This window comes from Camellia sinensis, chromosome 6, assembly GCF_055761805.1.
Source record: "Camellia sinensis isolate YWXY chromosome 6, ASM5576180v1, whole genome shotgun sequence".
Lineage (NCBI taxonomy): Eukaryota > Viridiplantae > Streptophyta > Magnoliopsida > Ericales > Theaceae > Camellia > Camellia sinensis.
The window spans coordinates 90,559,653-90,631,741 of record NC_138966.1 but is presented as its reverse complement, the minus strand read 5'-3'; the positions used below and the strand labels follow the sequence as shown (position 1 = coordinate 90,631,741).

At 37.2% G+C, this 72,089-nt stretch overlaps 3 protein-coding genes and 1 pseudogene across 3 annotated transcripts; 2 read left to right on the top strand and 2 right to left on the bottom strand.

The window, feature by feature from the left end:
* The first annotated feature begins 1,250 nt into the window (after positions 1 to 1,250).
* On the top strand, positions 1,251 to 3,319 carry LOC114289406 (uncharacterized). The gene is made up of 4 exons (XM_082876234.1): positions 1,251 to 1,392; positions 1,501 to 1,897; positions 2,288 to 2,869; positions 3,259 to 3,319. The coding sequence occupies exons 1-4, from the start codon at positions 1,251 to 1,253 to the stop codon at positions 3,317 to 3,319; spliced, it is 1,182 nt and encodes a 393-aa protein (XP_082732360.1).
* Positions 3,320 to 22,498: 19,179 nt separating this feature from the next.
* On the bottom strand, positions 22,499 to 23,942 carry LOC114274266 (splicing factor 3B subunit 6-like protein). Its single transcript, XM_082873079.1, has 2 exons — positions 23,800 to 23,942; positions 22,499 to 22,646 (listed from the first exon to the last, which is right to left on the bottom strand). Exons 1-2 carry the CDS (start codon positions 23,940 to 23,942, stop codon positions 22,499 to 22,501), a joined length of 291 nt encoding a protein of 96 aa, XP_082729205.1.
* Positions 23,943 to 50,847: 26,905 nt separating this feature from the next.
* On the bottom strand, positions 50,848 to 57,165 carry LOC114274270 (dihydropyrimidinase-like; annotated as a pseudogene).
* On the top strand, positions 56,988 to 61,063 carry LOC145792769 (putative cinnamyl alcohol dehydrogenase 6). The gene is made up of 3 exons (XM_082874188.1): positions 56,988 to 57,229; positions 58,096 to 58,225; positions 59,207 to 61,063. The coding sequence occupies exons 2-3, from the start codon at positions 58,206 to 58,208 to the stop codon at positions 59,529 to 59,531; spliced, it is 345 nt and encodes a 114-aa protein (XP_082730314.1). The 5' UTR covers positions 56,988 to 57,229; positions 58,096 to 58,205; the 3' UTR covers positions 59,532 to 61,063.
* The last annotated feature ends 11,026 nt before the right edge of the window (positions 61,064 to 72,089 follow it).

The following is a 72,089-nucleotide window of genomic DNA, read 5'->3' as shown; positions in this document are numbered from 1 at the left end:
TACATATGGTTGCAGTACCACTGTAATAAATACTTTCTGCGCATTGTGTTATTCGTGTTTGGTAGACTGTTTGTGTGAAAAATGGGGGGAGTTGTCTGCTGGTTCTATTTCATTGTTCTGTCGGTTACCTGGGATTAGTATATGTGATTTGGACAATGAGGAAGAATTTCAGAACATGTTACTGCTTACTAAATCAATGGGGGTACAACATGTAGAAGTTGTGGTTGAGTTGAAAAGTGATATTGGTCAGTCAAGTAGCTCGGGATCGTTGTGTGTGGGGGTTGAGGAAGATATTGATGCGCTATGGAGATTTTGCCACCATAAGGAGAAGGTGTTGTTGTCAGCCCCTTGGGCAAATGGTATTACGCATGTGGGATAACGGTTTGTTGGAGGTGCACAAGAATTTCGTGAGGTTTTATGTAAGTATGCCATCCAATGTGGGTTTCAGTTTACGTATGTCAAGAACGAGACAACAAGAGTTACTGCTGTGTGTGCGATGCGTGAGGAGAAAGGCTGCTTGTGGGCTATACATTGTAGAGCACAACGAGCAAATGGTTTTTTCTACATCAAGAGGTTTAGTGATGTGCATAGTTGTGGTACGGATGTCCGAACATCGAAGAATCCGCGAGTTAGTTCGGATTTGGTGTCAAGTACCATATCTGAAATTGTGAGGGACAAGTCGTTGACTCGGCCGTGTGAGGTGGTGACTATTTTGAAGAGGGATTATGAGCTAGATGTAAGTTACCATGTCGTATAGTTGGGTGTGGAGAAAGCAAAGGCTGGTGTTCATGGAGATCACTCATTATCGTTTGACTAGTTGCAGTGGTATTCAGTTGCTGTGATGCGGTACAATCCGGGGAGTTATGTCAATATTGACTATGATGCAAGTAGTCAACAGTTTTGTCGTTTCTTTGTGTCATTCGCTGCGTGTATTTCTGGCTTCAATTCTTGTCGGCCTTTATTATTCTTGGATGGAACATTCCTCAAAGGAAAGTACAAAGGTTAGCTACTTGCGGCAACGTCGAAAGACGAAAACAATGGTTAGTATTTTTTTTAGCTGTCCATTCATGCCAATATTCATTCTTTGCAGCATAGTCTGGACAAATGAGTGATTGAGAAATTATAAGTAATGTGAACATTGACATTAGTATGCACTGATGTGAATGCTCACATCTGTGTCTGCTAATGACAGTAATGTGAACATTCACATGAGTATACGCTGATGTGAATGTTCACATCAGTGTACACTAATGTTGGTTGATCCATTAATGAACATTATTGTGAATGTTCACATTATCAATGACTCAACAATCAACAATGAATTGTTAATGGTCGTTAATGTGCATGTTCACATCGTTGATGTTTGCGAACCCGAATCCAAAAATAACAATAGTAATAGGGCAATGTAGATATAAACATTCACATGACCCGTTTTGTTTATACTGTTTTCTATTCACTTTGGAATATTGTGAAGAGTTGTGTATTGGTGTTGTGTTGTAGGTCTGTTTCCTGTTGCATTTGCGATTGTTGATTCAGAGACCACGGCCAATTGGTCGTGGTTCTTGCATGAACTTGGAAAGGTTGTTGATGGTAAGCGCCAGATTACTTTCATTTTGGATCATAATCTTGGTCTGTTAGAAGCTATGCCAAAGGTGTTCCTATCGGCTCATCACGGTTATTGCTTACAACACTTGAAGACCAATTTAAGAGACCAGATAAAAGGAATTGATAATGGATTCAGGGATCACCTAGTAAGTAGTTTGGGTGACTATGCTTACGAGCCAACTGTGGTAGGGTTTCATGAAAAGCTTGCAAAATTAAAAGAGAAGGGTAAACAACGAGCTCATAATTTTTTCAAGGACTTGGCACCTGAGCACTGGGCAAATTCATACTTCAGGTAATAATAGTTTCCTAAGGTGTTCCATTTGTGAAGTTTAGAATGGTAGCGATGTGAATTTTCAGTTTAAAATGGTAATAATCTTCTAATTGTGTTTCATGTTAAATATAAATGATGAGAATGTTCACATCTGCTAAAGATGACTGGTGTGAATGATGTGAATGTTCACATCTGTTAATTTGTCAAACAGTCATGCAATGTATTACAAATTTCAATGTTGACACCTGTCATATTTTGTTGTTGTTAACATTCACATCTGTCTATCATTTAAGTTGACAACATAATAAGCATATAATGTTCACTGGGAATGATGTTAATGTTCACATCTGTCAACGTGAATGTTCAGACCTGTTAAATTCCGTATTGTACAATGTTTGTGATGTTGTGCAGGGGCATGCGTTATGGGGAGACGACATCCAATGTAGCGGAGTCATTTAATAACTGTATTAAAGAAGCAAGTAATCTTCCTATCACTCAAATGGTGGACACAATTCGTACTCAGTTGATGCGGCAAATGTCTGCACGGCGTGACCAAGCAAACAAATGGAATGAGCTTATCTGTCCTACATTCGAAACAAGGCTTATGGATTCGTTCAATGACAGCAGGTCTTGGCAAGTTAGCAAAGCCAATGAGGATGTGTTTGAAGTTCATTCGATACCATCTGTTACTGTTGATGTGGCGAGGCGTACATGTTCTTACTTGAAATGGCAAATCAACGGATTCCCATGTGACCATGCTATTATTGCCATTCAGAAGAGCCGCTACAATCTCAACGATTGTGTGGAACATTACTTTCATGTAGAGACATATCGTGCAGCCTATTCGAGTGCCATATTCCCTATACCATCGGTGGAGAAGCCGCCTTTTGATCCCACGAACTTCACTATATACCCGCTAACTGTGAAAAGACCACCCGGAAGGCCGAAAAAGAATAGGATCCCATCAAGGGGCGAGAAACTAAAGCAAATAAGGTGCGGGAGATGCGATAAGTTGGGGAGCCATAATCGAAAATCATGCACGGAACCGATATAGGATGTACATTTTTCATTTCAACATTGTGTTTTACATTGGATTCTTATATTCATTTTTGAAATAAGATGGTGTCGGTTGGCAAAGATTGTGTTGCAATAAGATTACGTTGCGTTGGCAAACATAATAATGCATTAGTATTTGATTTGTGTCTTGTTTTTAATTTTTTAAGGTACCAATCTGACATTTATGTTGTTGTGTTTTGGATGAATGCATGATGTTGACTTTCACACTTGTGTAATATAATCACATTATGTGAATAATTGCACATGGGTTGAAATTTTAAACATTTCTGTGGTGTGAATGTTCACTTTCTTGTTACTGTTAACAGCATCAAAGTAGATGACATGAATGTTTACATCAATGTAACCATTCACATCATCAACTCATAAGATCTGAATATTCATGACATCGTTGCTGCCATTCAAATAATCAGAAGCTGTGATGTGAATATTCACATCATCAAATTAATAGATGTAAATATTGACTTGTGTTAAGAAATATCATATTCACACCTGTCATATTGTGTTACACAAACACTTTAAGCAACATTCATATCCATGTAGTATGGTTTAAAACATAAGAAAGTATACGATCATTCTGTGATGTGAACATTCACATCATGCCATGTGTCAGAAAAAAAAAATACAATCTCAATGTACATGACCAACGCAAAATAGCCCTGAAAATGCATATACATATATTGACTGAAAAATATCTGTACAATCAGTTATATGGACTTCATTTATAATTAAGCTAGTCTGCTCTAATATGTAAAACCTATTGACACTAAATTGTCTTCAATGTGGATAACAGATTTGGGTAACATTGATAGGTGGACACCCCCCACCTATAGGTTTTCACATTGCACTGTCTTTCTGTGGTTCAGAAAAAGGTGTACTAATGAGTCTCTTATTTGACACCATTCAAAGCGATCTAGGCTGGCAACAATGTCTTCACGATATACATGCGCCCTCATGATGTAACAAACTGTAGGTCCGCAATCCACCCTGAAAATGCAAAATTCTTGTTAGATTTTGAAAATTAGGTGGGTAGTGGTTGTGGAATATGTGTACAAATCGATTTTAGGCTTACGAATTTGATTCTTGCTGAGGACAGATGTCTACTGATATGATTGTTTGCGAAGTATTTTGGCTTGATAATTTGGTCCATAATGGTGATGATGGTCCAATGTTGTGCACCAAAGCCTCTATGTAGTCCCTCTGCCAACAATGAAATTTCATATTAGGCACCAACCAACACAGTGCATACGTCCAAGTTCCAATATTACACATCATATAAGTATTATATGTGTCAGCCACTTACCACTATTTGTGCTTTGTCAATATGTGGGTCATGTATGCCTTCTCTTGGGCACAGCGAGTTATAATGCCTCCATACATTCTCTGTCACGCCGTACACAACAATTGTCCAGTGGAAGTTGTCGTGTATTGGGAAGATTAAGAATCTCTAGCCTTGAAACTCCTTGATGTGTACATCAATCAGTTTGTTTCTCTTGTGCGGGGGGGTACTCTTGCATGATTTTCTATACACAAAGGGCGTACAATGATGTACCTAGTATTTATATCAATGTTCGATGTGAATGTTCACATCTGCTAATGGTGAGTGATGTTACTGATGTGAATGTTCATGTCTGTTAATGTGAGTGATGTGAATGTTCACATGTGCTAATGATGAGTGATATGAATGATGTGAATGTTCATATCTGTTAATGTGAGTGATATTACTGATGTGAATGTTCACATCTGTCAATGATTAGTGATGTGAATGATGTGAATGTTCACATCTGTTACTGATTAGTGATGTGAATGTTTACATCTATTAATTTGTGAAACAATCATGCAATGTATTACAGATGTGAATGTTCACACCTGTAATATTATGTTATTGTTAACATTCACATTTGTGTATCATTTAAGTTAACAACATAATAGGCATATAATTTTCATTGCGAATGATGTTAATGTTCACATATGTCAATGTGCATTTTCTCGTATGTCATTTTTATGTTGTTGTTAACATTCACATCGGCCTATCATTTAAGTTAACAATATAAGCATATAATGCTGAGATGAACATTCACATCTATTGAAACATAAACAAAGCAAAAGTCTAGTGGCTACCAAACATGTGCTTGTAAAGATGAATGCTGAATCCTCCAAACTTGGGTTGACTAGCCCTTGTAGTTCAAGTAGAATTTCACTATATGCATCTATCACCTGCAGAAACAAAGGGGTGGCAGTACATTATTTACAGTGTCTTTACAGTGTGTGTGTCTGTGTGTGTCCATGTTTTGTACACATTTACAGTTGCCATACGTTGTTGGTTATTGATTCTTCCTTGATGATATGTATGATGTCATCAAAATACACATCTTTAGTCTTCGAGTCCCCTCACCACACTAGCAACTTGTGCATTATGATTACAGAAAATGTTAATGTCAATATTGCACATTTATGAAATGATCTAATTTATTAAGTATGTATGTGAACTGAACATGAGAAAAAAAAAATTCAGTTGGGGATATGTAAGATCACTTATTCATCACCGCCGTTCTTGTGCAAATTTTAGACCTTTTGCTTGTTGAGTTTGCTCATGCTGGCCCAAACCTTGAGTTTGTTGTTCAAGGTTAACTTTTTTTTTTTTTGTTGGCTCCTTTTTCTGTGGATGCTTGTCTAAATCTTGTGCAATTTGGATTGCATGGGATTGCTTTTCGGCTCCCTCTTTTCCTTTCTTTTGACCAAGCAAGTTGGGGTATTCAAACTCATCTAACCGGTGCTCTTTCCTCACTTTCTGCTTGATGCGCTTTACCCTCGATGGTGGGCTGATAATGTGTTCCAATGCTGCAGTAGGATGCTTGTTAAGGCTGTCATGAGCCTTTCGTGCTTCAGCTTGAGTGATAATGTGGACGGATTGATCGTCAAAAAGGTCTTGAAGAATTGTTTTTTCACATTCCAAGTTCACGACCAACTTTGTGAGCCGCTGAATTTCTTTATCTTTCCACTCCAGCAATTCTTTATGTCCATGTCCATATTGGATGGGCCCGATTGGTCAAATAGTTTGGCTTCAAGGGCAGCAATCACCCTTGCCCTCAACTCCCATGATTCTTCCAACTGTTTGTATTTCGCTTCCCATTGTCGTACAAGACCCCAAGCTTTTTGGTTTTCTTTTATAAGTACATCCATAATGTCCGGCTTAGTTGGTTGTGCTATGATGATACCTCTCTCAGCATTGGGGGTGTTAAAGCTGGGGTTGATGTCATGTCCAACATCATTTAGGTCCATTGAATCGCCAGAAAATCCATCACTGTGTTGACTGCCTTTTTTTTCATCATCAGTGCTTTCATCTTGCTTTGCTGGTGCACTTGACAAAACCACAGGTTTGGGCTCCACATTCAATTTTGTATGATGGTACATCTTTGCTTCATTTGGGGATGCCATTAGCTCGCCGCCATATACCTGCAGTTGGAGACATTATGTTAGTTAGATAGTTCCTTGTCTGACTATGTGAATGGGCACAATATTTTTGGTTGTACTTCTACCTCATTTAAACCAAACTTAGCCAAAGATATGGACTTCATGTTGCTATGTAAGGCTGTGAGGTCCCACTTTACACATCGTGGAATGACATTGGGGTTGTGGGGTTGTAAGATTGTTGTATGCTCACACAACCAGTACTGAAACAAATAACAAATGTCAGTAATGTGAATATTCACATCAATTAACACTGATGTGAATGTCTACACCAGTGGCCAGTAATGTGAATGTTCACATCAATTAACACTGATGTGTATGTTTACACCAGTGGCCAGTAATGTGAATGTTTACATCAGTTAACACTGATGTGAATGTTTACACCAGTAGCTAATAATGTGTGTTTATACATTACTGAACAGTAATGCGAATGTTCACATTATTGATGTCAACTAATAATGTGTGTTTATACATTACTGAACAGTAATGTGAATGTTCACATTATTGATGTCAACTTCCACACCATTGCCTAGTAATGTAAATGTTCACATCAGTTATGTGAATGTTCCAAATTTGTTTTGGTGCTATCATCACATCAATCTACACTGATGTGAATGTTTACAGCAGTGTCTACTAATGTGTGCTTGTACATTACTGAACAGTAATGTGAATGTTTACATCATTGATGTCAACTTCCACTCCATTGCCCAGTAATGTGAACATTCACATCAGTAATGTTCATATTAAATATAGAATAAGTTTTATGAGATTTACCATTAACAACATCACACATCCGGTGACTCGTCCTGGTTTTCCACAGTTTTGGCCCAATGAACCCATCAGGGTTGCCCGGATGCTCTCAGCCTAATCATACTCGATAATGTTGTCTAATGGGTCCATGTATGAGTAGAAAGCCCATCCAATTGTTTCTTCGGACGTAGAGAAGAAGAGCTTGACGCATGCATACATGCAAACTAATCTTGCGACCTCTTCATTGTCTTGTTTCTTGGTGCCCTTTAATGCTTCGCTCAGAATTTCTCGTATTTTGGTAGCACTTAATCGACTAACATCCTTGCACATCCGGTGTATGATGCCAGTTGTTGGTTTTGCACCATAAGAGAGGTCCATCGACTTTGTGCCGCAGTCCACCCCCAAAATCAGTGATGCATCACTTCTAAAAATCTGGATGTTCTTATCCCCAATGTAAAACCTCCCACTAGATGGCTTGAATGTCTGCACTATACGTACAATGACATTATCATGTTTCATGCAGTGGTTGAGGTCAACTTCATTACTGATCAAGCAGTCAAATAATGGTTAAAACGGTGTTTTTCGAAGGCACTTCAATTGGCCACTTGTAAATTTGGTATCCTTTAACAGTTTGACCAATCCAGTTAAATTTGACCGGTAGTTAACTTTTTTCATGTTCACTTCTTCAGGAACAGCTGTTTGATCAGGTTTGGCTTTGGCACGGGATTCGCCTCTCTTTCGCTTGCTATAAAATCTATTGGGAAGACCTGGGTGTTCAAATAAGAACATTTAATTGGCTGAAAAACAAAGGATCGAACCAAAAGCACCAAACAACATTCAACAATCAACAATGACAGTAATCTCACCATTCACATCATTGAACACTGATGTGAATGTTCACATCAGTGTATACTAATGTTAGTTTATCCAATATAGTACTGTGAATGTTCACATCATCTATGCTTGCAAAATCAATTCTGAAAACAACAAAAGTTATAGGGCAATGTAAATGTTTACATGGGTGATCACATTATGTTATCATTGGCTAAAAATCAAAGGGTGGAACCAGCAGTACCAAACAACACCCAACAACACAAACAAGTATGACATTGATGTGACAATGTGAATATTTACATCATATTCCATCACATTGTTGAGTGAAGATTGAGGGTTCTATGGACATCAACAATCAATAATATCAATAGTGACAGTAATGTGAACATTCACATCGTTATACACTGATGTGAATGTTCACATCAGTGTCTAGTAATATAAGTTTACCTAGTAATCAACACTAATGTGAATGTTCACATCATCTGTGTTTACAAAATCAATTACGAAAATAACAAAAGTTATAGGGCAATGTAAATGTTTACATGGGTGATCACATTATGTTATCATTGGCTGAAAATCAAAGGGTGGAACTAACAGCACCAAACAACACCCAATAACACAAACAAGTATGACATTGATGTGACAATGTGAATATTTACATCATATTCCATCACATTGTTAATTGAAGATTGAGGGTTCTGTGGACATCAACAATCAACAATATCAACAGTGACAATAATGTGAACATTCACATCGTTATACACTGATGTGAATGTTCACATCAGTGTCTAGTAATGTAAGTTTACCCAGTAATCAACACTAATGTGAATGTTCACATCATCTGTGTTTACAAAATCAATTACGAAAACAACAAAAGTTATATGGCAATGTAAATGTTTACATGAGTGATCACATTATGTTATCATTGGCTGAAAATCAAAGGGTGGAACCAACAGCACCAAACAACACCCAACAACACAAACAAGTATGACATTGATGTGACAATGTGAATATTTACATCATATTCGATCACATTGTTGATTGAAGTTTGGGGGTTCTGTGGACATCAATAATCAACAATATCAACAGTGACAGTAATGTGAACATTCACATCATTATACACTGATGTGAATGTTCACATCAGTGTCTACTAATGTAAGTTCACCCAGTAATCAGCACTAATGGGAATGTTCACATCATTATACACTGATGTGAATGTTCACATCAGCGTCTACTAATGTAAGTTTACCCAGTAATCAACACTAATGGAAATGTTCACATCATCTGTGTTTACAAAATCAATTCTGAAAACATCTATGTTTACAAATTCAAATTCGAAAACCAGAAGGTAGATGTATACATCGGTGATCACATTATGATTGAAAAGCAGAAGGGGGAATGGTATTGCTTACTTTTGTTCCTCATGGTGGGTGGGTATGGTCACTCTCAGTGGATGAAATAAACTCAATCCAACGACGAAGAAGCACCCTTCTTCCGATGTGAACCTTCACAGCAGTGAGATGAAGAGGAATCTGGGGTCGACGGTGGACGGTGGACGACAACAACGTTGGTGAGGCGATGTGAATCTAGGGTTACTGGAGGCGATGTGAATCTGGTTTCGTGATTCAGTTTTTGTTTTGGAAATTTTGTAGATTGAATAGTTGGAATGGGAATGGGTTTTGGTAGAATCGGTTACACGCGGGAGAGGCGGAGGAGGGGTATTTTGTCCTTTTACAATTAATGGACTTAATAGAATATTCAGAAATAGTTTGGGTTTTATGGAATAAAACAGTTACAAATAGGATTTATCAAAAAAGAGCCCATTAAAAAAATATATATAATCACATTTATTTAGAAAATAAGATTAAAAATAAATACTATCTCATTCAATTAGATTAATTGTAATTAAAATATTATTTTAATTTTTTTAATCGCACTTTTAATAGAAGTGAGATTTTTTAATTCTTCATGTGTGATCTTTAAGCATTATTGTAGCAGTGAAAATACACATTTAACTCAAAAAAATTGAAAAATTGTATATTTTGCAATTTAACTCCAATTAAAGCCTATTTTATATCAATAAAAAGTTTATGGAGAGTACAATCTAAATATGTAAATTTCATTTACAAAAAAAAAAAATTTATTTTCTGTTTTTAAGTACCAACAAATCTGTTGTATGCAAATAATACATATTTAACTCAAAAAATTTGAAAAATCATACATTTTTCAATTTAACTCCAATTAAAACCTATTTTATATGAATGAAAATCTTATGGAGAGTACAATCTAATATGTCAATTGCATTTACAAAAAAACCAAATTTTATTTTCTGTTTTTGAGTACCAAAAAATCTGTTGTATGCAAAAAATACATATTTAACTCAAAAAATTTGAAAAATCATAAATTTTTCAATTTAACTCCCATTAAAGCCTATTTTATATCAATAAAAATCTTATGGAGAATACAATCTAAATATGTAAATTTCATTTACAAAAATCGAAATTTTATATTCTGTTTTTGAGTACCAAAAAATCTGCTGTATGCAAAAAATACATATTTAACTCAAAAAACTTGAAAAATCATATATTTTTCAATTTAACTCCAATTAAAACCTATTTTATATGAATAAAAATCTTATGGAGAGTACAATCAAAATATGTCAATTGCATTTACAAAAAAAGAAATTTTATTTTCCGTTTTTGAGTACCAAAAGATCTGTTGTATGCAAAAAATACACATTTAACTCAAAAATTTTGAAAAATCATATATTTTTCAATTTAACTCCGATTAAAGCCTATTTTATATCAATAAAGAGCTTATGGAGAGTACAATCTAAACATGTCAGTTTTATTTACAAAAAATGAAATTTTATTTTCTGTTTTTGAGTACCAAAACATCTGATGTATGTGTATTACCCAAAAAAAAAAAAAAAAAACTCTTTCAATATGTCATAATATAAAATAATATTAATGATAAATCAATCTAATAGTATAAGCAATGAACAAATCAATGTCATACTAATCAAGAGGTGAAAACAAGCAATAGGCGAAAAAGAGTTAGTAATATGCTGTGATAGAGAATCAGCAACCTTGTCAATTTGGGGTGTGTGTTCCATAAGGGAGACTCTAGTAGCCTCTCTACTGATCTGGAGTTTGCAACAAGAAGGGCTCGCAATCCAAGATTTCAGATCTTACTACGTGAATGTTTTTCCGCCTAAGGTAACCTATATTTTCTAACAGTGATATCAAAGCATTTTACTAACTGTGACGACCCAAACCCGCTCCGATAGGTTTAGCGTTGTAACCGGCCAGTAATCTTTGGATTACCAAAGGCCTCTGAACAGATTATCACGTAATAAGGGACTACGGAAGCAAATATAGAAACATATATAATCCATAGAGCTGTGGAGACATATATGGGACAGATAGTTTTAAAACCTTGTATATATATAATACATATATGACGTCACAAACATCTATCCAACCTTGTCATCATACACAAAATAGAACAAAAGCGCAGGTCACAAAACAACAAAAGTCTTAAGCTTATGTCTTGGTTTACAAAACTGGACCATTGAACTCTTTCCGGAACCTCCTCGGGAGGCACAATGGTTGGCCAACAAAGCGGAGACTCCAGGTCATCAACTCTGAGCCTGATCACCTACATATATAATATAAATAGTGAGCAAAAGCTCAGTGAATAATAACAGAATAAAAATTTAATGAATGATCTCCAGTTCTGTATCATATCAATCAGAGAGATAAGCATGGTCGTATAAAAAACAGAGTCATGTTCATATTTGTATTCAGATCATGTGTGGTACTTCCATTAGCATTAACATATCACTTTGGTCAAGCATATCAAGTTCCATAATAGAACCTCCGGTACCAGGTAATATATCTCATACATGGGCTACGGTATTATTTCCCCCAAGCGAGGGCCTGGACTAAGGTATTGTTTCCCTCGGGCGAGGGCCTCATGACCATAAGCCACAATATTATTTCCCATGGGCGAGGGCCTTTACTAAGGATACCTCAAATACATTTCAAAGTTATAGATTATCATTCATGGAATCACAAAATAGCCTTTTGTATCATTCAGAAACAATTCATAACATATCATAGTGCTCAAAAAGTATTTTCATATCAAACATAGTTTTACTAAGTTATTACTCACAGATAACTGCACATATAGCTTTGATAGCAACCAATGGATCAACAGCTCACGGCACGTGACCTACACAAACATAACAGATATGTATATTGAAACACATGTCCGAGTCGTACTTAACTTATTTCATTTCGTTCTTAGTGTGTTTCTAACCCTTATCCTCATTATTATGTTTTAATCTTGGCCTAGGAATGCCTAGGATGCAATAAGGATGTCAAAACATGTTGTTCAACACTTAGACAAATTTGTTGAAAGTAGGGTCCTTGCTCGAGCGCAACTTCCTTCGCTTGAGCAGACGTTCAAAAATATGAGAGGTCACTCGAGCACAATTCTGGTCGCTCGAGCAGTCTGTAAACTTTGCAAAAGTATTGGTTGCTTGATTTTTTCGCTCGACGATCGCTCGAGTGGTCTACAAAACATGGAAACTTCTGGGAGCATGCAATTTACACTCGAGCCAACTTTTGATCACTCAAGCAGAGGTGCAAAAATAAAGGTGGTCAATCGAGCAAAGGATCTGTCGCTCGAGCGAAGGAGCAGAATTTTGGAATTTCCAGATTGCTATGTCTTTGAGCTTCCAAGTCAATTTCCTTAATTCCCTATAGATTGCTAGCAATTCCCTTAGTTTGAGTTTAATTCTTCTCCAAATTGACTTCAATCTCACTATTCTCACTCTCCCTCACGTTTTGCTCTCTCTCAAGATGAAAAAATGTGGGTGCAAGTAATGGCCCTTAAGTCAACAATTGCCTTATGTAGGCTTAATTAGGGAATACACTTAATAACTAATTAATTGACATTATTTATTCTAATTATTTGGTTCCGAATCGAATTTAAATCAAACCTAGCATAAAATTCTAAAATCCTAAATAACACATAACCCAAGTCAATTTCTTGATCGAATGTCGATAAGGCCTTCAATTTGTAGAACAAAACAAAACAAAAACATGAACAAATCTTTCTACGATAGACAGATATGAACACAAATAATATAACACACATGCAATTAATTCAGAATTTCTTCTTAATTACTTAGTAAGCATATAATAGATTAAAGGTTGATCATAGGTCGGGATTGTTACACTAACACAACATATTAATAAACATTTTACTAAATAAAGATCATCAATCAAACTACTAAAAGCACAAAAATGAAGTTAGTAATATGCTTTGATAGAGAATCAGAAAAATATCCTAGAAAAATAATTGGAAGTAGAAAAACATCCAAACAAACAACCATGTGAGAAAAAACCCATGAGATCTGGCAAGAATAAAACTTGTTAACAAAGATCAGGTAACTTCAGCGAAATAAGAATGTTCAAAGACAGATAATGTGACACATCATACTTCTTGGATTAATGGGATTGCTCTGAACACCTTTATTAATATACTTGGAGCCTCTTAGATTCATTTTGGAATATTGATTGAGGTGGTATCATGTTTGGGAAGTAGGATTGAACCAAAAGCTTTGATTCGGATAATTGTCCTATGAACAGTCATCACTCTTTTGTCCTTTTCTTTTTCCACACTTTGAATTTAGATATAAGGCCAGAACCATTGAAAATCTTATTTCTGGGGCTCGATTTGGACACAAGAACAACCTTAAACGGAGTCCAGATGAGGGAGTTATGCCCGTTTGAATTTCCAATATCTGTGTTAGAAACAAGTCCGCTCAAGCACAGGAAGTTGCGCTCGAGTGGTCTGTACAAATTTCAGAGATTCTGGGAGCTCTTTTTCTACGCTCAAGCCTAGCTTTCTTCACTCGAGCGAATTGGTCGATATCAGTCACTTTAAAATGACTTTTTGGCCCAAAAACTTTATTTCTTTCTTCCTCTCTTCTTTCCCTTTCCTCTATACCCGAAACCCTAGCCCTAAAAACCTCTATTTCATCCATTTTTCACCTAGAATCCACCATGGATCTTGCATTAAAGATAAAGAACAAGTGAAGATGAGCATTTTTAACCGATTGGATCTTGGTTTTGTAAAGGATTCTCCTAGAAGTCTTGCTCTCTTGCTCTTTTCTTGATGTAGGATTCTTTTAGCTTTGTATCTCTTTATTTTAAGGATGATTATTTGGTATTATTGTGACATTGATGCTATAATTAAAATTTTGAGTTTACAAAATTTGGGTTTGTTTAAAAAATGAGATTTCCTCTACTTTCTCTTGATATTTTTATTAATGGCTATGAATTATGGAGATTTTAGTTTGAAGATAGCATTTTACATGGTTTATGAAAAAGCCCCAAATCTATGAAAACCCTATTTGTCAAATTTGGAGAAAAGATGAAATTGATTTCAAACCTTTAAATTGATGAATGGATTATAAGATTTTGAATATGTATTGCTTGAGATTTATGAATTTGAATGGTGATATTTACCTTTTGGTTAAGTGAGGTGCATGAATTAAACTAAGCTCGTTAAGTTATAATTACTCAATAAATTCTCTTTCTTAGAGACTAAGCAAGATTAGTTTGAGTTAAAGTTGGTCACTTAAGCTAATGAAACAATTAGTGACCTAAGCTAATTAGTTCCTACAACAAAAAAGAGAAGGATGGAAAAAGACAGAGAAAGTTAGATAGAAACATTCTTTTTGAGAGCTAGAAGAGAAAGTTAGAGAACAAAAAGAGAAATATAAAGAAAATCAAAGGGAATTCAAATTCATCCTTTTGAACTAGAGAATTGAACACTTAATCTTGATTGCATATAGAGATAGTACCTGAGACAACAGCCTCCGTATTCCGTGTGTCACCTGGAACAAGTGCAAAGACTCTCCCTTGCCTCAATGTATCTCTGGTAGCTATAGGTCTCACAGTGTTCCCCGGCATTGGAATAGATCTAGTTAAGCTAGCCTTTGGTTTCCACCTTTTTGTTTAGATTGGGGGCAATCTTTAACCATATGTCCAGTTTTGTCACACCGAAAACATGCCCCAGATGTGAGGTAACCTTGGAGTTTTCTACCACCTTAGTTCAATGAGAAAGATGATTTTGGCATATTGCTATGCTTGTTGCGGTGTATTTATGTAAGGAATGTCAGGGAGTTGTAACGCCCCAAAATTTCTCCAACATAATCTAGTTACATCGACTAACATTCATTACAGGATAATAGCAATTCCCAAATCATCATAACATTGATCATTAAAGTTAGTACAAAATAGTCCCACATGCGAATTATACATTTAATGATATTACATACATGAATCTACAGCATGTGGAACATCAAATTCAAAAGTAAAAAAAATGCCCTCAAGGGCTTACAAATTCCAAGGCTTAAGCCCGGTTACACAAAAATAGTCTCTCGGGCTCAAACAGTTATAGCCATAGGCTTACGAAATACAATCACAACAAAACAGAGCCTTGTGCTCTATATACATATTTCCATGCCCTAGATTGGCGAGTTTGCCACATCCTTTCATGTACCAAGATCCCATAGGGGTGAGCAATAAGCCCAGTAGATAATTCTTAACAAAGTATATACATTTATGCAAGATTCCCATTGTAAAATGCACATGCCATGCAATGCCAATTAAAAGAGGATTTCATTTACATGTTTTAAAAAAAGGCCACCATGTTCAACAGTAACTTGAAATCTCAACAATTCAGAAATTTATAATTTTATTCAATGGGGCGGTAAATACGACTTAGGTAACCCCTAGGTTGGTGTCTGCAGGTAGGCGTATCTAGCACTATCAAAAACCCCACTTTATCGGTTGCTAACCGGAAGGAAAGTGGTACCTCCTCCGCGCGTGTTTTCGGTATTTCACCCCGGACACTCAGGCCAACTTAATCAATTTCATCTACACCTCCTATTCGGACTTACCAACGCATTTACCCCAAAACATTTCAATAGTTCTCATTGCAAAATATTCTTTTCTCAATGTAAACGTTCCAAACTCAATTCAAAATGTATAATAATCAATTGAATGAATATGTAATGCAACAATTATCAGTGTCTCATAACATTTCTCCATTTTCAAGTATCTCAACAATAATACCATAACAAACACATTTCCCATTATTCCTCCCTTCAATGTAATTACACATAATAGCCACCTATGCATTTAATTCTATCACTTAGATAGCAACATTCCATATTCCAAACTTTTCCCAACAATTTAGTCATTTCACAACCATATCAATATCTTAGCACAACAATTTCCAAAATTTCCACTTCTCATATTTCATGAAATCCTTCATTTGTATATCAATTTATATACACATATATATACATATCGATGAGGAATCTTCCAATCATTAAGAATTTTGGCACAAAAGGGATAATATAATGACAATGTTGTCTATGAGTTCTCGATAACCTTTCAAACCCCAATCCCTAGATTTCCTCACCACAACCAAGCACATTCAAAACTCTTGAAGGGGGTTTTCTTCAAAAAATTTCATTTTCTCAATCAATATAGTTCCAATTTTCAAGAGATTATTTTTAAAAGAAACTAAGAGGAAAATTATTCTAACCCCCCTCCCCTCCCCCAAATTCTTGAGCCAAAATCAAGTTTCAACATTTACAATGGAAAATTTCAAAATCTTCACAAGATCTAGCAAAAATATATATATAACTCCAAGAATAAACCTTACCTCAAGTTTTTAGAGAAGAGAGATGAGAAGCCCCCAAATTTGACGGTGTTGAAACATGATCTCCACCGTACACAACGAAGCTCTCTAGAAGCTATCCAACTTTGATGATGAAAATATGGGCAAATTTTTAATGGATGTAAGGAGATCAAGGATTTGATCTTGTTTTGGTGTAGGAAATGTAGAGAGAAGGGACAGGAAATGGATTTTAGAGAGAGAGATATACAATAAAAATGAGATTAAACTAGCCCAAAGAGAAGAAAAAGCAGAAAATTCAGACTCACCTACCACCGCATGTGCGGCACCCATGCCCGCACGTACGGCACCCATGCCCGCACGTACGGAGCGTGCCTTCCGCACGTGCGGCCTTCATCCCGTCGAGATTTCTTGTCTTCTTTATTTCTTGATAAAGATTGAATTAGGAGTTAAAAATCATGAACACACATTTGATAAATGGATATTTTCATCGGTGTGTATAGAAGTAATTAAAGTTTTATGATGACGGGCTCCCAAAAACCTCAAGAAAAAATTGGGCTATAAATTGAAAATATTCAAAACGAAGGGCATTTTTTAAATCTATCATTCAAGGGTGTTTTCTTAAAGTTTGTGCAAAGCCAACTAAGACATAAAATGGGATAAAGGAAGTAATATCTCTACACCCACTAAAAGGGAGAGGAAGATACAAAAAGAAAAGAAAAACCATAAAAGGGAAAATGCAAAATAAATTTTTGTTGCTTATTGGGGAAAAAAATACAAAACAAAAAAGGGAAAGGACATGCTATAGATTCAAGGTAGAGTTTTTTAATGTATACCGCATGTGTCCTTTTGTAAATTAACTCTGATTAATGAAAGATAACTACTCTATTTATGTCATTGCATATATGTTGCTGGGGCCGATTTATAGCATTTATTTCAAGGCGTTACATCTTAGTATCAGAGCGTATCGGGTTTGAATACTTTGGATACGCGGGAAGTGGTTAGTACCACAATAGGTTTGTCTCGCTTGCTAGAGACTTTAGTACGAATGATATGTGCTTATATGATAACATGCTTAAGTGAGCTAATTAGTTCCTACAAAAATAAGAGAAGGATTGATAAAGACGGAAAAAGTTAGAGGGAAATTTTCTTCTTGAGAGTTAGAAGAGAAAGTTGGGAAAAAGAAAAAAGAAAAAGAGAAACACGAAGAAAATTAAACGGAATTCAAATTTATCCTTTTGGACTTGACAGTTGAACGCTTGGGTGATTTTGAAAGCCATAAGTGAGGTGCATAAGTTTAACTAAGATCGTTAAGCACTAATTATTCAATAAATTCTCTTTCTTAGACACTAAACATGATTTGTTTGAGTTAAATTTGGCCACACTAGCTCATTCCTATCTAACATTTCTTAGACACTAACATGCTTAAGTGAGCTAATTAGTTCCTACAAAAATGAGAGAAGGATTGATAAAGACGGAGAAAGTTAGAGGGAAATTTTCTTCTTGAGAGTTAGAAGAGAAAGTTGGGAAAAAGAAAAAAGAAATAGAGAAACAAGAAGAAAATTAAACGGAATTCAAATTTATCCTTTTGGACTTGACAATTGAACACTTGGGTGATTTTGAAAGCCATAAGTGAGGTGCATAAGTTTAACTAAGATCGTTAAGCTCTAATTATTCAATAAATTCTCTTCCTTAGATACTAAACATGATTTGTTTGAGTTAAATTTGGCCACACTAGCTTATTCCTATCTAACATTTCAGGAATTGTTGGTGTGATTCCACCAAAGTGACAAGGCGGTGAAGATTTTTGAACGGAGCACGTGGGCTCATTGATTGTTAATTGTTGAAGCTTTGGGGCTAATGTTTATTGGGACCATGTGTCCATTTTGTTGTACCAAGGCTATGCCTTGCTATTTGTACACCATTAAGGCATTATTATTTTTATTTTTTAGTTTTTTGGATTATGTAAATTTTATTATTACAAGGACAAGAACATAAAAATTGAAATATTTGATATGTAGATCAATGGAAAGGAGGACTTTTGAGACTATTGTTATTATTGGTATATAAAGATATCAGATTAATCAGATTAGGAGTTTGGGGCGTTACAAATAACGAATTGAATTGCGAAAGCGAGATGGATTAACCAAATTTAAATCCTAGAAGAAGCGTAACTTTTGGTTTTTTTTTTATGTATTTATCTATTTATTCCAAAACCAATTTACAACTTTAGGTTTAGAGTCTTAAGATCAATCAAAACATATATAGCAAGAACAAGAGCATAATGCATAGCAATCCAAGACTCTTAACATTGTTAATAAGATAGCAGTTAAAAGTAGTGATTTTGAAAGGAAGATTAGTTAGTACAAGATAGATCACAGAATTTCAACTAAAACCAGGGCATAAAAACAAATCTGCAGACAAAAGAGAAAAGCCATCTTCACCTTGCTGAGAGAGAATTAGCTTTGCCTTATGCTACTTGCTTGTATGCTTGATTCTCTCTCTCTCTCTCTCTCTGTGGGGTTATAAGAGGAGAGGAGGGATATGTCTATATGTACACGAACATGAGGGGATAAGTGAGTGAGAGAGAGAGAGAGAGAGAGAGAGAATCGAAAGGCCCTCTCATTGTGAGTCGAATATTAGGCTAGATTCATTCCAAACGGGTCTCGCCTTTGGTTTTGGTCTTGGTCTTGGTATTGGTGAGGATGATGTATACAAACAATCGATGACTCATGTGTGCTTTTGGTTAGTCAGATTGAAGCTGAACCGTTGGATGTTCCCCTTCTCCTCTCTCGGGGTACCATTTGGGGTTGGTGGCCGATTACGACCTGCGGGTAGCCTGGCCCTTCCTGTCCTCGAACTAGTAAAACACATTAATTAATAATTAATTACTATTTGTAAAACACATTAATTACTAATTGTTACTTTTTACATATTTTTTTTCTTAAGCAAGGAAACCGGAGCAAAAGTAGAAAGTAAGAACTTGATACGTGATATCATTTGTAACATGTGATGACCGGTACATGATTTGCCTCGTTCCTCTTTAAGTTATGCCGGGTGCGTGTTGTTGAAAAACTCATTCTTAAAACTTGCGTATTGTGTTTAGTTTGGTCCCGAGTACTTCACTTATTCCGGAGGGTGCGAGGTCAGGTTCAGAGTGTCGGGAGTGGAGTTGGAAATTTTCTGGGCTAGAGGACCAAAGCCGTACGTGCGGGGGCTTGGGCCGCATGTACGGAGGTGGGGCCGCATGTGCGGAAAATAGGGGGATTGATTGAGTGCATACTGAAATAAAAGCACTTGGTGCAGAAAGTGAGTTTTAGCATTTTTATTAAAATGATATCAAATAAAGGGAGAAGTAGAGAGCGGTTTGATCCTTCGTCAAATTTAAATTATTACTATTAGATTGGATGTCTACCCAAGGCAATTTGACATTTTTTTTTCATATCCAAACGACCTTCAGGGCATTCGTCCGAATGTCCTCCGAACAATCAAATATGCAAAAAAATCTGATGAAAATTCTACTTTTAATATTGAAGTGAATGGTATCAAATCAAACTTTTCATCAAAATTTTTACTTAAATTTGATAAAATTTTTGGTTCAACATTGGAGATACTCTTATTAGGATGATTCTAATTTTGACCACCATAAGATACTTAGGTTGTGTTTTAAAAAAGGATAAATTACACTTTGGTCCCTTTATATTTGGACACTTTTTTACTTTGATCCTTACATTTTTTTTTTCCTTTCACTTTAACCTTTTATATTTCAAGTTTTTTTCATTTTACTGCTAAAGCTAATTTCTATTCAAAATTAGACAGAAAATACCACAATAACTCTCATATAACATACAAAATATAGTATCATACTCCCTCTGTCTCAAAATATTAGTCCCTTATATCATTTTTCATCATCCTAAAATATTAATCCCTTTTCAAAAATTAAGGACAAAAATAATATGAATTTCCTATTTTGCCCTTCTTTTAAATTCATTAACAACATAAAAAGTACAATTATGACAATTGATATTCCTAAAAAAATGTACTATCAGAGGGTAATTTTGAAAAATCAATTTTTTTAAAGTGCAATAATTGTATTATCAAAAAATATTGAATTCCCTAAAAAGGACTATTATTTTGGGACAGAGAGAGTATTAGAATTTATATTTATGTCAGATGTGTGAGTTATATATAATAAAATATTGTTATATCACGTGACTGTCAATGTGTCATCTTCTGTGTAATTTTGAACAGAAATTAACTTTAGGAGTAAAAGAGACAAAACTTGAACCACGAGACATAGTATCAAACTTGAGTAAATTTGGTTGACCAATCTCTACAGATGGTTGACCAAAGGAGTTCCAGAGAGTTGCTCCAACAGTTTTGGTCAACCAACCCCTGAAATCAATAAACCATGCTAGATTTGGTTGACCAAATTTGAAAATGGTCGACCAATTTTGTATAATCTTACAAAAGTATAGTTTTTACTAGCCATTGGAAGGATTGGCCATATAATGGAACATTTGTTCCTTAAATAACTTGGTCAATCTTATCATAAGTTAACTTTGAGAGTCATCCTCAACGTAACATTTTTCAGAGCATTCTTATCTCAACAAGAAAGGAGCTTTATTCCACCAAGTGCATAACCAAGTTGAACAACTGCCACCCTTCATTTGGACTTATGAATCTTTATCATCATTTAGTATTGTATATAACACGTGATCACCCACCTACACTTTGGTCTCATATAGGGACACCCCCGTACCTCTACATGAGCTCAGCAAGTTAAGTGTTAGGTATTGTGACTTCGTATTTGTGGATCATTGGTGAGCCTAAAAACCCACCTTCTTGGTGATTGTATGTAGAATTGGTTGTGAGGATAGCATATGGAAAGCCTTCTTTTAAGTATAAAGGTTTTTGGTGAACCTTGAAAAAACAGGTTGTGTTAGTTTAGATTTGACAAGGTAAGTTGGGAGTGTATGTAGTCACAAGATTTGTGCCAAACCACTATAAATTTCTTGTGTTCACCACTATACATTATTGCAATCATTTTCTTACACTTGTCGAATGAATGTGGAGATGCATATTTGAAAAGAATTGTATGAATTGATTGTACGAGAAAAGTAGTGTACGTAAAGTTAAAGTGACCTCCTCATTCACACACAAACTAACAATTAAAATTAAATTTGTAGAATAGCTCAAAGCAAGTTGACTGAATGTTTACACTTGAGCTAAGGTTATTTGGTAAAAGAACTTGTATGTTTGATAATTGAACTTTAAAGAACAACATAATTAATCAAGGTATTAATTACAAAGTGAATTAGATGCAAAAACGATTAAGTTCAATCAAACATGCACACACAACACATTTGGATGATCAATAACGGAGTTTGTAGATCAAGAAAAAGCAAAGGCGGCCAAAATTTAAGAATTGTTCCTCGTTACAAATTATTTTACCATATTTCTTAGAAGGAAAATGTTTTCCATTATTTATCTCATGGATGAATAAAAAAGAAATACCTCTATTCATTCATAAACTAAGCTATGCATAGTGAAACCATTACAACTATTTCACACAAACTCATAGATAATCCAAATTTTCATATAGTTCGGTGAAAACCTCTCTCTACATGATCAATAAAACCACAACAAAAACAAAGAAAACAACTATTCGTTTCGTATTTTTTATATTTATTATCATCACTACTTATCTTTAGTAGAGATGCCATACTTTTCCTGCAAATCAGTGATCTCGTCCTCCTTCTTCTTCTAATCGAACTTCTTGTTCATCTTGGCCTGTTGATAGTAGAGCATGATGAGGTATCGATTGGCAGCATTGAAGCCAGAGAGGTGATCGACGGTGGTCTTGGCATCGTAGATGTCCTCGTAGACGATGAAGGCGGTGCCTCTGGTGTCACTACAACAAAAAACAGTTTTGGCGACCAAAAATGTAAATTTCGTCGCTGAAAGTAGGACAATTGGCAACTAAAATTGAATTAGTAGCCAAAAGTGAAGACTTTTGGCGACTAAAACAGTTTAGTAGCCAAATGTGAACTTATTAGCGACTAAAAATCAGATTAGTCGCTGATTACATGGGTTTTAGCGACTAAAACAATTTTAGTAGCCAAAGGTGAAGGTTTTTGGCGACTAAAAAAGATTAGTAGCCAAAAGTATAGGCTTTGGCGACTAAAAAATGGTTTGGTCGCCGATTGTAGGTGTTTTACCGAAAAAAAAAATGTTGTAGCCAAATGTAAAGGTTTTTGGCTACTAAAAAATTTTTAGTAGCTAAAAGTGGACAATTGGCGACTAAAATTGAGTTTAGTCGGCAAAAGTGGCAGTTTTGGAGACTAAAAATCAGTTTAGTCGCCAAAAGTGGTTATTTTTAGACGAAAATTATTTTTTTTAGCGACTAAATTATTGGTAGTAGCCAAAACTAAGGTTTTTGGCGACTAAAAAAAAATTTAGTCGCCAAAAGTGACTCCCTTTTTTTTTAATAATTAATTTATTTTTTACATAAATTAATATTGAATAAAAATAATTATATTCATATATATAGTTTTAAATTAATACGGGTCAATGTACTATATAAATAATATATATTGCATATATATTCATGTGATCTTGTGGTGGCATAGTGGAGGGAGTGTGTTGGTAAAGGTGTACAAAGTAGAAGGTCCGTGGTTCGAATCTCAGAAAAAGTAAAAAAGTTAGTAATTTTTTTTTTTCACGGAAGCACCTTTATTAGTCGCCAAAAGTCTTTATTTTGGCGACTAAATGGATTAGTCGGCGATTTAGTGAGTATTGGCGACTAAAGGATTAGTCGCTAAATGTATGATTTTGAAAAGTGTAAATCACTATTGGCGACTAAAATGTTCGTCGCGAAAGAGCTGCTTTTTGGTGACTAAAAAAGTTTTAGTCGCCAATACCTCTGCCGACCATCTATACGCGACAAAACCAGTGACTAAAAAAATTAGTCGGGGAAAGTAAAAAGTCGACTTTTGGCGACTAAAAACGGACTTTTGGCGACTAAAAATTTAGTCGCCAAAGGTACTTTTTCTTGTAGTGTGTCCTTGTTGGTGCCGATGCGAATCTGGCGAATGGCGCCATACTTGCCGAAGATATTGTACATGAAGGGAAGGTTCCAGACGTAGAGAACCTGGTTCACCTCTGGCGGAAGCCGAGTGTTGCCCTTCCGAAGATTGATCGTCGCCATTAATTGTTTCTCTGTGTTTTGGTGCTTTTTTTGAGAGGGGGGGGGGAGAGAGAGAGAGAGAGAGAGAGACTATTCAAGAAAAGACTAGGGCTTGTTGTCAATTTTTTTTGTATTTTTATTGCCTGTGCAGTTGAAATTAAAGTGTCAATTTATTAATTTATTTATTTTTATACTGGCAATTTATTTTCTTTTTTTTTATTTTTTTATTGGTAATGTCAATTTATATGTTTGTGAAATTGTGAGGGTAAAGCATGCTTCCATTTTGGATTGGGTTATTATTAGGATTATTCTAATTTTGACCCCCATATGATACTTAGGTGGTGTTTAAAAAATAGGAAAATTATTAAAAAATTATTTTTTAATGAGTAGTATCTCAATTAGTTCATAACATATTTTTATAGACATTTGATTTATCAAATCTTAATTATTATATTTAAGTAATTTTATGGATAATTTTATCTTTATAAATATTTTTTGAACGCTTAGCAACTTGGTCGCTTGAGCATTCACATTGACGTATGAATATTCACACTATCAATGTGAATATTATTATTAGGGGTATTTTAGTAACTATGTTACTCATATGATTTATTGGAATATAATAAAATAATTTGGACTAAGTGAAACATAAGTAGATGAAGAGTGATTTATGAATAAATACTCCTTAAAAAAATTAACAATTAAAAATTAAAAGTGGTGTTGATAAAATTGAAAATTGAACTTATTACCTCTCCTTAGAGACTAAATTTTTAAGAAAGTCATGATAGCTAGCTAAGTTAGACCTAGTTGGTTGTGATGATGATTTGGTAGTGGTGAAAAAGGAAATGGTGGCGTTAGTTATGGTGCCAATGGCAATAGTGGTGGAGATTAAGGGATAGTGGTAGTGATTGTAGTGGTGGCAAAAGGGTAATATTGTGGAGAGAAAAAAAAAGAGCGAAAGCTGTAGTAGAACGATGGAGGTGTGTAACAACAGTGACAATTGTTGTGGAGATGAAGGGTTCTAGTGGTTGTAATAATGGTAGTGGTGGTGTGGTGGCGGTAGTTAAATGATCATGGTACTTATAATAATAATAACAATGGTGAAAAAGGTGGTGGCAATAGTAGTGGTAGCGGCGGTGGTAATGGTGGTCGTGTGGTTGTGATAGTAAAATGATGGTGGTATTTATGGCAACAATGATAATGATGATAAAGATAGTGATAGCAATAATGGTAGTGGCGATGGCATGGCGGCGGTGGCGACAGCAACAACGGTAATAATGGTAATGGTAGTTGCAACAGTGGTAGTAAGTTTGTAATAATGTATATCGATACTTATATTTATTAGTATTTATAAATTTAATTAGATTTAAATAAATTTTATTTCACTTGAAGTTTTTTTAACTTTTAGCTTACTTTTTAAGAAGCATTTAATTTTATAAGTGATATGAATTATGATTATAAAACGAGTTTAATTGATTTTCACTTAATACATTCAGTTTTAAATGTTGAATTTGACAATCACAAATGATATCACTTAAAGTTTTAAATCTCTTAAAAGATAAGTTTAAAAAAAAAAATTAAATTATAAGAAACTTACATAATTTTATCTGAATTTATAAATATTTATACATAAATATTAACATATATGGTTATAACCACACAACCGTCACCATCACCTTACATTGAAAATTCGGCATATTTTTCTTAGTTGCATTGCTCTTTTGAACTTCAATCATATTATTTTTTTTACTTTAAAAAAATTTAAATACATGTTTTATCTTTATTGAAAAATTGAAAAAGTTTGTTTTAATATAGAAATTTTATGCTGTATTATTTTATCAGTATCTTTTTTTTTTCTTTTTTTTCTTTTTTTGAGAAAAACCATTTCTTCTTTGGACATTCCGATGTTAAAGTGAGCAACAACTCAATATTTCATGCTGACTACCTACCTAGGTATCCTTCTTGAACTCTACTTGTCTAGCAAGTGTATATCCTAAGGACTATCTCAAAAATTTTAACTTTCACCAATCTAAGAGTTACATCCTTAATGATACTTACTTTTCGTTTAGAACGTAGGTTGATTTTTTTATTTTTTAACTTTTTGACTATTTTAGCCTGAGACTAAAAAATTTCGTTTGGGATAGACTTTTTAGCTTTTTTGACTTTTGTGAGAAAAAAAATAAAATGATTATGGTTTGATTGTGACATTTTGTCTTATTTACTTTTTAGCTTATTTTATCTTTTTGTGATTATTTTAGCCAAAAAAACCAACTCAACCCATATGCCAAACGAGTGCTCAATAACTTGAAATCGTATTCTAACCAAAGCACGAGTCATTACCTGCCATGGTGTAGACACCCCATTTTTGACTGACCTTAAGACTCAGACGTCACCGATTGAGCGCTCGGTGATGATGCATATTGTGCTCATTCTGAGGTTTCTGAGTCTCGGCTGCGAGCCTTGCCTCCGAACTTCGGGGCTCTTTTGTGCTTTGCCTCGGTTTGCGAACCAGGTCCTGTTTTCTCTTCTCAAAGGGAGAGAGAGGTCCCTTAGACCATCTCTCAGTGGCCGTAGGCCACGTTTCGCGGTCGTAGGCCTTTTTTCCCGTTTGGAGGCCAGTTTCCGATTTTTGGAGCCGTCGGCCGTGCGCCTCGGTTCGGGACCGCTTAATTACTTCCGTTTGCTCCAGTTTTTGGCACACACCTTATTTCCTCCCTTTAGAGGAACACTGTGGCCCGGGAGACCACCTTCGTGGTCATACGCCACTTCCGGTGCCTAATAGCCTGCTTTCGGGGCCTCGAACCGAGCGTTTTGGCCCCCGAACCCTCGTTTTGCATCCGTCTTGGCCCATTTTTGGTAGGGACCCTATTTTCATTGCTAGGGAGGTGGTAGGATGGTGGGAGGCCACATTTTCCCCTGAAAAACCAGTTTTCTCTTTTTCTCTCTCCAAAAGCCGATTTTTCTGACAGAAAACTGGTTTTTCTCACTTTTGAGCCACAATTTCTGGCTTTTCATACCACCATTGTGTTGTGCTCATCTGGGAGGCCACCAATATGGGTAGGCCGACCAGTAATTCATCTTGAACCTTTTGAACCTTGCTAAAAAGCTGGTTTTTCTCTCTCTTGGGTCACTTTTTCTGGTTTTCCACCATACAGTTGTGTTGCACTCATCTGGGAGGTCACCTTGTTGGAGTGGCTGGCCAGAAATTCTTCTTGAACCTTTTGACCCCTGGTCGGCCGACCAGGGGGAGTGGCCGGCCGGCCACTTGAACTGGCCGGCCTGCTTCCTGTTTTTTGGTCTCTTTGAGTATAAGCCAGCTGTACCAGCTGGAAGCCTCAGAAGTGATCCTCCATACACGTGTATGGAGGATCTTTGAGCTTGGTTTGAAGCTTCTTAGAGAAGCTTTGGCCTCTCTTCTCTATAAAGGGAGGCTTCTTCCTCCATTGATAGGGTTGAACTTTTTGATTAGAGCTTATACACCTCTCTCTCTATATCTCTACACTTGAGCTCCAAAACCCTAATATTCTTGCACCATTTGCACACCAACCCTTAGCACCACACCTCCTCCATCCATTCCAACACTTTGGGACTAATTTTCAAGGGTTGAAGGTTCACCAACTTGGTCCAAAAGCTCCAGCTTTGCTGCTCTTTAAGGGTAAGCACCTATTTCCCTTAAACTTGCATTTTTTTGCTCCATTGATTATCCTTACTTGAAAGTATTTCTGGGCCTCGACCTAAACTGTAAAGTATCTTATTTGGAGCTCCTCTTCAACTTTGTTTAAGGGCACTTTGCTGTTTAAGGTCATCTACTTCCCCTTACCCTCTATCTCTCTTTTAGGGCTTTTTTTGCATCATATTTTAGCCTTACTTGTGAACATTTTCGAGATTCATCATAAACTGAAAAAGATCTTTTTTTAATCTCCTCTTCAAGTTTGGTTAAGGTCTCTTTTCTGTTTGGGGTCATCTACCCCCTTGCATGCTTCATCTCTTCATGATTAGGGTTATGCATTAGAGCACTTGCATTGGCCATGGCTTGGCCTCTTAGCCACTGAAATCCAGTGAATTTTTAGTGGCTTAGATGCATTTTTGAGAGCCAAAATCAGAGGGGAGTGACCCTCTCTCTCCTTGTCTTGTTTGGTGGTCTTGTTGGTGTAGACACCCCATTTTGACCGACCTTAAGACTCAGACATTACCGATTGAGCGCTCGGTGATGGTGCATATTGTACTCGTTCAGAAGTTTCAGAGTCTCGGCTGCGAGCCTTGCCTCTGGACTTCTGGGCTCTTTTGTGCTTTGCCTCAGTTTGCGAACCAGGCTTCGTTTTCTCTGTTTTCTCTTCCCGAAGGGAGGGAGAGGTCTCGTAGATCGTCTCTTAGTGGCCGTAGGCTACGTTTCGTGGTCGTAGGCCATTTTTGCTCGTTTGGAGTCCAGTTCCCGATTTTTCAGAATCGTTGGCCGTGCGCCTCAGTTCGGGACCGCTTAACCATCTCTGTTTGCTCCAGTTTTTGGTATACTTCTTATTTGCTCCCTTTTGAGGGACACTGTGGTCCGAGAGATCAACTTCGTGGTCGAACACCACTCCCGGTGCCTAACAGCCGATTTTCGGGGCCTCGGGCTGCGCGTTTCGGCCCCCGAACCTTCGTTTTGCATCGGTTTTGATTCGTTTTTGGCAGGGACCTCTGTTTCATTGGTAAGAAGGTTGTAGAAGGGTGGGAGGCCAGTAATTGTTCTGTCAGCCAACTTTATCCCTTCATCACCCTCCGTCGCCAGATTTTCCTCATTTCAAAGCCAATGTTGACCATCCTTGGGCCATTTTCTTGCACCCTAAACCCCATATTTGTGATGTACACATCTGGGAACCTTTTGAACCCCTTTGAAAAGTGGGTTGTTCTCTCTCTTGGTTCACTTTTTCCAGTGTGTAACCACAGGGTTGTGTTGTGCACACATCAGAGGCTACCTTTTTGATATGGCCGGCCACTAATTCTCATTGAACCTTTTGACCCTTGGCCGGCCGGCCACCTGCAACCTGGATAGCTGGTCGGTCATGATCCTTGCACCATGTTCCTTACCGCTGTATATCTCTTTTCCTCCCAGATTGTGTATCCGGGGGGGTACATTTTTGGAGGGAAACTTGGCTTGTTTTCCCTCCATTTTTCCCCCCTTTTTCCCCCCTTTTTTGCCTATATAACAGGAGCTCTAGCTCTGTTATTAGGGTTACAAAAACTCCCACCAAGCCTCTTGCATTATATCCCTCTCCCTCTCTATTCCAAACTCAAAACCTTTCAAGTCCTACATCCCTTTCCACACCACCACCAAGCACCACACCACCATCATCCATTCCAGTAGCTTGAAGCTGATTTCCAGAGCTAAGGAGCCACCAAACTCAAGCCAAGAGTTGTCAAAGACTTGGTCTACAAGGGTAAGCTCCATTTCCCCCTTTTTGGTCCATGTTTTGCATGCTTTATTAGCCATACTTGCTTGCTGTTTTGGGCTCCGACCCTAACTGGAACTAGGCTTATTTTGAGCTATTTTTCATATTTGTTTTAGGGTATTTACCTGTTTGTGGTCTCCTTGTTACACTTGCTTCATTATCTCCATTGTATGCCATCTTCTTGTGTAGTATTTTTGGCCTATGTATAAACCGTTTTGAGCTCTGTCATGAACTAAAAAGTGGCTTATTTTGAGCCCTTATTCAACATTTTTGAAGGGCTCATTACTGTTTGAGGCTTTCATTTACCACTTGCCTTTATATCTCTCTTTTGGCTCCATTTTTGCATGATTTGTTAGACTCTTATGCTTCTATTTTTGGGTTCTGGTCCGAACTACAAATGACCTTATTTTGACCCCCTATTCATGTTTCATTTAGGGTATTTCATTGTTTGAGGCATCCTTTTTATACTTTGTGTTATAACTCTATTTTTGGCCTTATTTTGCATAGCATTTTGAGCATTCTTGTACACTGTTTTGGGTCCGGCCACCAATTGGAAAATATCATGTTTTGGGCCCCTCTTCAACTTTGTTGAAGGGAACTCTCGGGTTTGAGGCCAGCAGCCATGACTTGCTTCTTTATCTCACATTTAGGGCCATTTTTGCATGCTAGTTTTGCCCTATTTGTGTTTATTGTTTGACCTTGCTTAGAACTGTAAACATGCTTTTTTTGGGGCTGCCTTGAATCTGTCTTCACATGTCATGATCAAATAATGCATGCTTGATGTAGCTGCAAGTCATTTCATGTGCTTAATCTTGCATTTCGGGACCATTTCATGCATCGGGTGCTATGTTGTCATGATTCGGGGCTGTTTCGGGTCATATTTTAGCGCTGAAATTTGCATGCTTGTATTCCATATTCCATGCCTTGCCATGTCTTGTTAGAGTGGCATTTTGTGCCTTAGGGTCGGTCCTCGATTTGCGTGCATGTGTGCACGCATCTCGAGTTGTCTCATTTTCATCTCATGGCCTCTTATGTGAGTGTCGCTGAGGTCCACTCATGTTGGTGTAAGTCCATTGTGCATTGTGTATGCCATTTCATTTCATAGCATTGTGTATGCTAGGTTGCATGTTAGAGCATTGTGTATGCCATGTTACCTCGTGCATCGTGTATGCCATTTCATAGTATTGTGCATGCTAGGTTGTATATTAGTTGCACTCATGCATGTCATGCATATTGCATTGTGCTTGGGATAGGAGTTAGCCCGAGCACGGGAAACGAGGTACGTTTCGTACTCCGAGTGACGGAACGTGTCTCAATTCCTTGTCACCGACACTCCGGATTATCCATGATGGAGTTAGGTTTTAGTTGAGTTTTCATGTGCATTCATTCTATATTGAGTAATGCAAATCGATTCCTCGGCCATCATACATCGATATGCGTGATTGGTGGCACGAGGATCGAGGCATGCATACATTTGTGAAAATACATTGTTATGCCCCTTTCCTGCTCTCTGTTGCAGCAAATCAAGAATCAGCAACCTTCCGGAGCTTGGCGCGCTTTCCAAGAATAAATTGCAAAACAGAGGCTAATTGGGACATCCCAGTGGATTTTCGCGCAAAGGCGACCCGGACATGCATCATCCATCATCTAAAGAAGAGTCAAGGCAGTCCCTGGCTTGCATGCCAGTTTATTATTTTTCTTAGTTAATTTGCAAATTAATTAGGATTTTTGTATTTATTCGGGACTGTATTATTTATTCATTCGGGACTGTATATTATTTATTCGGACCCTCTGCGCGAGGGCAATGATGTAATAAGTGTGCGTGTGTGTGATGTATGTCTTCCAACCCCACGTCTTTCTCCCTTTTATTTACCCGCTTATGATGGTTAGATTAGGGCATGTTTCAATTAGCATACAGTATGATAGCATGTTTGCATTCATTCATCTATTTTGCATGCACCGGGCTCGGCGCATCATACTAACTGCATTGTATTTTCAATTCCAAGTTGAGTACTTGTTAGCTGTTGCATCTCATATGCTATGTTTAGAATAGCCGAGCCTGCTATAGTTGCATTTTTGCATGTGTTGCATTAGGCATTTCTGTATAATTAGGATCATGCATGGATTTCTAATCGGTTTCTGTTTTGGCTTGGAGTACTCGGTGAGTTTTTATGCTTTAGCATCCTTGCATGCGTGTGAGTGACTGCCATGATAGCATGCTTACCATGAGGCTATTTGCTTATGTGATATAACTGCCTGAATGCCTGTGGGTGAAGGTTGGGTTATTTGGATTGGAACAATTCATCAAATGTGTGTTTTAAGCCCACTAGATAGTGGCAAAATCATGTTTTCTAAACCCACCCGAGGGTGGCAAATCCACGTCTTAGCCTACTTGCGGGTAGCACCATCAAATCATTTTCAAATAAACAAACATGAAATGTTTTGGTTCCAATTCAGGCGACCCAATCTATACTTGTATGCTGTGCGCATCACATAGTAAATCTAGGCTAATAACCGGAATAAGAACACAGAATGTTTTTTAAAAATAGGTATCATGGTTAGTAGAGGCCGATCTTTGATCGGGCGAGCGGGGGTGCTCACGAAGTGACCTTCCCCAATCGTACCCAAGTTCCCGAGCCGAGGCAACTTTGGTGATGACGGACACGTGGCCTTCGGCAAACGAGTCAGGGTTTCCTAAATTTTCCCAAAATAAAATATTTGGGTGGCGACTCTGTATCTAGCAAAGCAGTCCATGTTTGGCACTTCTTTTCTAAAAATCTGTTTTCTCAAAACGATTTGCCGGATTTGGACTCTTTGGTTCAGATTAATAACCATGAAAATTGAGAGTCCTGAACTGTAGTGAGCCCAATATCGAACGAAACGTGGGACTCGTTCCTCCCCGGGGCGTTCGGGGAACGTCTACAGTTGGCCTTCCAAAGGGACCCCTTTTTACATGCTTTGAAGTCATGTGCCAGGCCTCATTCTGAGGGTTTTGAGGTCTGCCTTAGCTCTGTCCAAGGCCCTTTTGGCCATATTTTATGTCCATCATGCATGTGTAGAACAATTCCATTCAAGGCCTTTTGAGAGGGCCTTTCATTGTATGCTTCATTGACCCATTTTAGGGCCAATTTGGTGAGTTTTAGGCTTGTCATATTTGATTTCCAGAGTTGGTTTTGCTATGCTAATTGTCCATCATATATGTGTTGAGTAACCCCTTGCATGCCCTTCCAAAGGAGCTCATCATTTTCGCACATGTTAGCTGCATTTCAGTGGTTATTTGGGCATATTTTGTCATGTTTTATTCACTGTTTTGGGCTGGTTTGATGAGTTCTCATACGCTTCATATACATGCCATGTAAACCATGCTTGCTAGCCAAATTTACATGCTATTTTAGTCCATCATGTAATCACTTTTTGGCCATGCTTTAAACTAGAAATGTGCATGTTTTGGGACTGCCTTGGCTCTGTCTTTGTACTTCATGGCCAAATAATGCTTGCTTTGCATAGTTATAATTCAATACATGTGCCTAGCTTTGAGTTTCGAGACTTATTTCATGCATCGGGTGCCATATTTCCATGTTTCGGGACCATTTAGCATCATGTTTCAGTGCTAGAAATTACATGTTTGTATGCCATCTTTCATCCCTTTCCATGCTTTGGTAGAGTGGCATTTTATGCCTTAGGCCTCGGTATGCGTGCACGTGTGCACGCATTTCGGTTGTCTCTTTTTCATCTCATGGCCACTGATGTGAGTGTGGCTGAGGTCCATTCATGTTGGTGTAAGTCCATCGTGCATTGTATATGTCATTTCGGTCCATAGCATTGCGTATGCTAAATTGCATGTTAGAGCATCGTGTATGCCATGTCACATCGAGCATTGTGTATGCCATTTCATAGCATTGCGTATGCTAGGTTGTATGTTAATCGCATTGTGTATGCCATCTCATTTGCATCGTGTTTGGGATAAGAGTTAGCCCAAGCACGGGAAACGAGGTACGTTTCGTACTCCGAGTGACGGAACGTGTCTCAATTCCCTGTCGTCGACACTCCGGATTACCCATGATGGAGTTTAGGTCTTGTTGTGTTTTCATGTGCATTCATTTCATATTGAGTCGTGCAATTCGACTCCTCGGCCATCATGCATCGATATGCGTGATTGGTGGCACGAGGATTGAGGACTACACTCCCTGAAGAGTAGTCATGCATACATATGTGAAAATACTTTGCCATGCCTCTTTGTTGCTCTCTGTTGTAGTAAATCAGAAAGCAGCGGCCTTCTGGAGCGTTGCGCAATATTCCAAGAACAATTGCAAATAGAGGCAAACTGGGGCATCGTAATGGATTTCTGCGCAAGGCAACTCAAGCATGCATCATTCATCATTTGGAACAGAGCTGAGGCGGTCCATAGATTTGCGTGCTAATTTACCTGCTTTTCTAGATTAATTTGTTAATTAATTAGGATTTTGTATTTATTCAGACTGTACTATTTATTCGGTCTGTATATTATTTATTCGGACCCTCTGAGCAAGGGCACAACTGTAATAAGTGTGCGTGCGTGTGATGTATGTCTTCCAACCCCATGTCTTTCTCCCTTTTATTTACCAGCTTATGATGGTTAGATTAGGGTATGTTTCAATTAGCATACAGTATGATAGCATGTTTGCATTCATTCATCTGTTTTGCATGTATCGGGCTCGGCGCATCATACTAATTGCATTGTATTTCAATTCCAAGTTGAATACTTGTTAGTTGTAGCATCTCACGTGCCATCCTTAGAATAGCCGAGCCCATTGTAGTTGCATTTTTGCATGTGTTGCATTAGGCATTTCTGTATAGTTAGGATCATGCATGGATTTCTAACATAGCTTCTGTTTTGGCTTGGAGTACTCGGTAAGTACTTATGCTTTAGCATCCTTGCATGTGTGTGAGTGACTGCCATGATAGCATGCTTACCATGAGGCTAATTGCTTATGTGATATAACTACCTGAATGCCTGTGGGTGAAGGTTGGGTTATTTGGATTGGAACAATTCATTAAATGCAAGTTTTAAGCCCACTTGAGAGTGGCAAAATCATTTTTTCTAAGCCCACCCGAGGGTGGCAAATCCATGTCTTAGCCTACTTACGAGTAGCACCATCAAACTATTTTCAAATAAACAAACATGAGATGTTTTGTTCCAATTCAGGCGATCCAGTCTATACTTGTATGCTGTGTGCATCACATAGTAAATCTAGGCTAATAATCGGAATAAGAATGCATAATGTTTTCAAAACTAGATATCATGGTTAGTAGAGGCCGATCTTTGATCGAGCGAGCGGGGGTACTCACGAAGTGACCTTCCCCAATCGTACCCATGTTCCCGAGCAGAGACAACTTTGGTGATGACGGACACGTGGCCTTAGGCAATGAGTCAGGGTTTCCTAAATTTCCCAAAATAAAATATTTAGGTGGCGACTCTGTATCTGGCAAAGCAATCCATGTTTGACACTTTTTTCAAAAAAATCTGTTTTCAAAAATTTGCCGAATTTGGACTCTTTGAGGATTCATCGGTCTTGCATTGCACTCTGCGAGATTAGATACTGGACCGTGACATTGAGTCTTGAACTGTAGTGAGCCCAATGAACAAAACGAGAGATTTCCTCCCGGGACGTTTGGGGACGTCTACAGTTTCTGGCGACTCTGTTGGGGATCTAGAGAACTTGACTCAAACTCATGATATCTTGTTTTGACTACACTTATGTGTTTCTTTGCATTGCATGTGCATTGGTACGCCTAGGACACTGTGTTTGCCATCTGCTATTCCTGAACGGTTTGCCGGAGGCTTGTTTTGTCAAAGCATGCCATAAGGCTGACCGGTGATGGGCTCTGCCAGTATGGGAGCACAAACCCTGGTTTTACCGGGGCACCCTTTTTGACCATTCCACCTAGTGCATATTCGGAATCCATAGTGACCATTCCAAACTAGGACAGGTTGCTTACCCGATTGTAGGTTGTTTAAAACCGCTGTGTGCATAGTGAAACCCTAGCTCCTGACAAAATAGGACAGGGAAACCCTACCTCAACATAGGGGTGTGTTGGCTCTCACTTGCTTGTTATATGCTTTTAGAGCGCGTCTCTACAGGAATGCATGCATCAGTTTGCAAGTCTGGGTATCAGGCCTGCGGGCATCAGTATTTGGGAATCAGTTTTACCTGAGGGTATCAGTTTACAGGCAGACTTTTGAGCAGAATTTGGTAGAGAGCACGGTCATTCAGCTACGCTCATATCTATTTTGGCAAAAATGGACTGAGATGCTGCCTGTTTTCTCTTTTGCTAGGTAGTCTTGGAATCATAGCTTCAGAAGGTTCCAATATCCCCCGGGTACACCAGACTTGTATTGATAGACTTTGTCAGGTCAGAGATTCAGTTCAAGGGCAAATCAGTGTTCTTTCGCCAGAGATAGGGTAAAAAGGCCAGTCAGGCACAGATCACCAGTTCAACAGTGTCCAGCTTAGTGATCATTATCCACCTCACCTATGCGCAGTTGGGGCTGAGATATCTGCTTCCACTTCAAAGAGGGAATATAAACCTGTCCAATAAAATCTGCAGTTTTCAGTTAATATGGAGGACATGATACATCAGCTCCAAGAAACCATGCAGGCTATACAACAAGATGCTGCTCGCCAAGCAGAAGTGGCTGCACGTCAAGCAGAAGTAATGGCCCAACAGGCTGAGCTAATCACCAGGCTGCAACAGCAAACTGGAGCATCTGCTTCATACCAAGCCCCTCCCCCACCAGGAGTTCCAACACCCGAGGAGGCACCAAATGTCCAGGGAGATACGGACATTCCGACAGGATCGGCTCCGCCCCCAATCCTACCCCAATTATCCAAAACACCCACCAACCTGCCGAATTCTCCCTTTGAGTCCGAGGTGGACCCCACAGCATTGAAGGTGAGCAAGCTTGAAAAACTGTTCAAGAAATCTCAGGGCGTCAAGTCCATCCCGGACATTGAGGATGGGTATACCGATGTGGCTGTGACGCTGTCAGACCGCTTTAAAATGTCACATATTGACCGCTTTGACGGGTCCGGGGATCCCATGGTGCACTTACGGCTGTTTTCAGACATATTAAGGCCGATGGGCCTCACCAGACTACAGAAGCTTTCTTTATTCGGCCGGACCCTGTCGGGTGTGGCGGCCATCTGGTATGCAAAACTAGAAGACGATGTTAAGAGGAATTGGGATGAGATGGCTGAGGCTTTTGTCGCTCAGTACTCCTATAATACGCAGATCGAGGTCATAACCCGTGATCTTGAGACAACAAGACAAGAACCTAAGGAGAGTTTTTCTGATTTCATAGCCCGCTGGAGGGCCAAGGCTTCAATGATGACCCTTAGGCCCACTGACAAAGATCAAATTCGGATGATTGTGCGCAATCTCCAGCCTAAGCTTATGCAGAAAATGATCGTTCTCCCTTTCCCCACCTTTTCAGACTTACATGAGATGGGAGTACAGATCGAGGACGCTATGAAGCAGGGCCTTCTTGACCAAGAGAAAGAGCAGCCTAGGAAGGCATTTTCTCGCAGTTCAATGCGACCACCAGTGGTGATGCAGCTGCAAAATCTTCTAAAGTGGGCATGGTTACCACCACCGCATCAAAAACAGCTACCCCGTTCACCGGTGCATCCGGAAGTAGCTCACAAAAAACCAAATATCTGCCTCGAGTCAAGAGGGTTTTTACCCCACTTTATATGCCTTTGTCAAAGGCTCTAGAGGCCTTACTCCGGAAAGGATATCTGAAACCGTTGGAACAACGACCTCTACCTGATCCTCTCCCTCCAAAGCATGACCAGACTAAGTACTGTGCCTACCATCAACAAACTGGTCATGATACTGACAGTTGCTTTCGTCTGCGCCATGATGTACAGGATCTATTTGACAACAAGGTCATCGCCGCACCAGCTCAGTAAAGTTTATCGCCATTGGATCAGTGAACTTGGGGGATAGTGCGAATATGTGATCAGGGGATGAACCACCTGCGGGCGGCACTCAGTTTACTCCAGATGTGGCGTGTGGCACGCACTGTTTTGGGCATTTGCGAATGCTGGTTTTTGTAGCTTCTGACTTAGGTGTTGAGTCAGTTCTGTGGTTTTGTTTTGAGTCTGTCTCTTTGTTTTGAGTCAGTCTTTTTGATTAAGGGTCTGTCTTATTGTATCGAGTCAGTCTTGTTGTACAGAAGTCGGGTGATTCCGGGGGTGTTACTTCGGATATCACTATTTTGTTTTGTGTTTGTCCTTTTATTTTCTTTTGAGTCTGTTTCTGCTAGGGAGCCAGTTGTGCCAACAGATCTGAATGAAACAGCAGCGATTTTCACACCCTTGTGTTTGCTTCTGCCTTGCGCCAATTGTGCCAAAAAATTTGAATGAAGCGGCAGTACTTTTCACCTGCTCTTCTGTGCCTTGAAATTGTTACATTAACCTAAGTTTTTCAAAACTTTTTGAACATTGTGATGAAAACAAAGAGGAAGGAATTCCTCGGGATTTGCAAAAATTTGATCAACTGAGAGAAAGAGAGGCGTGCTAAGCCCTTAATGAATGAGATCATGCTTGTTAATGTGACTACTGAGAAGGATCCTAGCTTGATCCCGATGGTTCTACATTGTCTTCAGCGCGAACAACTAGTCGCTTTCTTAAAAGATTTCAAAAAATGTTTTGCGCGGTCCTGCGAAGACCTGTATGGAATCGCTCTTGAGATTGTGCAGCCTAGGATCGCTCTTAGTCTCGAGACTCGACCCCTTGCTTTTGAACCTTGAACTTAGATTCAAAATGTTCAACGGTCAACCACCATGTAAGGCCTGTGTGGCCGAATCAGAAGCGCCCCTCGAACTAGGGGCAGGGAAGTCAGATCAAGAAGATCAGATGTCATCAAAAGGAGCTTACAAAGCTAGATCAGAAGCACCCCTTGAACTAGGGGCAAAAATGTCAGATGTGCTCGAAGAGTTAAAGACGAAGATCGGCAAGAATGTCAAATCCCAGATGGGAGGAAATAAGAAAGTATTGCTGAAGGATAACTGAGTTCCTACCCACAACACTAGGAGCAAATTCAGCTCTCCATTGGATGGACTTCTACATCATTAGCGAACAACAGCCATTCTCCTGGATTTAGATGGCTTCGAGATCTCAAACCAATCAACGTGGACAAAGCTACACTTTTATCCTTGAGAGGCTCGCTGGGCCGAAAACCCGGAAGGGTGACCCAGGCAAAAGTTAGAGCAAGAAAAAGAAAAAGAAAAAAAAGAACAAAGAAAAAGAAAAGACAAAAAAGAAGAAAAAGGAGAAAAGAAGTGAAAAGAAAAGAAGAACAAAGCTCGCAAGGTTGAAAACCCGGAAGGGCGGTCTTGGCAAAAGTTAGAGCGCAAAAGGAGAGGTTAATACCCGAGTGTACCTTAACCCCGAACTACGCAAGGCTTGATTCCCATGTTCGGGATACGTAGGCAACTTCATTCTGAAGTCCAACTGTAAAACACTTCAAATCCGATTGTGTCCATGTGATGGTTCTGGTCATCTTTGTCTTCTCTGTATCCGAGAATTTGGTTGTAATTGTCACTGTGAGGACTGGTTGCCATGTGCTACGGCGCTATTCAGACTAGGGGCAACTTTTCGTTACCATACAGTGTGCCACAGTGCTTTTCAAACAAGGGGCAACTTTTCGTTGCCATGCAGTGTCCTTCAAGCAAGGGGCAATTTTCTTTCAGATCTGAGGTTGTGTATCTCGAGGGTAGGTTCCGTGCTCGTTGAGCAGTGGCTGTTGGCAAAAACAGTTTTTGAAAATTTTTTTTTTTACTGAGGTTGACTATTTTTTCTCGAAAAGTATTCTATTTTCCAAAACTGGACCGTTTCTTCGAACCAAAAAGGAAAATTTTCAGTACTCATAACCTAACTTGCATGATTTCAAATCAGAAAATCGAACAAGCATGTTAATCTAACTCTCATGTCGGTCAAAATTGTTTTAGTCGAAAACCAAAACAAAATAATTGGTCAAAATGATGAACTAAGGGCACAGTTGAGTCAGGCTTCTTGTCTTTTTCCAGTTGCCAATGCATTTGCCAAAAAGGGCACCATACTTTCCAAAAAGGGCACTCTCCCTGCCAGAAAAGGGCACAGCTGAAACTGTCAACAAAGGAGCTGAAAGCTCTCTCGTCCTCCAAGAAACGAGGTATCAAGCCAAGTGCGAAGCATGAACTGGAATGGATCAAGGTATTCCACTCCCTCATCCGGACAGATCTAACCACGTCCAAACTCCCTGACAGAGCATCGACAGCCGATGTCAGCTGCAGATTCGCTACACGCTTAGTTGCAGCGCAACCCCTCTATGGGAGGAACTCACCAGCTGCACGCAGAAAAAGAAGAATCTAGTTGAGTGCTAGGGGCAAGAGCCCACAACTTTTTGTTTATCCATCAACCACCCTGGGGAGGGATGAAAAATGAGAGATTATAGAATAGAGAGATGTGCGCTGAGAGGAAAAGCGAAAAAAGGGTTTTGAGAGAAAAACCAAGCTTGAAGGCCGAGTGATGTGAGAATCACAAATGAGAAAGGGTGGGAAACAATACCCAGAAAAATAGGCTCCCTGTGCACGTCTGAGCGCCGTGTCTTTTTGTTTTATCTTGATTCTTGTTTTGAGTCGTTTCGAGTGTTACTCGATGTGTTTAGGTTGTTTACCTTTTGTTTTCCATTGTTGAGTCGTAGTGCACTGTGTTCAATCGTAGGCTCAATACCCCGGTCAAGAACTCATCTCTCAATTTCAAAAATAAAATCGTTTTGCGCTTCAGGTGCCGTGCCGTTCTCCACATCTGTGCAAAACAAGATTCGTTCTTTTGTAAAACAGTAGGGTTCAACCCAGGTCATGTCAGAACAGTAAAACCAGGACCTATTTGAAGCTATATGGGTTCCGGACTACAAAGCAAAAGAAAAGAGGGAAAATGTCGGGTATCTGAGTTTGTTTCAACTTCAGTAAGTTTCGAGACTACATTCCGTGTGTACCTCTTCAGGTCTTGCCAATGCTCCGAAGTATGAGTGTGCCTCTACCTCAAGCTCAAGATCAAGTCTACTTTAAGCCAGAATGGCGATCAGAAGTGCTCTCCCTGAGTACTATTCCCTGCCAGAGGCATCATGGCCATGTTTGCAATGAGTTCCTAGGAGACCAACTGCGACGGTAGAAACTAGAGTTCGAATGGCTGATGCCTAGAACGTAAAGGTTCGGGATTTCCGGGACTAAAGTCTGGTTTAAATACCCAGAGGCGGGTCCTCGACTTGAAATATGTATGGAAGCCCCATAGGTTGAGATAGCGTATATGCACCTCAATTCTGGATACTGAACCAACCTAGTCTGTCACCCTGTTGGAGAATAGGGAAAGTTGTGAATATGATCAGGAAGAAAGGCGACATCCAAAGTGTTTTATGCGAAGAACCCTTGTCAGTATTTCAGAGCCTTTGTACTGTGAGTTGAAGGTAAGTGTTCGAAGAACACGAAAGGAGATCCCCGTCAGAGTAGAGCGGTTCATCGCTACTCACCCCATGAAGTGCTTTCTAAAGCGCCGCTACGCTTGTTTATTGCGTTCCTTAAGCATCATGCATTATAATGCATTGTACCTATCAAATTTCTTTCTTTCTCATGCATGATATTGTATGTACGGTTCATTCAAAGAAGTGCCGTTTAAGATCATTTATTTAGTGTATCAATCACACTTCATTCAGTGTATCAATTACACTCTCATTTATTTAGTGTATCAATCACACTTCATTCACTTTGTGTATCTATTACACTCTCACTCATATAGTGTATCAATCACACTTCATTCATTTTGTGTATCTATTACACACATTCTCATTTTGTGTATCTATCACACACCTTCTCATTTTCTGTATCTATCACACTTCGTGTTCACATTTAGTACATCAATCATACTTTGTTCACTTAGTGCATCCATCACACTTCGTGTTCACATTTGGTATATCAATCATACTTTTTTCACTAAGTGCATCTATCACACTTTGTGTTCACATTTAGTGTATCCATCACACTTGTTCACTTAGTGCATCCATCACACTTCGTGTTCACATTTAGTATATCAATCATACTTTGTTCACTAAGTGCATCTATCACACTTTGTGTTCACCTTTTGTGTATCTATCACACTTGTTCACTAAGTGCATCTATCACACTTTGTGTTCACTTTTAGTATATCAATCATACTCTGTTCACATAGTGCATCTATCACACTTTGTGTTCACCTTTAGTGTATCAATCACACTTTGTTCACTGAGTGCATCTATCACACTTTGTGTTCACCTTTAGTATATCTATCATACTTTGATCACTTAGTGCATCCATCACACTTCGTGTTCACATTTAGTATATCAATCATACTTTGTTCACTAAGTGCATCTATCACACTTTGTGTTCACATTTAGTGTATCCATCACACTTGTTCACATAGTGCATCTATCACACTTCATGTTCACATTTAGTATATCAATCATACTTTGTTCACTGAGTGCATCTATCACACTTTGTGTTCACCTTTAGTATATCAATCATACTTTGTTCACTAAGTGAATCTATCACACTTTGTGTTCACCCTTTGTGTATCTATCACATGTGCTTACTCACTTTGTGTATCTATCACACGTTCACTTTGTGTATCTATCACACATGCACACTGTATTTGCAGTGAGAATTGCAGTAATTCTCGTACACCCTTTCTGCATATAATGTAGTTAGATTTGTGTATGCTTGCTTAAAACTGGTGCATCCATTGTGAATATGTGCTTCATTATAGCTTGCTGCTTTGCGTGATCATGAGTTACGTTCGGTTTGGTGCATATCATTCTGCATTTTGCCCCTGCCTGCAGGCATGCCTGCGGGCATATCTTTTATCTCGCCTGTTTGTCTAAGTCTTCGGCCTTGTCAAAAATGGGTCGTCTCTAGGCTTTGACATTCACTCCCGTCACTTATGACTTTCGAGTTCTGTCAAAGAGGGGCAACTGTAGACACCTCATTTTGACCGACCTTAAGACTCAGACGTCACCGATTGAGCGCTCGGTGATGATGCATATTGTGCTCATTTTGAGGTTTCAGAGTCTCGGCTGCGAGCCTTGCCTCTAGACTTCGGGGCTCTTTTGTGCTTTGCCTCGGTTTACGAACCAGGTCTTGTTTTCTCTTCTCGAAAGGAGAGAGAGGTCCCGTAGACCATCTCTCAGTGGCCGTAGGCCACGTTTCGCAGTCGTAGGCCTTTTTTCCCGTTTGGAGGCTAGTTTCCGGTTTTTGGAGCCGTCGGCCGTACGCCTCGGTTCGGGACCGCTTAATTACTTCTGTTTGCTCCGGTTTTTGGCACACACCTTATTTCCTCCCTTTAGAGGAACACTGTGGCCCGGGAGACCACCTTCGTGGTCATACGCCACTTTCGGTGCCTAACAGCCTGCTTTCGGGGCCTCGAACCGCGCGTTTTGGCCCCCGAACCCTCGTTTTGTATCCGTCTTGGCCCATTTTTGGTAGGGACCCTATTTTCATTGCTAGGGAGGTGGTAGGATGGTGGGAGGCCACATTTTCCCCTGAAAAACCAGTTTTCTCTTTTTCTCTCTCTAAAAGCCGATTTTCTGACAGAAAATTGGTTTTTCTCACTTTTGAGCCACAATTTCTGGCTTTTCATACCACCATTGTGTTGTGCTCATCTGGGAGTCCACCAATATGGGTAGGCCGACCAGTAATTCATCTTGACCCTTTTGAACCTTGCTAAAAAGCTGGTTTTTCTCTCTCTTAGGTCACTTTTTCTGGTTTTCCACCATACAGCTGTGTTGCACTCATCTGGGAGATCACCATTTTGGGGTGGCCGGCCAGAAATTCTTCTTGAACCTTTTGACCCCTGGTCGGCCGACCAGGGGGAGTGGCCGGCTGGCCACTTGGAGTGGCTGGCCGGCCACTTGAACTGGCCGGCCTGCTTCCTACTTTTTGGTCTCTTTGAGTGTAAGCCAGTTGTGCCAGCTGGAAGCCTCAGAAGTGATCCTCCATACACGTGTATGGAGGATCTTTGAGCTTGGTTTGAAGCTTCTTAGAGAAGCTTTGGCCTCTTTTCTCTATAAAGGGAGTCTTCTTCCTCCATTGCTAGGGTTGAACTTTTTGGTTAGAGCTTATTCACCTCTCTCTCTATATCTCTACACTTGAGCTCCAAAACCCTAATATTCCTGCACCATTTGCACACCAACCCTTAGCACCACACCTCCTCCATCCATTCCAGCACTTTGGGACTGATTTTCAAGGGTTGAAGGTTCACCAACTTGGTCCAAAAGCTCCAACTTTGCTGCTCTTTAAGGGTAAGCACCTATTTCTCTTAAACTTGCATTTTTTTGCTCCATTGATTATCCTTACTTGAAAGTATTTCTGGGCCTCGACCTAAACTGTAAAGTATCTTATTTTGAGCTCTTCTTCAACTTTGTTTAAGGGCACTTTTCTGTTTAAGGTCATCTACTTCCCCTTACCCTCTATCTCTCTTTTAGGGCTTTTTTTGCATCATATTTTAGCCTTACTTGTGAACATTTTCGAGATTCGTCATAAACTGAAAAAGATATTTTTTTAATCTCCTCTTCAAGTTTGATTAAGGTCCCTTTTTCTGTTTGGGGTCATCTACCCCCTTGCATGCTTCATCTCTTCATGATTAGGGTTATGCATTAGAGCACTTGCATTGGCCATGGCTTGGCCTCTTAGCCACTAAAATCCAATGGATTTTCAGTGGCTTAGATGCATTTTTGAGAGCCAAAATCAGAGGAGAGTGACCCCCTCTCTCCTTGTCTTGTTTGGTGGTCTTGTTGGCCTTCCAAAGGGACCCCTTTTTGCATGCTTTGAAGTCATGTTCCAGGCCTCATTCTGAGGGTTTTGAGGTCTGCCTTAGCTCTGTCCAAGGCCCTTTTGGCCATATTTTATGTCCATCATGCATGTGTAGAACAATTCCATTCAAGGCCTTTTGAGAGGGCCTTTCATTGTATGCTTCATTGACCCATTTTAGGGCCAATTTGGTGAGTTTTAGGCTTGTCATATTTGATTTCCAGAGTTGGTTTTGCTATGCTAATTGTCCATCATATATGTGTTGAGTAACCCCTTGCATGCCCTTCCAAAGGAGCTCATCATTTTCGCACATGTTAGCTGCATTTCAGTGGTTATTTGGGCATATTTTGTCATGTTTTATTCACTGTTTTGGGCTGGTTTGATGAGTTCTCATACGCTTCATATACATGCCATGTAAACCATGCTTGCTAGCCAAATTTACATGCTATTTTAGTCCATCATGTAATCACTTTTTGGCCATGCTTTAAACTAGAAATGTGCATGTTTTGGGACTGCCTTGGCTCTGTCTTTGTACTTCATGGCCAAATAATGCTTGCTTTGCATAGTTATAATTCAATACATGTGCCTAGCTTTGAGTTTCGAGACTTATTTCATGCATCGGGTGCCATATTTCCATGTTTCAGGACCATTTAGCATCATGTTTCAGTGCTAAAAATTACATGTTTGTATGCCATCTTTCATCCCTTGCCATGCTTTGGTAGAGTGGCATTTTATGCCTTAGGTTCGGTCATCGGTATGCGTGCATGTGTGCACGCATTTCGGTTGTCTCTTTTCCATCTCATGGCCACTGATGTGAGTGTGGCTGAGGTCCATTCATGTTGGTGTAAGTCCATCGTGCATTGTATATGTCATTTCGGTCCATAGCATTGCGTATGCTAAATTGCATATTAGAGCATCGTGTATGCCATGTCACATCGAGCATTGTGTATGCCATTTCATAGCATTGCGTATGCTAGGTTGTATGTTAATCGCATTGTGTATGCCATCTCATTTGCATCGTGTTTAGGATAGGAGTTAGCCCAAGCACGGGAAACGAGGTACGTTTCGTACTCCGAGTGACGGAACGTATCTCAATTCCCTATCGTCGACACTCCGGATTACCCATGATGGAGTTTAGGTCTTGTTGTGTTTTCATGTGCATTCATTTCATATTGAGTCGTGCAATTCGACTCCTCAGCCATCATGCATCGATATGCGTGATTGGTGGCACGAGGATCGAGGACTACACTCCTTGAAGAGTAGTCATGCATACATATGTGAAAATACTTTGCCATGCCCCTTTGTTGCTCTCTGTTGCAATAAATTAGAAAGCAGCGGCCTTCTGGAGCGTTGCGCAATATTCCAAGAACAATTGCAAACAGAGGCAAACTGGGGCATCGTAATGGATTTCTGCGCAAGGCAACTCAAGCATGCATCATTCATCATTTGGAACAGAGCTGAGGCGGTCCATGGATTTGCGTGCTAATTTACCTGCTTTTCTAGATTAATTTGTTAATTAATTAGGATTTTGTATTTATTTAGACTGTACTATTTATCGGACTGTATATTATTTATTCGGACCCTCCGAGCAAGAGCACAACTGTAATAAGTGTGCGTGCGTGTGATGTATGTCTTCCAACCCCACGTTTTTCTCCTTTTTATTTACCAGCTTATGATGGTTAGATTAGGGCATGTTTCAATTAGCATACAGTATGATAGCATGTTTGCATTCATTCATCTGTTTTGCATGTACCGGGCTCGGCGTATCATACTAACTGCATTGTATTTCAATTCCAAGTTGAATACTTGTTAGTTGTAGCATCTCACATGCCATCCTTAGAATAGCCGAGCCTATTGTAGTTGCATTTTTGCATGTATTGCATTAGGCATTTCTGTATAGTTAGGATCATGCATGGATTTCTAACATAGCTTCTGTTTTGGCTTGGAGTACTCGGTAAGTACTTATGCTTTAGCATCCTTGCATGTGTGTGAGTGACTGCCATGATAGCATGCTTACCATAAGACTAATTGCTTATGTGATATAACTGCCTGAATGCCTGTGGGTGAAGGTTGGGTTTTTTGGATTGGAACAATTCATTAAATGCGAGTTTTAAGCCCACTTGAGATTGGCAAAATCATTTTTTCTAAGCCCACCTGAGGGTGGCAAATCCACGTCTTAGCCTACTTACGAGTAGCACCATCAAACCATTTTCAAATAAACAAACATGAGATGTTTTGTTCCAATTCAGGCGATCCAGTCTATACTTGTATGCTGTGTGCATCACATAGTAAATCTAGGCTAATAACCGGAATAAGAACGCATAATGTTTTCAAAACTAGATATCATGGTTAGTAGAGGCCGATCTTTGATCGGGCGAGCGGGTGTGCTCACGAAGTGACCTTTCCCAATCGTACCCAAGTTCCCGAGCCGAGGTAACTTTGGTGATGACAGACATGTGACCTTAGGCAACGAGTCAGGGTTTCCTAAATTTTCCAAAATAAAATATTTAGGTGGCGACTCTGTATCTAGCAAAGCAGTCCATGTTTGGCACTTCTTTCAAAAAAATCTGTTTTCAAAAACGATTTGCCGAATTTGGACTCTTTGATGATTCATCGGTCTTGCATTGCACTCTGCGAGATTAGATACTGGACCGTGACATTGAGTCCTGAACTGTAGTGAGCCCAATGAACAAAACGGGAGATTTCCTCCCGAGACGTTCGGGAACGTCTACACATGGGGCAACTCGAACTAATTTATTTATTTTTTGGACTTTACTTCTTTATGATTTGTCTCCTTCATTTGTGAGTAGTTACATTACATTTGAAAATCTATGACATAATTACAGTGTCTAATAGATTTGTTAATAATTTAATGTCGGTTACCAATGTTACATTCATTATTTGTTCTAATATTTAAAAGAAATATTATAGTTGTTACGTGTCCGAACAAAAATATTCTTCTTACCCAACATAATTATGTGTAGTTTACAAATACTCTTCTTACCCAACAAAGGTGTATTTTAAAATATTTAAAATTATGTCACGCGTTAAGGTATGTGTAGTTGGACATAATTTTGTAAAGTGTATTAATGTGTAATTGGACATAATTTTGTAAAGTGTATTTAAAAAGTTGAGTAAACCTTAGCAGCGACTCGTAGCAATATTAAAATCAAAACTTTGTGTCTTAGTGCATGGAGAACCAAGCTCAAGAGTCCAAACGTGGCAAATAAGGATAAATGAAAATTTTGCAAGAGCTAAAGCTCTTGTGGTAAATAATAATAATTATTTTGTTGGTAAATTGGATGGAAGTCCTAGATTGACGAGGCTCCATTTTATCTATGACAAGACTCGAATTGAACTAGTCTCGGTTAGTTATAGTTGAATAAATTTGGACAAGTATAACTAACAATAAGAAGAGAAAAAAAGAAGAAGCTAAATTTAGGTTTAAAAAATATCTAAATTTAGGATTTTTTTTTAAGCCCACCATTTCATTTTCCTCCCTCTATCCAATTTTGACAGAAGAGTTTTTAACGGAGAATTAGTTTTTTGAGGTGTTACTACAGCCTCTAACACAAGCATGTGAATGGATAGAAATCAAACTATTCTTTTTATTTGCATTTCAAAACATCCTAAAGCATGTTTAGATTATCCTAAAATAGAGAATCATGTAATTAAGAATAATCATAGTGGTTTTGTTTTTTCGAACAATTCCACCCTCTTCTCTCTTATCCTTTCCTCTCAATCCACCATGGAAAAACGGGAGGTAATTCTATGCATATTCAAAAAAAAAAAAATAAAAGTAATCAATTTTTTGTTTGTTTTCTTCTTTTTTCATGAAATTTCTTCACCTTCTCTTTTTTTTTAAGTGAATATTTTCATTCTTATGTGAAACTTTTTTATTGTATTCACGAACATTTTTTAAATTAAAAGTATCATTCATTGTAGAGCAATCGTTGTCAAGTGATTCAATAGTCATGAAATATATAACAATTCGTTCTTAAAAATAATATTAAAAAAAAAAAAATTCATGGCAAGGCACAACATGAAACTCAATTTAATTTTTCATGATTTTTTTCAACATATTTATTAGTTATCCACATAACACTTGATATTGTTTGTTTCCTCCAAATAATAAAAATTTAAAGAAATATTGATTTTCATGGATATTCAAAAAAATACTCTTTTTTCTTCTCGTGTTCCCTTCCCCCAACATTTTATATGACTGTGTAAAGACATTTTTAATGACGGAAAAATTTAACAATTGTGTACATTTTTCTTTTTGTTACATTTTTTTTAAAATTGTTTTTGTCAATGCGACAAGGTACTTTTCTTATACGTAATTTCAATAATCAAATCAAATCAAACTAAGCCTTGTATCCCAATCAAGTAGGATCGGCTACATGAATCTTTTTTTTTTTTTTTGATACGACTCTATCAAGGGCTATATGCATTATCATAGTTTCCTTGTTCTCACCTTTGCTTATTTGCATGAAATATGAATTTAAAATTTATATTCATGTCTGTCATTATATTAATTACCGTCATTTGACATCTATTACACATTCTTATACTTATCATTTTGCACTTTCACTTGCATCATTGCATGTAATGTTTGTGTACATGCAAGTGTTGAGCTGCTGAAGTATTTTGAAAATTGATAAAATTCTTTTTATTTTTTATTTTTTGTTTTTTAATACAATGTTGTTGATACAATTCTATAGTCATGTCATGTTTAGTCCAATTTATTTAAGCTACTTGTAACTTTTTTTTTTTTATTTTGGAAATGTGTTGAATGTTTGGTACTGCTTATAGTTTATGGGGACAATTATAGCTTAAAAAAAGTTTAAAAAAACACTGATTATCTGAAATTTAGAGGAATGTTTTTAACTTCTAAATTTGATTATCAATTTTTAACTTGAAAAAATTTGCACTAAAACGACCATAAGATCACGTATAACCATTCAAATTGAATATTTTTTTTATTTTATGTGAGGCAACTCTTTATTACACTACTTTACATCTGATTAGCAGCAACTCTCACCTATGTAAAATTGTTTTGCTTTGTGCAGGGTTGTTAATCAAGACCACCCTTTATCAATTCCATTCATAACTTGCTTTTATCTTGTTATATAAATCATCAATATAATATCCAACATTAAGGACAGTATTTGCCCCTTCAACATGCAATACTAGAGTTGTATTGGTCGGTGTGCATTAACCAAGGGGATATTGACCAATGAAAGCTCTAGCATGATAGCTAACGGATCATCAATATTTGCCTTGTTAGCATGCGATATTTGAGTTGCATTAGTCAATGTGAACTAACCAAGGGGATGCTGACAAATGCAAGCTCAAGTACCGTAGTTCACAAAGCATCATTATAACATCCAACATTAGGGACAATATTTACCTTGTCAGCGTGCGATACTTGAATTGCATTCGGCAATGTGCACTAACCAAGGGGATGTTGGCCAATGCAAGCTCAAGTATCGTAATTGATAGATTTTTATTCATACACATTCAACAAAGACTACTCGTTTGAATATGCACATTGTAAATTACTAGTTTTATGACTTTGAAAGATGATATTATTTATTAATTGTTTGATATTTTATATTTTCAGAAACCTACTAGGATGTCGGTTCCTCAGTTTGGAGGGTGGGATCACAAGGTTGGTGATACCGACTACTCTATGGTGTTTTCTCGAGCTCGTGCTAATAAGAAACAGAACAAGAACGACTTCAACCGCCATAGTATTGCAAATGAACAAGAGCTTATCGTTCAGAAACAGACCGAGCATCAGCCCATTCAAAAACAACCCGAGCATCAACATGATGATTCGGTTGTGGTAAGACTTCATTTTCAAGTGTCTTGTATATTATATTTCTTCTACTGCATTTTTCAATTACTACATTATGTTTATGATGATTATGTAGGAAGATGATTCTCCCAATTAATAACATACCATATTCAGGTCCTGTTTTGATCCATATCCCCTTGGTTGACCGATGCACATGGATTAAAACATGCCTGAATATGTTAAGGAGAAAAAGAAAAAAAATGATAAAGATGACACGTGTTGTCATATTCTTCGATCTAATCTTTTCATATGTACGTTTTTTTTGTGCAGAGAAAAAAGAATGTTCTGACCTACCTTAATTGTTGTATTAGGCCTTGACTTCCAAAATATCCGACAAATTCTATACATTTCTGAGGATTTTAATAATATTTTATTCGATAGTGCACTTTGTGCCTGTATTTGTGAGCGAGACAAGTTCACTAGTCATGGTAGGCATGATCAAGACCTCTGTTAACTTTGAGTGAGCTGTGTGTATCGTGCTCCTACTCTTTTTTGAATGCTTTTATAGGAGAAAAGCAAGGAAGATAAGTAGTTTATTTCTTGATATATTAAAAAAAATAAAAACAAAAAATCAGCAAAATAACAGAATTTATTACATAAATCCTATATTATGAATGCATATAAATTTTACAACAGGATATACAATATCAATACCTATGTTTCTTTTTTATTATTTGACCTTGTATTTACACGAACTTAAGCTCTACATTACTTAATCCCTTAAACATAAGTTTGTGAAAAGCTATCATAAATAGTGAAAGTAATTGAACCTGCAAGTCAAGTTGTGGCTTTGAATAACTTCACTGGAGCTCGGAGAGAAGAGAGGTACTATGCATCTGCTTTGTCAATTCCACCAAAAAGATAACTGAAAGGTTGCATTTCTACATACTTTCCATCACCCAGGGCAACCTTCAGTTGACCATTTTCCCAGACAATCCTTCCTCCAGCAATTTTTACTTCAACCTTTCCCTGAGAAAACATGAAAAGAAATCATTGGAACTTGGCACAAAGTAGGAATCGACATTTGTAATCCATGAGTGACACCATTTACTGTTATTAAAAATTGAGATCAAATTATCTATAGTTGCAGTATTCATGGACAATTGTAATGGTGTGTTGATTCATCGTGCAATAAACATTAAAAAATAAAGGCTGTGTTTGGAACGATTTCCAAACTGTGATTCTATCCCCACATTTTAATATGATGTTTGGATAGGTATTTGGAACTAATTTTTCACAACTCTGCAGAAACTGTTTGAGGCGCGATTTTCAATTTTTTTTTTTTTTTTTTAATTTGGCCTAACCGGTTTGTCTAGTCGTTTGACCGGAACAGTACAATTTTTTTTTTGTTGCACTTGACATACGTTAATTTTTTTATATTTGAAAAAAATATTTTCCGAGTTTTTAAAAAAAATTATGTGTTTTAATAGAATTTTGAGTTATATGTTTGGTTATGAGTTGTTAGTTTTTGTATCAAATATCATATGTTACATAAAAAATTCTCCACTCAATTCAAAACTCTTTTACCAAACAAATCTTCCACACTCAAATCATAATTCTAAAACTCACAAATTCAAAATATAATTCCTACTCTCAAATCATATTTAAAAAGCTATACCAAACGCAACCAAAGCAACAATTGAAGATGTACATAGGCAGCATCCCTGTTCAATGCCTATTCTAATAAACTTTACCTATAAAAAAGAAAAATATCTATATTTACATGCATATATATATAGGGTCCAGCTTCTGCCCAGTCCAGGATCGGACTGGACCGTGCTGTTGGGCTCGTGGGGGCCCACCACGGGTCCCGTTTTGAAAATCTGAACTGTTTAATGTGTAGAACTCGTCAAGTACTATATGCCTGTAAAAAATCACATTGATTGGATATCGATAGCTATGTGATCAAATTAGTTTTGTATAAAAAAATGGACGGTGAAAAAATTAACGGTTGATAAAAAATTGTTTTGTTCACATAGCTATCGATATCCGATCAACGTGATTTTTTACAGACGTATAGTACTCGACGAGTTCTACACATTGAACGGTTCAGATTATCAAAACGAGACCCGTAGTGAACCCCCACGAGCCCAACAGCACGGTCCAGTCCGGGATCGGACTGGACAGAAGCCATGGCCATATATATATATAACAGTTCTAGCAATACCGCTAATATTCCACAAGACAATCACATTTGTGTTACTAACAAATTAGAAACTATAAGCATGCAAACTCATATGAGGTGAACAAGGAAAAGGTTACTATGTGCACCCCAAAAAGGGTGCATACGGTATCCATCTTATACAAATAAATATAATTTTTACCACAAAAAGTAAATTTTTTGCTCATCGCAAAAAATATAACTTTTACCACAAAAAGTATAACTTTACAATTCATAATTTTAGGAGTGCACATCATAACTTCATCATTCATAACTTTTACTACAAAGATTCATAACTTTCACCACAAAAATCAAAACTTTTCTTACAATGTGCACATTTTTAGGGGTGCCCATTGTAGCACTTCCCGGTGAGCAATAAGAGAGTAAGAATGGAAAAAAGGTAAAAACAAAACTTGTGGAATAACGACACAATCTTGTTTATTCATTACGGTGTCAATTTCACATGATTAACAATCAGCAAAGCTATTAGCAAAACAACTTGGCTTTACTTTATGTAGCTTTATTTAATAAACCCACATAAAAACAGAGCATCTAAGGAGAACTCACATTTGCATTGAATGACATTTAGCATTAAGGGATGAAATAATATGAGGGGAAATTTCTTAAAGAAAATTGGGCTCTGTTTGGTGGAGCTCTGGAACGTTACCAGAGCTCCATTTCAGCATAGCATTTGTTTTCGATTTTCAAAAATTAATTCCACACTTATTCTTGAAAACATGGTCGAAGGCAGAAAAATTTGAACTAACAGGTCGTCCCATCGGACGTCCTACCAGTCGTCCGGTCGGTTGACCAGAACAGTGTAAATTTTTTTTTTTTTTTTTTGCATTTGACCCATATTAATTTTTATATATTGAATAAAAAATATTTTCTAAATTTTTAAAATTTTTTTATGAGTTTTAATGGAATTTTGAGTTAAGTGTTTGGTTATGAGTTATAAGTTTTTGTATCAAATATCATATGACACATCAAAAATTCCCCACTCAATTCAAAACTCTTTTCAAAACTCTTTCACCAAACAAATTTTCTACACTCAAATCATAATTTCAAAACTCACAAACTCAAAATACAACTCCATTCTCAAATCATATTTAGAAAACTCTACCAAACGCAACCTTGGTTCTTTTTTTTTGGGTGAATAGAAAATTTTAGTTAGTCATAACTAAAAGCAAGGTATTTTACTAATTCCAAAATTGTAATAGAATTGTATACGAATTAGAGAGAGATATGTCACAGGTAGAGTGCAGCCAATCTCAACTGTTCAAATGATGGCATACATTACGGAAAAATCAAAAGTGAAAAATTCTTCCCACTAAATTACCGCATCCAAACAACTAGAATAACATTCACACTATAGTTCTCACAAACCCAAAAATTTACCAAATAAACCATAGGCAAGCATTTATCTTCAAAAACTTTAGGGAATATGGATCAAACAAGAGGAGCACATAACTCAGATAGCTGGAAAGCATCAGAAGAACAATCAGCAACAGTATAGCAAATTACCCTTTGCAGAGATCATAAATCCATGCACTCTCCTTAAGCTTGTGCCTTTCAGATTTAAATATAAAATAAAACAAAATGTTTCAATTCCATTCTCTCCTCACAATGCAATTAATTACCAAAGTTGATTGGTTATTAACACATGGTACAATCAATTACAAAAAATGTTACCTTCCCTCTTCTTCCCTCGAAGACATTCGTGTCCAATCTAGAGTGGTGAGAAGTGGCACTAATTTCAAAGCTTGAATTTGGGTTGAATATGATTATATCTGCATCTGATCCAACAAGGATTGCTCCTTTCCTTGGATATATATTAAAGATCCTGGCATTGACCAAAATGAAAATTTTTAAATCATTTACCATCTAAGAAGCACAGCCATGGACACGAACACGTGACACGACACGGACACACAGACACGTAAATTTTCAAAAAATATAGGACACGACACGTTAGGGACACGTTCAAAACATATATTTTTATATTTGTATTATATGTATATTTTTAAATATTTAATATGTATTTTATGTCAAATATTTAATTTTACCAAATTTATCAATCTTAGGTATGCTATTTTAGTATAAAAATTAAAAATTATAATTTTTTTTGAAAGAAATAGTACTAAGCGAGTTCCTAGAGTATCTCCAGCGTGTCCAAAGTGTTCCAGCGTGTCCAACTCTTTCCAGTGTGTCTGACGTGTATCTAGCGCGTGTCTGTGTCCGACACATGTCGAGTTTACCATAAATCTGTTAGTGGGACCGAACTGTTAAGAAACATGATTTTATGAATTAAATTTGGCATCTGAGGGAGCATTATAGAAATTCACATAGAGATGAGACATAATCCAAGCTTTCAGAGAGAAAGTATACCATTCAGTGCTGGTTATTCGGACATAATCGGTGATAGATATTTGGCCTGATTCCTGGATGAACAAATAGAAATTGAGAAAACAAACATTTAACAAATACAGTTAGTTTTCAATGGTCAAAGTACAAATTCACAGAAACTCACCACCATCGTATCCCGAACTAGATGCATCCTCTCTTCGATGCCTATACATAGATGAATTAGAAAGTATACTGACTCGGGCCATGAAAAAGGAAACTTTGCAGATACTAAGAACCAAAAAAGCTCATAATTATCGTTGACCCCATATGGTATTTTACGAAAATTATCTATGCCAAAAGCTTTGTGTGTGGAATTGAAGGCGCAGTGATCAGTTCCTACTAGCTGCAAAATATGAAGCAGAGTCATAGGCAAATTAACGAGGACTGGGACATAAAAATAGCTCAATCATGTCATAGACTATCTGAGCAAAAATCCTAAATTAGATATATACTTTCTTTGTGATCCTAACAGCACATATCAGAAATCAATAACTGCAATTCAAGGAAATAATCTATTTACAAATGCCATGATTTTAGGAAAACATCTAACATCCACATTCTTATCCTTGGAAGTAGTAACATAGAAGCTATCTACTATAAAGATGAGAGCAAAACCCTTGTTGACAGGCCACCTTGGAGAGACTTTCCATGTCCCGATTCCCTAATGATGTGTTTGGTTGGAAGATTTGGAGAGAAATTTGGAAAAAAAAAAGGGAAAAAGTATGTAAAACTATGTGAAATATAAGTATGTTTTATTCACATTTCACCTACTTTTTCCATTTATCTTTCTAAATCTCTCCTCAAATCCTTCAATCAAATAAGGAGACTCATGACAAACCTGAAACATGTAAGGACAATATTGCTTCACATAGAATTGAAACTGACAGATTAGCAGCAAGATAATAATAATGAAAAATCCAAAGGCTCCGTTTGTTTTCAGAGGTAAAATGGATGGAATTGATAGTGAAGGGATTGTTAATAAGGGATTGATAGTGAGGGGATTAAATAAAATTATGTTTGTTTTGATAATAGTTGTTAGTGTAGGGATTGTTAAATTATTTTTATATAAAATAAATATAAAATAATAAAACAAATAAAAAAATGCAAAAACATTAAACATTAATGTTTTTAAAAAAAATGCCTAACATGTAAAAAATTTAAAAAAAATAAAAATAAAATAAAAAATTTCCAAAAAAAATAAAACAAATAAAATAATGATTTTTACTTAACAAAAAGTACAAAAAATTAAACATTAATGTTCAAAAAAAATGCCCAACATGTAAAAAAATAAAATAATAAATAAATAAAAATAAAAAATTTCTAGTCCGCCGGACTATTTTTCTAATGCCAAGTTTTTGAGGCTCATCTGAATCCCGTTGGGGAGGCCCATCATAATCTGGAACTCACTATCAATCCTCTCCCCGTCTCTCAAAACAAACACAATATTAGTGGATCTCACCTCACTACCAATCCCAATCCTCCCTCTAACTCTCCAAACAAATGGAGCCAAAGAGTTTGCTCCAAAGATCCTAATTCATGAAAACTTAGAGAATCAAAAATTAAGTTAATAGGATCACGATCATCTCTGATGTTTTTGTACATGGCATACAGAAGCAAAAGGCAAAATCAAAATCTATTACAAATGGCAAATAAAAATTAAAAAGGAGGAACAACTTGAATGCAATCAGTAGCAATTTCTTAAACCAGATTTTAAAAATATATAATCAGATATAAAAGGAGACAAGCCAAACATTTGTCAACCAAATATACATGTGATGACGAAATATTACACCAGTCTAGTATAATAGTGAGCATTCACTACAACAAAATACACTTTTGGCGACCAAACTTGGCAATTAAAAAAATTTAGTTGCCAAAACATGTCGAATTGGCGACTAAAATTTTTTTTAGTCGGCAAATGTATAACATTTAGCTACTAATTTTTTTTTATTTGAGAAATATTGATTATTGGCGACTAAAAAAAATTTAGTAGCTAAAAAGATCACAATTAGCGACTAAAAAATGTTTTAGTCGTTGTATAGATAGTTTTGGCTACTAAAATTTTTTAGTCACCGAATGAAAAATAAAAAATTTACTTTCAGACTTTTGGCGACCAAAAGTTTGGTCGCCAAAAATTGATTTTCAACGACTAAAAAATATTTTAGTCGCAAAAGAATTAAAATATTTAGAGGGAAAATTTGAATTTTTGGCGGGATTTATGAAATTAATTACCGACTAAAATGTTTAGTCGCTAAATTATTACTTTTAGCGACTAAAATAATGTTTGGTTGCTGTTGGTTAACGTTTTGGCTACTAATAAAATTTAGTCGGCATTTGTCCTTAATTAATTACCCTACATAGCCCTCTCCTATTTCACTCTCTTATCATCGATCTTCTCTCTCTCTCTCTCTCTTTCTCTCACTCCATATTAGGCGACCCTCCTACCGGCCACCACTGTCGCACACGAGCACCCACCTCCTCACCGGCGACGATACGACCACCTCCTCAACGGCGACAGTACAACCCATCTCGCCAAGAGCAGCGTTTTTTCTCTCTATTTCTCGCTCGCAGTAACCATTGGAGCACACCTTGGTATTTCCCCTTCTTATTCCCCTTTCTTCCTCTCTCTCTCAACCATTGGAGCACACCCTGTTAAATCCAATTCATTCTTCTATTGTTCTACATAATGATTCTTAATCGTACTCCCATTCAATTCTAATTTTCTTTTAATCAATTAGTTTGTGTGTGATGATGTTACTATTGTTGTTGTTGGTAGTTTATTTGTTGCTGTTGTTTGGTCTATGCTTTTTATTGTTGTTGTTTTCCACCCTCTTGCTCACCATGTGTTTGACAAAATGTTAAAACGAAATTAGAACACTCTCAAATTTTAGTGATGAAAATTAATGAATGTTGATAAGTGTGTGGATTTTAAATGAAGGGATTTGATATTCAGCTTTATAGATTTGTAAGAAGATTGATTAGTGGACATAGATTGATAATTCTTAAGTGAAGGATGCATAGAGATAGGAAAAATGCATTTTGCTAAAATAACAGAAGTAAATGGACCTAGTGTCATTTTGGTCTAAATTTTATAAATGAAGCAAATAAATTTTGTCTAAATTTATACAAAATATGGTTAGAATTTGAATGAAAACAACATTAGGGACGGTTCAAATACAAATGGAATAAGTTGGGGATTGAATTGATGTAATTAAAAGATTGGGAACAAAATAAATAGAGCTCATACTTTAGAAATAATTTAATTATTAATATGTTATGAAAAGAATTTTTCTTATATTAATTATGGTAATGCATGTACCAAAATGTTGGTAAAACTAATCCCTCTCTGAAAACATTTGATTCACATACAACCCAAAAAAAAAATATATATATATTACTGAAAATTTTCCACTAATAATTGAGTTCATTAACACATTTTATATGGCTGTATATAAAAGTGGAATGCGAGTTCTGCAAGGACTCACAGGAGAACTACTGTGACCAGATTCAGTTTACATACAATGGCATTTTCTGGGATGGTAGCATCACCTATGGTGGCTACTCCAAAATGCTTGTTGTAGATCACAGGTAAATGGCCTATACCCTACCCTGTTTTTCCCCACCCAATACGAAAAAATATATGAAAAAATTGCCAACAATTTTTTATCCCCCAAATCTCTCTGTCTAAACTCACACAACTTTTGAATCACGTGAAAATCTCGAGATGCAAAAAATTTGAGGCATGATTCAACTGGCTATGAATGTTTTGGACAGAGAATAGAACGATTTGAGGACAAAGAATCTCTCAAATACTTTGGATAATGTTTTATGATTTAAGATAAATATGTTGAAAGGGTCAATAATAGTATTTTATGATTAATGCTTGAGACTTCCAAAATTGGTGACTCCAGGACTCCCAATTGATGTGGACAAGGCATGTATATAAGTATGTATTTTTTTTATTTTATTTTATTTTTCCCTCTCTCTCACACACGTGCGTGAGGGTCGTGCGGGTTGAGTTTTGTAGGGTCTGTATCAAAACCCTTATTTTATTCTCCAAATATCTCAACACCCTCTTTTCTAAAAGAATGTACAATTATTACATAAAAAAATGTTTGGTAGCTCTAAAATAAGAGTTCTAATTATGTGACACTAGCTCATGTGTAATTATTATTACTTTTTATTGGTGTCTTTCATCTTCTTTTGACTTGCCAACTCACTAGAGCTCTATTTAGAGCTCTTGAATTAGATTTATATATCATTGCCCTTATTATATTTATGTAAAAAAAAAATTGAAACATAATTCAAAAATTATGAGTGTTTCCAACAAAGGCATCTATCCACAAATTTAAGTGGTAGTACAGCTACAGAATCAAACAAAATAAATATATCTGTAATAGTTGTTATTGTGGGTCTCATAGACATTCCACACATTAAATATTTTAGTAATTTTCCATAATTTAATTCCGTGTATATAGCAGAGTAAAACATTGAATTCTCTTTAAGTTCTCTTGGTGTGATTCAAATTAAATGTGGTTGGTTGTGACTGTAATTGGATTGGGTGGACAGATATGTGGTGCATGTGCCAGAAAACCTACCAATGGATGCAGCAGCACCATTGTTGTGTGCTGGTGTAACTGTGTTCTGCCCATTGAAGGACAACAACATGCTTGAGCTTGACTCCCCTCCTAAAAAGCTCGGAGTGATTGGACTCGGAGGGCTCGGCCATGTCGCTGTCAAATTTGGCAAGGCCTTTGGTCACCATGTCACTGTCATCAGCTCCTCCCCATCTAAAGAAGGTGAGGCTAAACACCGATTTGGTGCAGACGATTTCATTGTCAGCACTGATCTTGCTCAAATGCAGGTTTGCTATTCTTTTAACATGAATGAATGATTTATTTGCAAAATTATGTTTGAAGTTTACTTTGATAAAACAAATGTAATTTGATCATATAACTTCCAAAGTTTGATTAACTTCATTTTTTTACATAAATAATCTAGATGACATGCCTTACAAAATGAGCCGTATAGATCACAGATGTGAACATGGGATGGGCTCTTAAAAAAAGGCACACCACAACAGTTGTTATTATATCAAGGCACAACAAAGATCTAATAACGTGCGTATTGATATACAATCAATCTGATTTTTTATTAACGATGTATTTAGTTAGGAGATTTAAAAGAGATTTGAAAAGAAAAAAAGAAAAGATGTGTGAAACTATTAGGGGATTTGGGAAAGGATTTAGAAAGGAAAAGAGAAAAAGAGGTTATTATATCATTCTTATCTATTTATTATCAAAATCTGCGTGATCTTATTTCCTCCTAAGTTGTCATATCATTCTTATCTATTTGTTTGCTCGATATTTATGGGGATGTAGTTTTTGAGATGAGAACCGCATAGAAATTCATTTTATGAAACTAAATTTGTCTTTGTACTCGTACAAAATTAGAAGCATGAGTAGAAAGAGGAAGATTTTTTTTTTTTTGATATTTTGTTGACATAGTTGTCATATCATTCAATGAAGAAAATGAACATCAGAAAACTATTTGTTGCACGGATTGTATTGCAATGTGTCACAGACTCACCGCAAGCTGTTACTTTAGAGTCACAAATTCACAATGTATCTGTGAAAGTATTTAAAAGCTAGAGGATAATTATGAGAATGTAACCATAATTTGACTGTTTCCAATGATTTGAATATCGCGATATGGTATGAGTGATACAAATTATTTGAAAATATCTAACTAAAATAAAAACGGCCGGAATATCTTTAGCATCAATGATATACGTCCACAATATCAGGCTTATCGAACATAATTTCTTTGTACCTTCTCAAAAATTTCAATAGCTTGTTCATTTTTATTGAGTTAGAATCAGTGACATATCAAACTAATTCATCAGCATATTTTATTGATTTCCATTTTCATTTTAAACTATCTTTCCTTTAACTTTTTTTACTTACATAAACTCAATTAATTTACCTAACAAAAAATTTAGAATTAATGATGTTGAAAATCTGTAAAAAAACAAATTTTAAAAAGGGAGCCTATCCACTCCTATTTTCACCCATCATTCCTTTCCGCTTTTCACCGAAAACCTCAAACAACTTTTTTTTTTCATTTCATCTTTCACTTTCCCACTTTCATTTTGTACTCTCATTGTAACTCCAGTTGAAAGGATTTACGGATCAACAAAGTGACACAAGGAATAGTGATTAACCATTATCAACATGAGCTATCAACCACTACGTATGTGCATAGACCTTTGATCATTAATCCACAGAGACATATTTATGTAAATGAAGATTTTGATATATAAAATGATATAGGTTTTCTTTTGTATATAGATTGTACCCCTTTTGTGCCTCTTTTTTAAGAATATTTTCTTATACTTATCCCCCCCTCCCTCCCAAAAAAAAAAAACCACATGTTAATGTTAATCTTCTACCAATTGATAAATATATATATACATGAACTATAAACCTGTACACATACATTCAAAGTCAACACAAATATATGTATATAAGCAGTTTATATATGACATAGTATAAATAATTTTCTTGTATTTATATGATGTATGCTCACTCGATAGCACCTGCGGCGTGCAAGCCAGGGACACGCACCCTACCCATCCTTAAGTACTTCGGCTCTGATATGATGTTACACAATCTTGGGTAAGTTCTACCCAAGACTGTGTAATAGGTACCAAGTATCAATGAACATCTTAGCATGCCTTAATAATTTGCTTCAGGATTGCCACATTGAAGTTTTCTTTGATTAGTTTCAGTCAATAACTAGAATTTGTTTTTCCTGTCAATAAGTCCTATTCTTTAGGATATTGTTAGTGTTATCAGAAATCTTGGTTGTTACCGTAATTTTTGGGATTCATTATCTTTTCAGTTCAGATATTCTTACTATAAATGTAATGCACCAGAATGAATGAAGATTATTCCTCTTTGCTGCATCATATCAGTTTTTATCATTTCCTGCTTTGATTCTTTCATTTCATTCAATTTCTATTCTTCATTTTCTCTGTTTTTCTTCTCTTCTCAAAAACTAACAATTGGTATCAGAGCTTCATTCTTATGGGACCTATGAGTATCCATGGAAGCAAAAACTGATTTCCCCAATTTTTCTCAAGCTGCTCCACATATTTTTGATGGAGAAAATTACCAACTTTGGACTGTTAGAATGGAAACTTATCTGGAGGCTTTAGATCTATGGGAAGCCATCGAAGAAGATTACGAAGTTGCTCCGCTGCCAAACAATTCGACTGTAGCTCAGATGAAAAGCCACAAAGAGAAGAAGACCAGAAAATCAAAGGCCAAAGCAGCGTTGTTTGCTGGTGTTTCAACAACAATTCTCACGAAGATCATGAATCTCAAATCAGCAAAGAAATCTGAGAGCATCTAAAGACGGAATATGTAGGAGATGAAAGAATACGAGGAATGCAAGCGCTCAATCTAATAAGGGGATTTGAGCTGCAAAAGATGAAAGATGCTAAGACAATCAAAGAATATTCAGACAGATTGCTTAGCATTGCCAACAAGGTAAGGCTTCTTGGCAGTAAATTTGATGATTCAAGAATTGTTGACAAAATTCTTGTTACGGTGCCTTAAAAATATGAAGCCTCAATAACCACCTTGGAAAATACTAAAGATCTGTCCAAGACCACCTTGGCAGAACTATTGAATGCTTTGCAGGCTCAAGAACAAAAGAGACTTATGAGACAAGAGTGTACCGTAGAAGGAGCCTTGCCAGTCAAACACCAACAAGAAAGTTCTGGGAGTTGTTCAAGCAATCGCAATCGAAACAAAGGTGGAAGCTTGAGGAGAAATTTCCCGCCTTGTGAACACTGTGGCAAAATGGTTCATTCTCCATTCAAGTGTTAGAAGAGGCCTAATGCAAAGTGTAGCAAGTGTAATCAGCTTGGACATGAAGCTGTGATTTGCAAAAGCAAATCTCAAAAACCAGAGGAAGAAGTCCATGTAGCTGATCAAGATGAAGAAGATCAGATGTTTGTGGCAACGTGTTTCTCTACAAGGTCTCCTCAGAAAGTTGGCTCATTGACAGTGGTTGTAAAAACCATATGACCTTTGACAAAACTCTTTTTAAGGAGTTAAAGGCTACTGCAATGACTAAAGTCAAGATAGGGAATGGTGGTTATATCGCTGCAAAAGGAAAAGGAACCATTGCAATGACAACCAGTTCAGGTACAAAAACTATTTCAGATGTTCTTTATGTACCCGATATTGATCAAAATCTGCTGAGTGTTGGCCAGTTAATTGAAAAAGAATTTAAGGTGTCCTTTGAAGACTTGTATTGTCACATCTACGATGCCACTGGAAAGGAGATTTTACGTGTCAAAATGAAAGGAAAAAGCTTCTTATTTGATCCTACGGAGGAGGAGCACACAGCTTATTCCACCAATGTCAACATCACTGAAGTCTGGCACAAAAGGCTTGGGTATTGTCATCTTCAACAAATGCTCAAGATGAAGAAAGATGAAGTGATAAGAGGATTACCAGTTCTGGTTGATTACTTGCCAAATTGTCAAGCTTGTCAATTTGGTAAACAAAGTAGGAAACCATTTCCTAAATCATCCTGGAGAGCAACACAGAAGCTGCAACTAGTTCATACAGATGTGGGAGGACCTTAAAGAACACCATCTCTTCAAGGTAGCCAGTATTACATTCTTTTCATTGATGATTTTACAAGAATGTGTCGGATTTATTTCCTAAAGTTCAAGTCTGAAGTTGCTGGAGTATTCTGGAAGTTTAAAAAATTGGTGGAAAATTTAAGCGGTTGCAAAATTCAAATCTTAAGGTCTAATAATGGAAAAGAGTACACTTCTGCAGAATTTAACCTGTTTTGTGATGAAGCTGGCATAGAACATCAGCTCACTGCTCCTTACACTCCACAACAAAATGGAGTGAGTGAAAGGAAGAACAGATATGTCATGGAGATGGCTAGATGCGTGCTGCATGAGAAGGGGTTGCTAAAAAGTTTCTGGGCAGAGGCAGCAAATACAACAATATTTCTGCAAAATCGGCTTCCAAGTGTAGCCGTTGAAGACAAAACTCCAATTGAAGCTTGGTATGGATATATACCTTCACTAAGTTTTCTTAAAGTATTTGGTTGTTTGTGTTTTGTCCATGTTCCACAGGTTAAGAGAGACAAGCTTGACAAAAAAGCAATTCCAGGTATCTTTGTTGGCTATAGCACAATTTCTAAAGCCTACAAAGTATATCATCCTCAAACAAGAAGAATGGTGATAACTAGAGATGTTCACTTCAATGAGGATGAGCAATGGGACTGGGAAAATTCACAAGAAACTAACAAACCTTCAGAAGAATTTAGAAGCAATTTTTTTGAGGAGGAGACAACAGACCAGTGGGAAAATAAATTGGTAGATGATCCACCAGTTAGAGGAACAAGATCACTTTCAGACATCTATCAAAGATGTAATGTAGCATTATGTGAACCTGCTGATCATGAAGAAGCTCTTAAAGACCCGAAGTGGAAGAAAGCAATGGAGGAGGAGATGTCAATGATTCACAAAAACAAAACCTGGGAATTAGTCAACAAACCAGAAGGTAGAAGGATCATTGGAGTGAAGTGGGTGTACCGAACGAAGCTAAATGCTGATAAGTCCATCAACAAACACAAAGCAAGGCTCGTCGTCAAGGGCTATGCTCAAATTTTTGGTGTTGATTATTCTGAAACGTTTGCTCTTGTTGCTAGACTAGACACTATTAGGTTGTTGTTAGCCTTATCAGCACAAAAAGGCTAGAAAGTGTTTCAGCTAGATGTCAAATTAGCTTTTCTAAATGGTGTTCTACAATAAGAAATTTATGTGGAACAACCAGAAGGTTTTGTTGTGCAAGGTGAAGAGGATAAGGTCTATTTGCTCAAAAAGGCTCTTTACGGCCTAAAGCAAGCTCCAAAAGTTTGGTACAGTAGGATTGATGAACATTTGCTAAACTTAGGCTTCACAAAAAGCTTATCTGAAGCTACTTTTTATGTTAAACAAAAGGGTAGTTATGTTCTTATTGTATCTCTTTATGTTGATGACCTTTTGGTAACAGGAGATAATGCACAGATGATTGAGGAGTTTAAACAAGAGATGATGCAGGTCTTTGAGATGACAGATCTTGGTCTTATGACTTGCTTTCTTGGCTTGGAGGTCCAGCAAAGCCAAAATGAAGTTTTCATCTGTCAGAAGAAGTATGCAAAGGAAATTTTGAAGAAATTTCAAATGGAGGAGTGCAAAGCAATAAACACACCAATGGGTCAAAAAGAGAAGTTGAGCAAAGAAGATGGTGCTAGTAAAGTTTATGAAGGCTATTACAGAAGTTTGATTGGTTGCTTGATGTATCTTACAACAACAAGACCTGATATTCTATTTGCTGTAAGTCTCTTATCTCGTTTTAAGCATTGTGCTAGTGAAGTGCATTTAAGAGTAGCAAAAAGAGTCTTAAGGTTTATTAAGGGCAGTCTTGATTGTGGTGTCAATTTTGAGAAGAGTCAGAACTTCAAGTTGAGTGGTTTTTCAAATAGTGATTGGGGTGGTTCTGTTGATGACATGAAAAGTACCTCAGGATACTGTTTCAACCTAGGCTCAGGTGTTTTTTCATGGTGTTCAAAGAAACAAGAGATTGTAGCGCAATCCACTGCAGAAGCAGAGTTTATTGCAACAACTGCAGCAGCAAACCAAGCTCTATGGCTAAGGAAAGATCTATCTGATTTACACATGGTGCAAAATGAAGGTACTGAGATTTTTGTTGATAATCAAGCAGTAATTGCAATTTCACGAAATCCAGTATTTCACGGAAAAACAAAACACTTCAACATCAAGCTCTACTTCTTGAGGGAAGTGCAACAAACTGGAAAAGTGAAACTTGCTTTCTGCAAGTCTGAAGATCAGCTGGCAGATTTGTTCACAAAGCCACTTCCAGTTGGCAAGTTCGAGTTACTAAGGAAGATGATTGGAATTTGCAATGCCTAAAGCAAGGAGGAGTGTTAATAATTTGCTTCAGGATTGCCACATTGAAGTTTTCTTTGATTAGTTTCAGTCAATAACTAGAATTTGTTTTTCCAGTCAATAAGTCCTATTCTTTAGGATATTGTTAGTGTTATCAGAAATCTTGGTTGTTACCGTAATTTTTGGGATTCATTATCTTTTCAGTTCAGATATTCTTACTATAAATGTAATGCACCAGAATGAATGAAGATTATTCATCTTTGCTGCATTATATTAGCTTTTATCATTTCCTGCTTTTATTCTTTCATTTCATTCAATTTCTATTCTTCATTTTCTCAGTTTTTCTTCTCTTCTCAAAAACTAACAACAACCCAAAGGAACCCAAAGGATTGTGGATAATTTTATTCATAATCCTTACTCCTGATCAATGTTGATGTCCAAGTTGTGATTCTTGAGAATATTCTTGGTTCTCTTAAAATTGAATTCTTTAGTATTAACTTTGGCAAAAATAAATTGGGCAGTGCTTTCTTCTTGTCATATTTATAACCCATTATAAATAAGAAATCATTCAAAGTTCAAAGAATTTCAAAAAAAAAAAAAATGAAAAGTTCAAATTGAACCTTAGAGCAAAACAAATGGATGGGGAAAACCTTCAATGACCTATTAGGGTAAGTGCGTTGTAGTTGTTTTAAAGTACATTATTCAAGAAGCGATCAAATACATTAGGTCACGTTTCAAGGCCTGTGTCATTTGACTCTGAAGCATGATGAAATTTATATGTGATAATTGGGTTATACAAAAGGCTAACAATATCTACTTTCTACTTCTCATAATTGAAAAACTCCTAGACCGGTTACTGCTCCAATCATTCTATAATTAATATAATCTTCCCCTAATATTATAATTTATTCTTCTTAAATGATTTATCGATTTTTTCTACTAAATGTTTCACCAACCCATAGAATAAATCAGAAAGTCATCTTCTTCAACACAGAGAAGCTGGTTGATGACATGTAAACTGTGTCCCAACATAACCAAGAATAAATGACCCCAAATTCAACAATCGAGAATCCTTTATCGGCAAGTTAATTTTATTACTGGCTTTCAGATGAATTCCAACACCTAAAAACCATCATAAATTAAAGAGAGATTTACGTGAAGGTCTTAATAGATAGACTTATTGTCCAATAGGTCTTGTGAGAAGGCGTTTTTCATCAAACACTATTTAAAAAGGTCACTAATTATTAATTTTCAGCAATAGTTTGAAAATTTTGTTACAAAAAATATAGTGATCCCGGTTATCCTTTTTCTGTTCTGTTGTTTTTCGAACGCGGTTCCGTGGAGTTGGTAGTTGTACCTATCGTATTGTCAACCTTTAAACTCTTTTGTTTGAGTTTTAGAATGTGTTGGGCTTGGTTGTTACAGGTTGGTAGAGCTTTAGCTCCCATTGTTGTTGCCCAGTTTTTGAATGGTCCGCTTGAGCGGGTCTTCTTGCGCTCGAGCGGAGTTTACACACTTCCAGTATTTGGTGCCTCTGCAAAACTTCTGCAGGTGTGATTTTTATGCTCGAGCGGGTTTCTTTACGATCGAGCGGTCGCGCTCAAGCGGGTACTCTAGCGCTCGAGCAGGTAGTACTTTTTGGTGTAAGTTCTGGGAGGGAGAAATCTACGCTCGAGCGGACTGGTTTTCGCGCTCGAGCGGATGTACTTTATTCTTGTGTCTTGGCGCTCGAGCGGGCCTTCTTGCGCTCGAGCGTACCTAGATTTTTGTTCTCGACGCTCGAGCGTTGTGTTCTCTGCTCGAGCGAGAGAGTCGTATATCAGTTGGCAGCTAGGCTATTTTAAACCACTTTTTACATTTCCTTTCTCTCTCTTACTTTCCCAAAACCGATTTTTTAGAGCTCTTCACTCTAAAACCTAACTTCTCTCTAGGGTTTGATCTAGTAGGAGTGTTTTCCTCACCTTTGGCCTTTACAAAAAGTGTGTTGATCATTGAGGGCTACATTTTGATCCGAGAAATTTGGTGTTTGGAGCACTTCTGAGTTTAGCTCTTCTTCTCCTTGAGTTCTACATTTGAGGTAGGAATTTCCTTGTTCTTTTTCAATACTTCGTCTATAGATAGACATGTGGTAGTTTTGTATTGCATAAAAATCATATCCATGTTGGATTTGTTTGAAATCATGAGAAGGAACCTAGGGTTGGGTGTTTGAAAAATGGTTATGTTATCATTGATGGTTGTTTTGGGCTAATTGGAGTGTAAATTAGCATGTTATAGTTGACAGAAGAAAAAGCCCTAAATTATATTTTGATTGATAAATTAAAATGGAGGATAGTGAACATATATTGTAAATCTCTATTGTTAATGTGAGTTGGGTGAATGTGTTAATGCCTAAGGGGTTAACTTTGACTTTGGAATGGTTTGAAATGAATGTAGTGGACTAATGTGAGTTATGGCTTTATTATCAATGGAATTGGTTTTGTAAAACAAAAGGAATGGATTTGGTTTTGTGACAACAAAAGGGACGGAGTTGGTTTTGTGAAAACAAAAAGGTAACGGAACTTGTTTTGTAAAATGGGAAAAGTATTTTTGAAATACGAAAGAAAATTGGATTGTTGTTTCTTGAATGTTGAACACACTCATGTGAAGGATTGTAGCTTTAACTACCATGTTAATGTTATTGTTGAGTTTGTGGTCTCATAGTAATTGAGTCTTTAATAGATGTGCTAAATATTTGCATCTAGAGGTTTGTCCTTGGTCATCGGTGGAGGATGACAAGGTTGTGTTGAATTGTCGTGTATGCATTATACCATTGTTGATGGAACATCGTATGTGATGAAGTGTTGAGATACATTATATATGTATGTTTGCTCGGGAGGAGGTAGTTATGTGTTCATATACGTTAACACATTACTTGTATCTTGATGGTTTGTGTATATGTGTTATCTATGTTGATTATGCCCTGTTGTATTGGGTTGGTGGTGTTATACCTTGTGCTAAGAATCAGAGGTACCGTGACCTTCCAGCTAGCGCCTGGAGAACTGACTGCGCTGAGAATCGAAGGCACCATACCTTCCAACTAGCGCCTGGTAAACTGGCATGTTGTTGTGAGAGGTGTATCTTTGGCTTATTACACACATAGCTAGTAGAGCAAAGTTTTGTTGTTGATATTTCAGTGTGTCTGGGAATATCATGGATTGTGTCAATTACAGTTTTGGAGGGCCGAGTTGCCTCATTGTTTTATCTTATGCATGTTGGTGAGTTGTTACCTCCCTTTTTATAACGGTGCATGTATAGATTTGATTGTATCGGGAAGAAGCCAAAATGTCATCTTTGTCTTTTGGAAAGTGTGAAGGAGAACATATTTTTTTTTAAAGAAATATATATTTTGAAAAGGCATATCTGTGTATGTTTGGAGAATGGAAGAGAGTAGTGGGCTTAGTGAAATTATTTCCTAAGGTATTGTTAATGTTATGATAGATTGGGAACGGGGATTAATGAAAAGAAAAGGAAAGATGAATCGCCTATGGCGTTGATTGAAATGGTTGTTTTCAAGAAAAGTTCATACTTATGATATTTTGTATAAATTGTCACATTACTATTCTAGTATGAGATTGGGTGTTCATGATCATAGCTATCTGTATGTTGTTATTGTTGAGGGCCATGTTGAGATCCCTACTGGACTATATGTTCATCCTACGTTGTTGAATCTTTTTCAAGTGTTGAACTGAATGTGCTGCAAGATTTGGGTCTTCTGATTTGTTGGCCACGGGGCCTCTCTTATATGGGCGGAATGCCATATGTGTAAAAGGGTTGTACCCTTCTTCTTGATTCATTCATGATGTAAGCCCAAGGGCAATTTATTTGTTATACTCATGTTGTATTTACTTACATTCGAATGAGAGCAATGTTATTCACTTCAATGAGTTGAAGATACGAGTTTATTTCCGCATGTTATCTCTGAAATGGAATTAAGTAAATGAAATTGGTAATATTTCGAGTAATAAAAAGTGGGGCGTGACAAAAAATGTCACTAATTATAAGTTTTAGCGACAGTTAAAATCGTCACAAAAAAAAGTCATAAATTTTCAACTTTTAGCGATAGCTTGAAAAATTCGTCACAGAAAAACGTCACTAATTGTAAAATTTAGCGACAATTTCTAAAAATCGTGACAAAATAAGTCACTAATTGTCAATTTTTAGCGACATAGACCCGTATACCAAAATAGTTATATTATCACTTTTTTTTTTTATAAATAATACACAATGATTCCTAATTTTAAATTAAATTACATTTTATCACATATAACTATCAAATTAAATACACTTCTTTTTTAATGATGATTAGTTGATATTGATGCGGTATTAAAATCAATTAAACATTTGGGGTGTCACATTTCTCCTTTCCTAAATAAAAGTTTGCCCCGTAACTTGTCATACCTTGATTTTCGAAAAGATGTGGTTATCTAGCTCGCTTTTGATTTTCAGTTTTTGTCACGACCCAAACCTAGAGCTTAGGCATCGCAACAAGACAAAAACTGAGGTCATAACAAATTAATAATGCAGCGGAGTAAAATAAAAGGGTACCAAAATATTTATTCTATTAAAAATATACATTGGAGCCCTTATTTATTGACATTGCCATGGCTAGACTATGTTTACAAAGTGCCTTGTATCTACTCCGTCCTGCCACTTTCACCTGAAAGGGTTTAACAGCTATAAGCACACGGTAGAGTGAGAAATATTATACTAAGAACATAAGGGTATAAAATTACCATGGATAATTATTTAAGCTAAACAGAGAAAAGTTTGGTTCGAATAAATCATTTTAAATAATAGAAACAAAATGCAGAAATCATATAGCAAAATAACCATAACCACGGTACAAACAAAACAGAGGGTCAATGGATCCATAACAAACAGAAGGTCACAAAGTGACTAATCAGAGGGCCAATGATTATTTAAGTCCCCCAAGACATGAGACCGTCAGAGGGTCACTAAAGTGACAATTTAGAGGGCCAATAATTATTTAAGTTTCTCAAGGCATGAGACTTCCGTGGTGGTACTTATAAAATAATTATTCAAAACACATTTAATAAATAGTTATATCCATAGGTTTTCATTTTTAAGCAACGGTTCATAAAATAAATAACATAGTTGATGTAAGGGTAATTTATAAGTAAATTGGGCCGAGCTGGGTAATGGGCCGTCCTGTGGGCCACAGTAAGAAGGGCTGAGTAAAAAGGCCTTGTAGTTAGCTCGGTGCAAAAGAGCCTTGTAGTTAGCTCGGTCACCACGGTCAAAGAGGTAACAATTAGCTCGGTCATACCATTCTGAGTTGAGGTATTTTGAGCCTTCCTCAGGACCTTGCTCTTGATTAGCTCAGTCCAAGCTTGCTATGGTTAGCACGGTCCCAACAGGCGAAACCGAGGTACAAGTAATGAAGGAAAGAACCGAGCTAGTTAGAGTTCAGTCATTTCTGCCGCTTTAGCATGGCTATGTTAGCTCGGTTGTTTTGTCATATTACTGAGGTAAAACCATCTCACTTGGTTTAAGCAGTGAGGGAGGTGTTGAAGGATAAGCATTATCTTTCAAGAGTGTGATTTCTAGGAGGACTCTACATGGAGGAATAAGAGTCCTACTAGGATTGTGCCACGTGGAACCTATAAAGCTCACAACATCACATGTGGAGAGGTAACACAACTTTGTTTCTTGAAAACACAGAGCTTTTGTCTATTTGTCTATTTTGCTGACTTAGGCATCGGAGAGGTACCCGGCACACACCCGCCGACTAGCTTACGTTTGTATTTTCAGGGAGTAAAGCGACAACGTTTGGAGGAGCACAAACTTGATCAACAGGATTATACGAGAGCATTATTTTGTGCTTGTACAATTAGCGCCGTCTGTGAGAATACCAGAAAGAACAAAACCTCTTGATCAAGTTTTTCCTCTCTAATTGGAAGTAATGGCGCACAATGAAGATTTGCCGCAGTCCGCTATCGACGGACAAACCCTAGAGGGGGGTAAGAGGCGCGAAGGTTTGCCATTTATCCCTCCCATGGCGGATTTAGAGCCCCAACGACAGAACCCCCAGAGGGATGCCAAGGGATAGCGGGCTAACAGCCCCCGTTGCTGTCAAAGTCCTGAAAGACAGAGGCGGATGATGGATCCTCAGGTTCTAGAGGATCGCGTAAAGGAACAAGACGAGTTAATAAGGAAGATGGGGGCAGACATGGAGTCTATGAAGCGCCAGATCAAAGGAAAAGGGGTGGCGACAGGAGAGGGGCGCAAAAGCAACATGCCCCCTCGTCACTCGGAAGATTGTGGTAGGCATATCACATCATCGCAAGCAGAGAGTAGGAGCATGAGAACAGGCGACACTCAGTCAAGAACTCCCAGGACTCGTTACTCCAGGTCTGAGAGAACGAGAACTAAGAGGTCATATATTGATGGAAGCACCTATCGGCC

What these genes read in the sequence shown, in the direction of transcription:
- LOC114289406 (XM_082876234.1), top strand. Translation starts at nt 1,251, where the DNA reads ATGTTGGTTGATCCATTAATGAACATTATTGTGAATGTTCACATTATC. An exon ending in CGAATCCAAAAATAACAATA is followed by an intron (nt 1,393 to 1,500) that starts GTAATAGGGCAA and finishes GTTGTGTTGTAG; the next exon opens with GTCTGTTTCCTGTTGCATTT. An exon ending in GAGAAACTAAAGCAAATAAG is followed by an intron (nt 2,870 to 3,258) that starts GTGCGGGAGATG and finishes TACTGTTAACAG; the next exon opens with CATCAAAGTAGATGACATGA.
- LOC114274266 (XM_082873079.1), bottom strand. Translation starts at nt 23,942, where the DNA reads ATGGCGACGATCAATCTTCGGAAGGGCAACACTCGGCTTCCGCCAGAG. An exon ending in ATTCGCATCGGCACCAACAA is followed by an intron (nt 22,647 to 23,799) that starts GGACACACTACA and finishes TTTTTGTTGTAG; the next exon opens with TGACACCAGAGGCACCGCCT.
- LOC145792769 (XM_082874188.1), top strand. Translation starts at nt 58,206, where the DNA reads ATGCTTGTTGTAGATCACAG. An exon ending in ATGCTTGTTGTAGATCACAG is followed by an intron (nt 58,226 to 59,206) that starts GTAAATGGCCTA and finishes TTGGGTGGACAG; the next exon opens with ATATGTGGTGCATGTGCCAG.